This window comes from Hetaerina americana, unplaced genomic scaffold (genome assembly GCF_022747635.1).
Source record: "Hetaerina americana unplaced genomic scaffold, ioHetAmer1.1.p SCAF_2, whole genome shotgun sequence".
NCBI lineage: Eukaryota > Metazoa > Arthropoda > Insecta > Odonata > Calopterygidae > Hetaerina > Hetaerina americana.
Genome location: NW_027286763.1, coordinates 29,103,504 through 29,175,592, shown reverse-complemented (window position 1 = coordinate 29,175,592; position 72,089 = coordinate 29,103,504). Strand labels below are relative to the sequence as shown.

The following is a 72,089-nucleotide window of genomic DNA, read 5'->3' as shown; positions in this document are numbered from 1 at the left end:
GCAGGGTAAGGTGGATGGGGCTCTTAGCAACAGAACGACACTCACCTCAGTCGCCTGCGGGCTGTCGTTGAGTGAGGACACCGTATTAGTAAAGCAAGTTTTTTGTCCGCGTCGAAAAACAAAATGAATCTGAATTTAGAGCAACTTTATTCCGTGAAGTTTTGTGCGAAACTCGGGAAGACGGCAACTGAGACCCTCGATATGATCAAGCAGGCTTATGGTGACACTGCTCTAGGCCGTTCCACAGTATTTGAGTGGCACAAGTTGTTTAAAGAGGGTAGGGAGCTCGCTGAAGACGACCATCGCTCCGGACGGCCGTCGACGGCAAGAACCGACACAAATGTGGACAGAGTGAGGACACTGCTGAACACAGACCGACGCTTAACCAGTGAAGAAATTGCAGACCAGTTGGGTCTGTCTGCATCCAACGTCCAACGCATTATTTCACAGGATTTGGCCATGCGCAAGGTGTGCGCCAAGATGGTGCCGAAAATTCTGCCATGGCGCGCTCGTCGTCAGACAGCTCCTGGCCAAATGCGGCGTTGCCACGTTGCCGCACCCGCCCTATTCTCCCGATCTGGCACCACCGGACTTCTTCTTCTTCCCCCTGATGAAAATACAGCTCAAGGGACGACGTTTTGACTCGATAAAGGCCGTTCAAGAGGCTTCGACGAGGGTCATCAACGGCATCCTCATAGAAAATTTCCACCGGGCGTACGGGGAATGGGAGCAACGTTATACTAAGTGTGTAGCAGCTCAAGAAGCATACTTTGAAGATTATTAAGTCGATGTAAGTATATCGTCAATAAAATTCTTGTAAAAAAATCAGTCCTACCACATTAGGGTGCGACCCTGTACTAAACTTATATCCACGTGCCAGCCATCAAAACAGTCCACACAGAGTTAAAATCAAGTTTTTCATAGATTAGAGATGGGAAGATATGTACAATATTTTCATCCACACCTACATATTACCCCGCAAGCCGCCGCAAGGGCGTGTGGTGGGGAGTGCTAGGTCACCACCTGTAAAAGGGTTTAGCCACGTCAAAATCAACACATCCTTGCAAACCTATACCCACAACGGCATCTACGTACATTCATGCAAAAACCCTTTCAACTTACATGTATGCAAATACATATATCATCAACTAACATTCAATTGCAGCTTAGAATGCAGCAAAAAGTGTATCCAATAACGTGCAAGCTAGAATTTGAAAAGTAGGGTCAGACCCTGTAAGACAGGGTCACACCCTGCAAATCCCAATATTTTATATGCTCATTATCTCAATAGTTTCAGCCTCAACTTTGTGGAAGTTCATTTTAATAAATGAAAAAGAAAAACTTTGTTCCAATCCACCACTTTATTTCAGGTACGACTAGTTTCGACGCTACGGCGTCATCCTCAGGTACAAAGTTTAAAGTCACAATCATTGTATATATACCCTCTTCAAGAAAGGGTGGGGAAGTTGTGGGAAGAGGGGGCGGGGAGGGGAGTACGGGGGTAGGTACGAAGGCATGTGGGAGAGGGTAGGAAAAACCAGGAAAAGCGTTAGTGAGCGGGGGGGATTGGAAGGTGGGTTAAGAAAGGGGAAAATTTATACCGACCAATGAAATTTTCCCCTTTCTTAACCCACCATTGGTCGGTATAAATTTTCCCCTTTCTTAACCCACCTTCCAATCCCCCCCGCTCATTAATGCTTTTCCTGGTTTTTCCTACCCTCTCCCACATTCCTTCGTACCTACCCCCGTACTCCCCTCCCCGCCCCCTCTTCCCACAACTCCCCCACCCTTTCTTGAAGAGGGTATATATACAATGATTGTGACTTTAAACTTTGTACCTGAGGATGACGCCGTAGCGTCGAAACTAGTCGTACCTGAAATAAAGTGGTGGATTGGAACAAAGTTTTTCTTTTTCATTTATTTTATATGCTTGCCCGCAGATTTTACGAATGTCCCAGTTAAGTCATTAGTGATTGTAAAACCTAGGTGTTTTACCGTATAAATTACTTCTAGGCCAACTCCAGCTAATTTTTAAACTAATCCAGTTGATCTTTTTAAGAAATTTACCACCGAACATTTATTAAGGTTTAATGAAAATCCCCATTTTGAACACCATTTAGCAACGAATTCAAATCATAAGCTAGAATTAAAGGATCCTTATCCCCAGATATCTCCCGATAAATCACCGTGTCACCCTCGAGGATTCCAATCTTACTTTTCAATTTCCGGTACAAATCGTCAACAAAATTCAAGAAAAGCAACGGCCCGATTACACTTCCCTGAGGTATCCCCGAGGTCACTCGTAAATTCTCAGAACTAGCGCCGTCAAGGACTACCCTCTGTTCCCGCTCCGAAAGGAAGTCTTCAACCCAATTCAATTTATAGCGTCCTTGTTTGTACCTGCGAACTTCATTTTATGAATAAGGGTACCATGGGAAACCTTGTCAAATACCCTTTGAAAATCCAAAAAGATCACATCCGCTTGCCTGTCACTTTCACCCGATAAAAGTACGAGGGTCATCCGGAAAGTAGTACCCGTTCGTGAAATAAAGACACAAAAGTAAATATTAACAAACATAAAAAATTTTATTTGAAAGAGGATACTTTAAACTACTTCTCAACATAATCTCCAAGCAAATTAAGGCATTTGTCATAACGTGTGACAAGTTTCTGTATTCCTGCTGCATAGTCCTTCGCCGCCAGCTCATTGAGATACGCGAGGGACCCATCTTGCACAAATTTTTGCATAATGCAGATGGTGTTTAACAATTTCATGAACAATTGTTCGAGAAACATTGGGAAAATGCTCACAGATGTCATCAATTGTGACGCGCCGATCGTTCCTCACGAATTCGTCAACTGAGCTCACCAGTTGGTCTGTAATGACAGACGGTCTCCCCGGACGCTCATCGTCGTGTGTGTTCCCCCTCCCCATGTTGAAGTTGCGACACCACCGCCGAACAGACGACTCGTCCATTACATTGTCTCCATACACCTCCTTTAATTGGCGATGAATATCACATGGGCGAACGTTTCTTGCATTGAGGAATTTAATCACTGCCCTCACTTCACAACTGGCGGCGTTCTCAATTTTTTTAAACATTGTAAACAATCACAGAAACAACACAGGCAATGCTAGCGTCACGCAACTTGGCTCAGAGAAGGCAGACAAGCCACTGAAGCTATCTGACCTCGTCCAGCGGCTACTCGCGTCGTCAGCACTTCATGCGGCACGAACGGGTACTACTTTCCGGATGACCCTCGTAAGTCAAGTGTGAATAATCCTTATTGGGTCTCGCATGAGCGGGTTTTGCCCAAATCTTTGTTGATTGTTACTTAAAAAGGTAATGTTATCAAGGTATCTCATTATGGAACTGATAATTATTTACCCCAAAATTTTGCAGCACATAGATGATAGGAGAAACTGTCCTGTAATTACTGGGGTCACTTTTAAAAATGGGCGTTATTTGCAGGATTTTCCAATGCCTAGGGACTTGGCACTGAGTGAGGAATTTGTAAAATATAACTTCGAGATACGGGGCGACGTTAGGAGCTAAAATGTTTTAACAACCTAGCTGTTATATTTTTGGAATCCGAGGATACACATATTCCCTGATGTAAAAGCGGGTGAGGGTAATGGGAAGAGTAATTCTCTACACCAAGAAAAAACGACATTAAAAATTGTATCGCCGAGGAAGTGGCTATATTCGGCGAATACATATTCGCCGTACTTCCACGGCCGATTCACCGAAAGAGCTGCATGTGATACGTACACGTATGATGATGCACTAACATAATTTAATCTGCAAGTACCTATAGATCTTCGTACATTCGAGGTCGATGAGGAAAAGTTAGCGGCGTTTAGGTTTCAAAACATGAATGTCGAAATATTGAGAGTATGGTATCATTAGAATGTTGTGGCGAAGTTAAGAGGGCAGGAGGAAGATGCCAAGGGAAGGAAGGAGTAGGAGAGCAAAGGTTACGAGGAGAACGAAACTTTGAAGAACGCGATGGGAAAAACAACATAATACAAATTTTTTTCGATGCAACAATATCAGAGTGTAAAAATCATTCGCCTTGACCGGAATCCGAACCCGAATCCCTCGATGTCCGGCCGAGTGCTTTAGCCAATTGAGCTATCAAGGCGTCCTCTTAAACTCTGAAATTTTGGTCAAGGTGAATGATTTTTACACTTTGACATTGTTGCATTGAAATGCATGCGAGAGTTACTATTATGTTCTCAGCCTAATAATGAAAAGACAGTAATTTATTGTTGAAAACGGCTTTATTGTTTATCAAAGTATTCTCCATGATAATCCATACACTTTTGCATGCGCGCGAACCAATTTTCGTAACACTTTTTCCACTTCGATTGTGGTACCTCCAAAACAAGGTTTTTGAATGCATCAACGGCTTCTTCAGGCGCCGAAAAACGTTGTCCACGCATTTTTTCCGAATAAACAGGAATTACAAGAAGTCATTTGGTGCTAAATCAGGGCTGTGCGTAGGAAGAACCATCAATTTGACGTTTTGGCCTGCCAAATAGGTAGTTTTTCAGCCGATCTGTGAGAGCTTACATTGCCATGATGAAGAATGGTCCTTCTTTACCACTTCTTTTTCCGTATTACACCAAGCACTTCTGGCAATAATTCTACGGTTAACAAAAATAAAATTTTTGCATGCCTTCGCCCACGAAACGCCTTTCCATGAGGAAGAGAGAGAAAGTTGAGATTATATAACACTATTTTCTTGAACCACACCAAATTGGGAGTCTAGATCTACCAATCTATGTTTAGTTAGGATCCACCTCACAAGTCGGAGTTGTATGTAATTTCTTGATGGAGTGCACAAGACGTGTTCAACCGCGAAGGCAGCGTAAAAGCATCTTTACTTACTTGGTGCCAAAGGCATGGTTACACCAAGTCAAAACATCCCAAGTAATCAAAAACTCAAAGATACGGAGCTGTTTTGATAACGCAAATACTCCATTTAACAAATTCTGCAATTAAATTAATAACTCTTCATTTTAGTGCGAAAAAATCGAAAATTTAGCCAGCATTTCTTTCAAAATTCACAAAACTTTGCCATTGTTAATTTCTAGAATATTTTGTGTACCTAACCCTTTTTACAATATGACATTTCAAATTTGCCAAAAACTTTCTTGTCAGGCGTCCTTTTTAACATAAGCATGTTGATTCAATCAATGCCTATAGAATTTTAAATTTTATTTTAAATTGGTCAGGGTAAAAACAAGAAATTTTGCGCTTCCACATAGATTTAATATTTCATGACTATGGTTTCAATGCTACGCATCATCATCAGGTGACATACATAACAAATTTTTCAACGTGTATAGCCTGGCTCTAAGAGGGGAGGAAGGTAGGGGGAGTAAAGTAGAGGGGGTAGTTAAGTTCAGGTGCAGTAACCTATTAGTGGTCTTGGGAAGGAGGAGGGTATGTATTGGAAGGTTTCTGGCTCAAATTTGTGGAAGTTTATGTTCATTTAATGAAGAACACAATGTAACACTCAACCGTTATTAGAAATAGCAACGGAAAAAAACACACACCTGTACTCAACTTGCCCCCTCTCCCTTACTCCCCCTACCTTCCTCTCCTCTTGGAGCCAGGCCATATAAGTTGAAAAATGTTTGGTGTATGTCACCTGTTGATGATGCGCAGCATCAAAACCATGGTCGTGAAATATTAAATCTTTTTATGGAAGTGCAAAGTTTCTTCCTTTTACACTCATGATGAAGGAATTCCATAAAGTTAAACCTGAAACTGTAATATTTACTTTAAATTGATTAAAAGTGATTGATCAAAGTTTAAAATTGGAAAATAAAAAAAATACAACTAGTGCTTCTAAAAATTATTAACAAATTCAATTTTATATATTATTTGGTAATATTAATACTCTTTCTTTATTTTTTTTAAATATGATCTATTTTGTGATAGCCAAAAAACTCAGCGGTACACTCAACTTCCATTATTGATACACACACGCACACACACATATATGTGTGTGTGTGCTTTCGAATATACATCGTTCATTCATTGACTGAAAGTTCATTCATTTTTCTTCTATCGTTATTTCTTTCGTCATCATTCAGAGCACCACTAAACTTTGACTTTAAGATCTTGATTTTCCATTTTAAAATATGTAATATTTGATCTAACTAACGAGAAAATATAATACTTGGGAGAGAAATGACTCTGGAAAGATTCCTCGCCTCGGCATACGCTAATTTTCAGCAGAGCACTTGACAAGGGCAATAGACGTGCAGTTTGATGATACTTACTCAATGATGGGTGTCATATGTCAATTTAATGGGTTACAACGATCAAGTCGAAGCAATAATACTGTTGAGATCCCTTAATAATCCAACCCGTCTTTTTCGTGGAGGCATACAGCCGGCGGTGCATCAGCCTTTGCAAATTTCTCACTGGCGTCCGTGGCAGTAAAACCTCCCTACATTTTGAGTGGATTCAGGCGTGATGTGGTGGAAGTCGAACATAATGAATAACTGATCGTTGCACTTTTCCACTTTATATCAAGTGGAAAATTCTACGATCAGTTATTCACTCCCTACATTTATTGATATAGCATGCATTAACTGTTGCTTTCATTTAAACTAGCAGTCAAAGGTTAAAATTTGACTTTGTACCGTCACAGGTAAAACTTTAGCACACAGGAAAATCGATAAGATTCATTGCGCATTGCCACTCCCTCGCGAGGATTCCAATAACTCACTCCATCCCTCTCCATATCTCAATAGGCGCGGAAATTCTGAACCCCGAACGTTGGACTGGTGGCACCAAAGAAATACGACGAATTAATCCGAAGGCAATTAAATATCAAGGCGGAAATGTGATTTCTGAAGCCTTGAAAATCTCCACTTTAGAGAAAGCATTCAATGGAGATATTTTCCGATCACCACTTGAGAGTTTATTGCACTTGATAAAGGACGTGATAAAATCCGAGTATCTGAATTTGTTGCGGAACGGACTTTCCTAGATATACTGTATGCCTCAGCCATTTCATTCGGTACTCTGTTCGTCGGATACATGATAGAGAAAATACTTATTTTTGATATAACACAGCAATCAACCCGAAGATCGGTTTAGTAGGTGATGGTAGAGTTCACCCAGTACTAAGCCCGACGGCGCGTGAAATTCACACATCAGGGTAGGGGGGCCAGTTCCTTTCCCTGTGCCGGTTATGGTTTCCCAGGAAGATCTGGTACCCGAAAATCACATAGCTTGGGTGGAGCTGCAGGTGCCCAGAGTGCCTTGCCCGGGAATCGAATCCGGGACCCTCCGGTCAGCAGTCCAACGCTCTACCCACTGGACTACCGCGACTCACTATTTTTGATATACTTTATTTAATTTCCTTCCTTGAAGGCACGGTTAAGAATCTTGTCATTACGTATGTGACCTTATGATGTTTAGCATAATTCTAATTTTGATATTAACTATCTATAATTGATATGAACCAGTTTTACCTACCAGTACGTCACCTGGACTTCCTACATAAAAACCTTTTTCATTGTACGGCGAAATTTTGTATATATCTCTTAATCAGAGTCATTGATTTAGTGTAATATTAAGCATTTTTGTGAATGGCATGCCGAATAAACGTTGCAAATGTGTGAAAGGATGTATGTTATACGGAGTCGAAAGAATGTTAATTTACCTACAGATAAAACAGCAACTCTTAATACTGATAGAATTGAGCTCTTACGGCTAGTGGTATTAAATGAATGACTGTTTACGGCTTTTAGAGTTTTCATTCATTTAAGCAACTCTTAATGTTAATTCCATGAGTACAGCACAGCGAAATCTTAAATTTTGACTCTAGTACTTTCTGAGCGCAGGCGCTCTTGGATATTGCATCATCACATTGATGGCAACATTTTCCTCGTTCCATCCCAACTTCCTTGAATACCTCACGGTACCATCTTTGTGCGTCGTTGGAATGTAGCTGGAGGAAATCAGCTTAAAATGCTCATTATGACCGTTCATTATTCGATACTTTCAGAATAAAAATTCCAAAATAAGCACAAAAAATTGCTATTTTTAAGTTGTCCCCATGATTAATTCTACGTTAAAATTACTCTTAAATCACCAAAAGAATCTGCAGATCAAGAGAGATTATGGTGCAAGAAAAATAAAGTTAGGGCAAGAATAGAAAAACAATTAAGAAAGAAAAAGCAAACTCTGATAAAAATGTTACTGTACTCGTACCGTGTAAGTCTTTTATACAGTTTTGCCAAACAAGTCTTCTGCCGAGTAATATAAATAAAGTAATATAAATTTCGTAATGAAGCCTATTTCTATGCATGAAAAATATTTGCTTCTCTGAATTAGAGAATGTGCATCATAGCTTTTATTTCAATAGCTTTATATATTCTGCATCCACACAATACCCCGAAAGCCGCCGCAAGGGCAGGTTAGGTGTTAGGTCATCACCCGTAAAAGGTCACCACTTCGTACTGGGACCTGTAAAAGGTCACCACCTCGTACAGAGACTGTCCCAAAAATTAGTAGAATGACTTTTGCTGCCAATGCAGATGGCAGGAGCGGGTTGATTCGTGGTGGGAAAGAGAGATCTTGGGAAAGCAAATCAGTGAACTAAGGTCACTTCACTGTGTGCGAACTGCTACTGGACTGGGCTACTATCATCTTACGTTCATAACGATCATTTGCAAAACGGGAGGCTTTTGCCCCGACACATTTTTAATGAGGGTGGGCACTTTAATTCTCGTTAAAGATACGGAGGGCTCTTTTGTGTTTCTGCCTTATCTGGGCTCTTTTAATGGACCGCTCTTCCCCACTATTGGTGTGCGTCAAGTACGCATTGCTGTATCTTCGATTGCTAAAGTCTCTTTAAGATTTTTCTTCCTGCAAATATCTCCCTTTTCAAAAGGATTTCCCTTCCAGTATTTATTCGTGTCGGCCTTTGATCCAAAAGAAATTCCTTCTCATTAGTTGACCTTTTTCATTTCCCTTATTCACACTTATAAAACACTGATAATTTATACTCAAATTTGTCACATATCATTGTTTAATACAGTCGAAAGTCTTAAATATTAATGGTAAAAAAAGCCTTGTTTTTTATCATTTTGATAGCTATTCAACAAATTCTTTTGATTTTCATGGTATTTCAAGAACATGACATTTATCCTCTCCCCGGTATTGGCTGGCAGAGATTTGTTACTATTCCTCGGGAGCTTTACTCCATACTTGCTTTCCGTCCTGATGGATATGCTCATTTTCACTATAAAATATTTCAGTTAGACCGCAAAAGATGTTTTCTACTTCTCCATGTCTGAAGCCAGACACGACACACTTAAATTACGAGGCATTCCCAAATCTGGGAAAGACACACACGCGTCCTTGATTTCACCGTTTTATAACCATAAACACAGTAATCAACCCGAAGGTCGGTTTGGTAGGTGATGGTAGAGTTCACCCAGTACTAAGCCCGACGGCGCGTGAAATTCACACATCAGGGTAGGGGAGCCAGTTCCTTTCCCTGTGCCGGTTATAGTTTCTCAGGAAGATCTGGTACCCGAAGAATCACATAGCTTGGGTGGAGCTGAGGGTGCCCTGAGAGGCTGGCCCGGGAATCGAGCCCGTGCTCTCCGGTCAGTAATCTAACACGCTACTCCTAGACGACCGCGACCTACCTACCATAACTATCGTTCTTCTTCCTTCTCTTCCTTGAGAAAGGTGGCTTGATCACTGAAAATTCGAAAGGACGTTCGGATCGTGTTTTTTTCGAGCGGCGGTTGACCGCTTAGTTCTTCTAGAAGCATGAGGTTTGACTCTCGGGTTTCTTCCGCCGGGAAGGACTTGCTTTCGTTTTCTTTACTGGTTCACGACCGATGTTATCTCCAGGTGTAGATCTTAGGCTGCTTTTTGTTTGCTACCGCCGGGTGCGTGTAGCGGGATGGTAGTGTACACGAGTGTTTTTTTCCCTCTTTGGATTGTTTGTACTTTTGGTGCGCTCTCCTATTACTTCATGCAGGGGTGCTCAATTTGATTTTTCAAAATGGTTGCATGTCACGTAAACGTGTCTCCTTGCCAGTTGACGAGAAGACGAAGCCCCCTATCCCGTTCGAGGTCCACCTCTTCCCGCTAGAGCCGCTGGGCTTCACTCCCGAAGAGATAGTGGTGATCCAATTATGATGTAATCGCTATTTGGTATTCTTGAAGTTGGCAACCGAAGCTGCAATAAATAAGATTCTAGATAATATTCCGCGAAAAATACCGTTTACACCCTTAAATGATCAGAGGACGACAATTGCTATTGACGAGACTTCCGGCAGCCCTTGCAATGTTAGGGTTCTCTGTCTCCCCGTGGAGACCCCGTTGGAGGGCATAACAGGCGCGCTTCAACGTTTTCTAAAAATCTATCGCTCGTGGGAGAACAGGTGGGAGGGTGACAAGACAAGGGCGCGCCTGCTGACAGTTACGAGGGTGGTGCGGATGACGGTCGAGAGGAATATCCCCTCGTACCTCCACATCGGCGGCATCTGGGCCATCATCCTCTACGAGGGTCAGCGCCGCACTTGCGTCCTCTGCAACCAAGAAGGTTACGAGCGCAAGACCTGCCCTCAGAACCAGGGGCGGAAGAGCTATGCGGAGGCAATGACAATGGTCTCCAATCCGAACACCGGCGAGGAGATGGACGAGCCCAAGGTGGCTGTGGAGAAGAAGGCGCGGTCGCTGCTACTTATCGAGGGGACGCCCTCAGTTGCTCCCGCCGGTCCCCCGAATCTCCATCACTTGGAGGGAAATTTTAGTGGGAGAAAATATCACAAACGGAAGGAAGGGATCCCAAAAAGAAGAGGACAGACGGCACTGAACTTCTGATCTAGCTGCAGTCCCTACCAGCTCGCCAGCTACCATTCTCTCACGACCACCGGTCCCTGTCTCCGTGGCCCCGTCAAAATAGGACGGATCATTCGTCGCCCTTCCCTTCCCCGGCCACTCATATATATATATATATATATATATATATATATATATATATATATATATATATATATATATATATATATATATATACATACATTCAAACACGAAATCCCGCCAAACGGCGAATAAATACTCATATATATAGAAACAGATATAAGGAAAAGGGATGGGAACACATATAAAGGACGAACACAATAGAGGTGGGGAAGGCGGAATCGAACGGATCACAAGAGTAAAAATATTTCCTTGACCGGGACTCGAACACCGGATCTTTCCACTTGCCGGGTGGATGCTCTTAACCACTTGAGCTATCGAGGAAACGTAATTTACCCTGAGATCCGTGGGATCCGTTCGATTCCACCTTCCCCACCTCTATTGTGTTCGTCCTTTATGTGTGTTCCAATCCCTTTTCCTTATATCTGTTTCTATATATATATATATATATATATATATATATATATATATATATATATAAATATATATATATATATATATATATATATAAATATATTAGCAATTTGTACTTTGATCTGAATTAAATTATTCCCCAAATATTTTCTACTCATTTCTGGGGCGCTCCTTGTATAGATAGTCCGATTGTCACTACCTTTCTAAGACATTTCAACAATCCCTTCTCGTAGTAGTAATCTACATGTGTAACCGGTCGAAACTAAAAAACGCAAATACCGATTGTTGTGTACATCTTCAACTGATTTCATTTAACCCTTGTCGTCTGGCGACAAAAGACTCTAACAGAGAAATTTGGAGTGAATTGACTGATCTTTTCCAAGTCGAAAAAAATTCAAGAATGAAAATGCTATGAAATCAGAACAATATTTTATCCATATCAGCCTGATTCATACTGTACTTGATTAAAAGTTCAATAAGAATAACAACAATAAATCTTGGGAATCGAACATAAGCAATCCTTGATAACGTTTTTATTTACTTACGTTCTCATATTGATCGCAAAAAAGATTAGAATCAGTCGGAAACATTTTCCAACATAACTTTGTAAGTTGCCGTTATTCTCAGTAGTATTCAGAAAATTTCGTTAATAAGCTGTAAGGGGGGGCAGTATTATTGTCACAACTTTCCATGTCTAGGGGTGAGCACACAAATTGACACAATTATTAAATAATTCACTAAACATCTGACATTGTCATTTCAATAGTTGTGCTCCTAAATATAAGCCCACTGGACAAAACATTTTTCTGTTCCGAAGTAGTGTATATAAAATACAACATCGCGAGTAAGACAAAAATGAAAATGAAATGAAACCTAATTTACGTACATCTCGCTGGGTAGAGAAAAGGGATTCTATGATCCATCACGAGGACCCTATCAGCGTCGAGAGCCTTGCCGCCTCCCCATCTGCGCCACCTGCACCCACGTATTTCAAGACCACTAAATAAGTTAAGGGCATCCATAGTCAATGGCTCTTCCATGACACCCATTAGAGGTACATCATTTGTCGCGTAGTTTCCAGCCAATCAACGGTCGTCCTCCCTTGTCCAAACCGCTCGCCGCTGACTGGCACTATCGTCGATTAGTCCCAGCCGAACGCTCTCTTTCTCCAGGAGCAATTCAAAACTAGGTAGGGGCGTGGGGCTTGGAGAATAGTAGACATTTAGAGTGAACTCTGCCCCTTCCTTAGCGATGGGGGCGAATTTTTACGTCTAACGATGTACATACCTCCCTTTTTCTCTCAACGAAACCATATTTCCATTTAGCCATAGCATTTATCTGTGGTTTAGGTTACCTCTCGCTTCCCTTTATCCTTCCCAATGTAATTACTGGGGCCACTCTGTATTTACAGACGATTTAATTGATGGCCAACGAAAAGCACGAAAACAGTATGAATTATGACTGCTATATGACTCATAATCATTTTGAAAGTGATTTATAGGCACGGCTGATTGATAAGAGAGTGTTTAGAACGACAAAACTTCCTCCGTTCATTGCTTATCCAGGACTCTACTAGGAGGCGTACCAAACGCTTAGAAGACATTTAGAAGATTCCATCTTTCCCTCGATTTCAAATAACAGTTCCCAAGTAGCCTCAAGAGGAATGTGTTTCGCCAAGGAGCCCCATTGAAGTGCTTTTGCTTTGCTTTTGCGTTTCTCACAAGTATATTTAAAATATAAATACTGAGAGGCCGTAGAGCTCATTATTTCTTGCTATATCTTGCTATAAGTATATTTATATTACGGGAAAAACAAATTTTCCCTTTTTCCACATATTTATTGGCAACGTATGACGCGTTTCAGTTCAGCGAGCCATCTTCAGGTCATGACTATCTTGTACCTGAAGATGGTTCGATGAATTGAAACGCGTTATATAAGGGGATCGAGATGGTGCGGGGGCTAACGTACTGGCTTCCCACCGTGAGGGCGCGGGTTCAAATCCCGGCGGTGTTGAATAATTTTCAGAGGTATCTCGATCCCTACTTGAGGTGCTTTGTGGAGGGCACTTTGAGTGAGTACGCCGTCCGTCGGATGGGACGTTAAACTGCGGACCCCTTGGCGCCTTTCGTAAAGAGTAGGCTAATGCCGACGCCGGGTTTCTCTCCACCCTTCATCCTTTCCTGTCCATCCCCTATGGCGCAAATGACCTTAGCTGTCGGTCGCCTCCCCTCAAAACTACTACTACTACTGCGTTATATGATGCAAATAAATATGTGGAAAAGTGAAAATTTGTTTTTCTCATAATGACGAACTTCCACTTCATCTTGCCTGAATCTTGTGAATGTATATTTACATTCTTCTTATCCTTAATTAATATACTGTTCCTCTGGTTCTACTGATAATGGCGAACCTTTAATAAATTAAAATAAAATATTCGGAATGGCTCGCAAATATACGTTGAAGCCTCCCCATTAGAGTCAGCCAAATCCAGTGGGCGCCAAAATTTAAATTATCACAAATAATTTCTCAGTTTCATGCTAAACGTCCCTCTGGCCTCCAGGAAGCGCCTTGCTGATTGCCGCATTCGCCACCCTCCAGAGGGCAATCGCTTAGGAAACTTAGCCTTCCTTCGAAAAATTTCGCAACGACGGCCTTGACCCTCTCACTTCTGTTAAAAGATTCATCTAAATAGCCCGATAAACGAGGATTACTCCGGCGATAGAAAATGCCAACTCGACTCGTTATACATTCACAAAAATCCAGAGATCTTTAGCGAAGGAAAATGTGCTCCAAATTATGAAACCGTGTTTCAACTAAGCTAACCCAATGAGTCTCGAAAACGCGACGACGTCCGTAAATAAATGACGCTGTATGACTTCCAAAGTTATCACGGACACTAGTATCAATGAGGGTGGGTTCCGATTCGCACATGGGCCACACTAATGCCCGTCCCCGTCACTGGTTCGTCCACTTCATGATCAGGCAATGACGACGTTGATATGAGGAAACATAAAGAGAAAGGTAGGTTCCGAAGCGGAAGAAAAACTGAGTTAGTGAGGGGTTTTCATGAGCTATTTATGAACAGGTCATCAATTCTGTGGCAATTAATCGACAAAACCCTTAATCAATCTTAAAATATTATCTTATGAAATTTTATTTGTATTTATTTGAAATATAATTGTATTTATTAAAAATAATTTAAAAAATCAGCCTTTATATTTTTCTACAGTCGTCAATCAAAAAAAAATACAGCGATTCCATTTGTACGTGTATAACCATCATACTCCATCGAATAGCAGCGCGTACTCATTCAGGCAGGCGAGAAGCAGTGGCCAAGTCGTTTTCATATTCCTGCGCAGGAAACGTAAAAACAGTTGCTACATCAGCGTATTCCTGGGAATTTTCATGCATTTTTAATACTTTTACTTCCAAGTGTGTAATTACGTGTTTATTCTTAAACCAACTAATAGGTACTGATAGTATTGCCACCAAACTACACTACACCAACTGCTCAATGGAAGCAATCCTACTTCCTTTCTTTGTCATGGTGGCTCAACTCAGAATTGAGGTTCAACCTTCCACTTGAGTCCACATGAAACTGTCAAAGTTCTTACCTAGGGATATTCTTCTTGTATATTTGTATAATTTTGAGGGGTAAAACTTTATTTAAATTTCAATACATATATTCATTAGTTGAAGCTAAAAAGACGTGGTCATAACTGGCACTCTTGCGTTTGGTTGTTTTGTCAACAGCGCGGGCAACTAGAGGTGATCGCAGTTTTATCTTAAAGAGGAGAAAAAAATCGATATGAATGAAATCGAGGTCGTGGGTCGACGTCTGCACTTTGTGCATCCCTTTGCTCATTCGCCTTTGTCCCCAGGCAACGGCTTTTGAACATCCGCTATTCGATGCTACTGGAAAATGAAATAGATAGCAGTGGAAAGTTTGGCCGATGAGTTTCTTATGCAATGGAAAAAGTACTTTCGCTACCACCGCACTCATGAAGTGGAGCACGAAAATAAATTATGATGATTATATTCCATGGCTACTGCAATACGTTAGTATACACTAAGATTGTATATTAATTCTTTGTTCGGCAAAGAAAATTTTTAAAATATTAATATTTCACCTAAATGGCAAGCCGAATAACGCCGCCGCAGAATTCTACGTGTTCACAGTCGTTCATAAGCTGAATGATTAGAGTAAATATTCTATTTATTCTAATCATTCAGACCATTTACAGGACAGACTATTAGACTACTAGCTGTAGACAGCTATTCGATGCTTACTGTGAGATAAATATGAATATATAGTATACTGAAATAACTCGCGTTGTTGCTACAAATGGACTTGCAGTATGTTTCCTTAGCAATATGGCGAACCTTGCGCCCGAGGAATGCGTATTTTTATTTCCAGTATGCTTTATCAAATGTTTCCTCGTTTTGAAAGGAATAAAGCTCATTCTACGTAGAAAATAAAACTATAATGCGATGCCGCGGGAGAGTGTATAGTCGTTTATCTATTCGCGCACCTCATTGCGTCGAGAAATTGGATTAATTCAGTATTTTAGGCTTACAGTGTGATTCACTTCTTGCGCACGTATCACTAATTTCACGCCAACTCAAGAATACCACGAGAAGGCATGAGAAAGGTGGTACCGGGGCTATGTATAGTTATGGCTATATAAGGTAGGATCGCTCAAATTTATAAATTGACTATTAACGCTTCAGTACACCAAGAAAAGAGAAAGACAGCTTCCGCGGAAGTGGCATAATAATTTATGTCATATTTTTAACAAGATGCAGAGTATTTAAAGTTAAGCCAGAGCTGTTGCCGAAACGTTATTCCATGGCATGACGCCTATGTATCATAGAATGTTAATGACATCAGGGAGATGAGTTGCTACATGAGCGGAAACATGTGGCTATTTCAATTGAACACCACGAATGCAAAATACGGAGATTGTTGATTCCGAGTCCTTACCGCTCCTTCAGCAGAATTATTTTCCCATTTTTTTGATTACGCAACGAATGTTTTATTCTGCCGAAAAAAGAGGCAAAACATGACTGGATATAACATGTTAAGTTAGTTTAGCTGAAACTAGTTGTTCATTGTTTCAATACATTAATCTACCACTCCCATTAGTATTGGCTAAAGTCCATCGTACTTGTGGCAAAGTCAAGGTGATCGCTTGTTAAATACCTGGAGCTGCGTAGGTATCTCCTACATTTAGCGGTTTTCATCCATCTATGTTATGGCTCACATGCCCTTTTAGCGGTTGTTTGGACAAATAATTAGCTACGCATTGATCTACTTGCACGCGCATAAATTAAGATGCAATGCTGGATCTTCAAAGCAGATGAAATGAGATAATTATTCCCATTGACTGCAGAAAGACAGAGAATTTTTGGTTTAAAACGACTTTCCAAATCATTCAGTCTTAATCCTAAGGCCAGGTTTAATTGTTAGAGACTAATTAAATCAAATCGTCACCTCTAAAACAAGCATTGCACCAGGATATTTAAAATAAGCAATTTTTTAATGTTTTAAAATGCAATTTGTATAGTTTTTAAGGCTTTTTATGCAAACAATCAGTATGAAATATCGATAAAATATTTTTGTACCTTAAATTTTGACTTTATTTTAATATTTATATGTATTTCATATTTTTTTAATTGTCATCTGTTATCCTAGGTGATAAAATACCTAAAGTTTGGGGGTTTTTTAACTACATAAATGGTCCCTTGTGCCAGTTTCTAACTTGGAGAACGATAATTTCCGTCTGTATAATTACGAAAAATGAAAGAATGCATGTATACATTGAAATTTTGAGAGCGAAAATGTTTCTAACACGATCCATTTATTTGAACTCTATTAAATCAGTCTTATTCGGATAGAGAATTCATTGCTATTTCATAATTCATTTTTAGTCCTTAACCTAGAGAAAATGAAAAGATAAAATTTAGCTCATTGAATTGAATGCCCCCTGCGGCCCTCCGGGCGAAAAATTATGATGAACACGTTGCTTGTTGCGTCATCGCAGTCTGCACGCGTTCTCGCTGGAGCGGCTTGAATTTTTTATGCTAAAAAGACTTGCGATCTTTGGGCGTCAGATTATATTGCTGACCATCAAAATTTGACAGATTTTTTTATATTATGAAGAATTCCGATTAACATGAAAACAACTTTATCGGCCAGCACAAGCTCCATAAAACCACTTGCTTAAGTGACGAATTACCCATTATCTCTAATTTACATGAATTTCTGTATATTTCATAGGAAGCGCCAAATCATTGCCGTTGAATAAATGAGTTTTTATCTGGAAGTGTAATAATAGTAAAAATGAAAAATTGTACCGAAAATATACTGAATAAGAATTTTTTTTATAATAGTTTAGTCCTAAAGTTTGCCAAAAAATTATTCGGTGGCATTACTTATTTTTGTTCTCTGCCGATGTGTTTGGCGCCTTCAAAACACTGACACAAATACAGCTTTAAGAAATCACAACAGTCGTGAATAATAATTGTACATCGGTCAAGAAAGTTTATCATGCAGCATTAGAGGATTAAAATGTGTTGTAAATGTCATATAAAAGTAAGTAGACGTTCAAATGATGATAAAAACTTCAATACTTCAATTATGGCAGTCAGAGCTCGTCGTGAATCCTTTCCAAAGTTTTGCATTTCGTCTCCGGCATCATCAGCGCGGCGAAAATGAATCCCAAGCCGCAACACGCTGAGTACACACAGTAGGTGCCGTAAGGGTGCAGCGCCTGCGTCATGGGGGTGAAAGTGAGTGTGACGACGAACGCCAACAGCCAAGAGAGGCCGCCCCCCAGCACCGAGGCTGCACCCTTCGCTCCGGAGGTGAACAGCTCACTCATGATGATCCACGCGAGGGGACCCAGGCCCAAGCAGAAGCCCGCGACAAACAGCATGAGGGAGGCAACAGGCATCCACGTCAGTCCACTCGCCACGGCGTATCGATTCTCCTCCAGGTACGACTGGACACCGAGACCCAACGTCCCCAGCGTCACTAATGCCGTGGAAGTGAGAAGGAGCGGTCTCCTGCCCGCCCTGTCCACCAAGACTATAGTGAACCAGGTGGCAACATTCTGCACGGCGCCCGTCACTATCGCAGATTCACTGGGGCCCAAAATCGGCTTGTTTGTCTTGGAACTCCCGCGGAAAATAGTTTCCGCGTTGAAGAGTATGGCGTTGATTCCACACCACTGGAAGGTAAACATGATGCCGGAGACGACGACCAAGGCGCGCCTGTTCCCACGTCTGGAGAACAATTCCTTGAAGGAGCCCAGGAGACCTACGGAGCCCGAATTGTGGCCGTTGGATGAGATCAGATCCAACTGCTTCGTGAGGTCCGCGGGACACTCCTCACCCCTGAACCACGCGAGGGATTTGGCCGCACCCTCAAAGTCCTGGCAGGATATCAAGTAATGAGGCGTCTCCGGGAGGAAAAGGAAAGTGGCAAGGAAGGTGATGGGGAATGCTAGGCTAACGGCGGCCAACATCTGGTACGAAGTGTAGGGGCCGATGCAGTAGGGGACCATCACGCCCAGGTTCAGCATAATCTGGAACATGGAGCAGAGGGAGCCCCTCAGTGAAGGTGAAGAGAATTCGGCGATGTAAGTGGGGCCCACGACGAGGGCCACCCCTGCCGAGACGCCGATGAGGAACCTCGCTCCGTAGAGCATCACCGCGTCCCTCGCGGCAAGAATGAGCACCCAACCGACCACTGCGGAAATCCCCCCGACGCCCAGCAGCGTCCCCTTCCGGCCGACCCTGTCCATGGTGAAGCCGACGATGATGCAACCCAGAATGGCCCCGAGCGGCATCAGAGCACTAATCCAGGACAGCTCCGCGTCTGTTAGTGGTCTTTCTAGGGGCTCGTACGACTGCCCTTTGCCCTGAAGGCGATTCGCGAGCGGGGAAGTCCATGTGACTGCGACGCCAAAGCAGAGCGAGGGGATGGAAGCTGCGGAAGGACAAGGGAGCATCCGTAATGGTAACGCATGTCAGACCACATCCATTTCACGCCATTATAATAATTCATTTTACAAATCTATTATTATGTATAAATATAACCTAACTTTACTATGCAGGGCACTGGACTTGACAGACTACAATATCTATAAGGACACCGAGCCCTCTCACGTGTGGTGTGCTGTGCAAAACAAAAATTAAGTGATTTAAGAGATTGTATCGGTCGCCAGGAACGTATATTTGGTCCCTACGAGAAAAAGTTTATCTATGTTCTGGATGATGACTTATGGTCCTTATTTTCATTTTCCTATCGGAAAATATAATTAGGGCTATTTTTTATATTTTCTCATGGTTCCCGAATCAGTTCTGACATTTTCGTAGTGGCAACTTTTCACTGTAAATATTTTTAACTAATCAAGATATTTTACAATCTGAATAGAGTTGCATCCACTGAAATAAATGTTTTTTTAATCGCGGCATTGTGATTAGGATTTGGCAAGTTAAATAAAGATTCAATTGCACTGATTTTAATGGCATGCTATGAAGTGCAGCAACTAGCTATTGCGATATTTGAAATATACTGGTTCCCCTTACTGAAAAATGGTAATAGTGGTACTGATATATAATTAGATTTCTTTGGAGAAGCGTACCACATATCTGGTATATATATATATATATATATATATATATATATATATATATATATATGTCCCATCCCAATATAAAACTTCTTTCAATTTAATAATGTAAAGGGTATTCAATGGGTCGAGCGATAATGAGGAAGAAATCGATGCCAGAAATTCATTTCCAAAAGAATGCTCGAGCTGGTAAAAATCCGAAATATTGCGAAACTAGGCATTTTAATTTCCAGCTTCAGGCTAAGTTAATTATGCAAATTCCATCCAAACTTTGCATATATACTGAATTAGGTTGAAAAATAGCGTCTAAGGAAGCTAATTAATTAACGCAGTTCTGCCTCAGTGATCATCTTGAAAATGAAGTGAAAAGACACTTGGTTTTTCATTTTAAGAGCCACTTAGTTCTTCTATTCTATAAAATGCCTTTCTCTATGGTTTTAAAAATATTTTAGTTCATCTCATACGCCTTTATACCTCAGCCATTTTCTGAAATTGAACTTATGCTTTTCCCGGAAGTTTACCTATCACTCGAGTGCGATTAAGGACATTCAGCCACAAAAGACGATTTCTTCGTTTGATGCACGAAACAATTAAAGGAGCAGTACCACCAAAATGGGGATCATCGCGTCCATTTAGGGGGGATTCTCAAATCAGCTAAACCTGTCCGAATAATTAAGTAAACTCACCTGAGGTGGCTGCATAATACTGTCGCAGCTTTGCCTTGGTAGTTGCCATGCTCTCGATGTCAGCAACGTTATTAACTGCTTGGTGTATTGACTGTATTTGGAGCCCACTATGTATCACAGTCACCTAATCCAAAGATTCGAAGGAAAGTTTACTGCAGGTCGTGCGTTATTACATTATTCACTGTATCCACTTACCATTTACTATCCTCATTCACCCATCATCCAATTCCACTTTATTCCAAGGTGAAGACGATGTTAATAGCATTTAGAAATATGAGTTGATTTTTTCTGAATATGGGATTTGTTGCACATGATATCCCTTGGCAATAACACAATATTTTGTGTTTATCAATGGAATATTATATATTGCAATACAATAAGCTTGCTAATTTTATTTTCAAAAACATTTTTGTATGATCACAATGAAAATATCAATTATGCTCACTCGACTGCAAATTTTAAATGCCATTCTAAATTCCAAAGTTTGATTGCAAGCCTGAACTTCTCTCGCATATTATCAAAACGTAATGGAAATTGACTTTCACATATTTTTCGAGGAATGTAGCGCAGAGTTTTCTATACTTTACCATCACAAACTTCCTCATTCGCCAATCCTTTATAAAGATGCCTCTCAATTCATAAAAGAAACACTTGAAATAGGTTTGTACTTAGATGCTCTGAAGCCAAAATGTCTTACAATTTATGTCTCAATAGCAGATTCATGCCTTCTAAAGGTTATTCAACAGTCTTCTTTGGTATTTCCAGAGATCCGTTGCAAGCAACAATTGATTTATATCCAAAAAGCGGAGTTTATTTTGTTTTGGTGGACATAATAATGAATTGTAACAATGGCAATAAAGATGAAAACTGTTACTTCATTTTTAAAAACTTATGTTTAAAGAGATTGGTGCCTGATATCTATGGCTGACGAGCACGCCAAACATCCACGATTGTTCCGATCAGTATAACTATCCGCGTATAAGAAGGCGTCCAATGTTATTGAACCCGAACACTTGAAGATTAATGGATTACATGCATCGACAGAAATCTTAATTACGAGAAGGAGAAAATGTACGAAAAAAAGAACAGACGAATGAGGCTAGAGCAAGGTACAATGGACACAGGAAACCAAAGGCACCCGCATCCCGAGGTTGACACTAATTTCTTGCAGGAGAAGTCAAAATTATTGAAAAATATGTAAGCTTACCTCAAAGATGACGATGACTTCCTCACGGAGTAGGGAAATCGACAAGATGCCAATTCTCGAAAACACAGCACTCGACGACACTGATAGGTAATATCCGGGGAAAGCAAGCAAAGTATATCCCTAATGACGATAAGAGAGGACCTAACAACGATAAAAATGGATCAATAGCAGTCCTCACTCGCGGGGGAATTAATGAAAGTCATGGCTTTAGCGGATTTCCCGAAGACCTACGCATGAAGACATGGCGAGCGAACGGGATGATAGGAAATGCGAAATAAGTTCGGGAACTTTATTGCTTCTAGCATCAGTTACTATAGGGGAGGTGACCAACAGATGAGGTCACTTGTGTCATTAGGAATAGTTGGGTTATTCGAAAGAGGTGGGATGCTCAGGGAATGGGGAAGGGGTGGAGAAACCCGGCGTCGACATTGGCCTGCAATTAACGAAAGATACAGAGGGGTCAATAGTTAAGTATCTCACACGACGGCCAACGTACTCCACTCGAAGTGCTCTCCACATGGAACGCAAATCAGGTTATGGAATACCACCTTATAATCTTAACACCCCCTGGATTCGAACCTGAGTCCTCGGAGTGGGATTTCCGCACATTAGTCACGCACATACTATATTCATTTAACTCCTTCCAAGGTAGACGAAATTTTTCACCTGAACCTCTAACGAAGTTTTAGGACTGCAACCTTTGATAATCCACTTAATTAATGGAACTAATTATTTTTTTAATGAATTGTTCAGAAGATCATATGTCTATAAGGCATTTCCAAGAAAAATACTGGTGTTCTTCACTTAGTTTTAATGTGATTGCAAATAGTGTGCCAAAAACGAGTATTTAAATTTATCTTTAAATACGGAAGTCTCTTGACCTTATTTTATCTAGCTGATCAGGTCTGTCGATTAATTTGTAAAAAAAAGTACGTACTTCCATCTTGTTCTCCTCAACGTTGGATGAACTATCCTACACCCTGTACATTAATAAAAGTCGTTAGCTTGGCTTGCTATAATTGTGATTTAAGAGGATACTATCTCAGTGCAGATCTAGCGACCCTACCTTGGACTAACATTGACTTACTGGGAGGGCTTGTGCATTCTGACGACCCCTAGAGCTGTGCCAGTGGGAGCAATGTTAATTGCTCCTGGCTCCGGATTCCCCATTCTATTGCTTCCAAGTGGAGCAACCGGTTATAAAAGACGGCACAATGTAAATACTGAATTCCTGATAAGAATATTATGATGCATAATAAGGCCATTGAAATACCAATGCGCTAGATTGAATCAACCCTAGGTCTTTCCATTTTCCAGACTATTACGAGCAGAGATACCGCAATAGGAGTCAAGCGTTATGTCTGGACTAACTTCATTTCTTTCAATTTTTGAGGCAAGATTGTCCGCAAATGTCTAAAATATAAAATAGAACCCACGTTCACGGGATTACTGAAGCATAGATGCTAAAAATAGATAAAAGAATTTATTTTTTTAAGAATGACGGAAATCGGACGATCATTAGGATATTAATGAAAGTAGCGACAGCATTAAAATAATACGATACCATAGTCATTTAGCGCCGGTCTAATATTGCATATAAAAATCGGGAGTCGTACGGAAATTGGCACACGTTTTTTAATTTAAAAAAATGACGAATAGTTTTCGAAAAAAAAACATTTTTTTAAAGACATAACTCCCATGGACTATTCTTGACGTTGTGGAAGGACTTGTGCGTCCTGACAACTCCTAGAGCTGTACCATCAGGGGCAATTATAATTTCCCCTAGTAGGCTCACCCAAGCCAGATTGGTCGAAGGGTAGGAGCCGGACGAAAGGTTGGCCACGCATGACTCAAGTAGAGCGGCGATTTGAGTGATGATGCCACTGTTTTGAGGAAGGATTTTGAACTGAAGAAGGACTTAGATTTGAAGAAAAGAACTTAGACATAGAAACAAAAATTGCTGGCATAAATTGGCGTCAAACGCCAATATTTATCGAATCGGGGATCAAAACGCGAGGATAGTTGAAGGAAGAGATGATAGTGAAATACACCGGTTCGTCCGGAAAATAAGTGTACTGAGCTCAAGAAAAAAAATGTATTACACTTTTACATATCTTAAGCTAATATTCCTCAAAATAGGACCCTTGTGAGTCGATACACTTGTTCCAGCGGCGTTCCCATTCCTGGAACAATCCCGCGAAGGCATCATCGGGAACCTCTCGAAGACTCGTCGTCGACCTCTTCTCTGCCCTCCACGAACATCTTGTGCCACCGAAAGATCATGTTTCTGGACATGGCTGACTCCCCGTAAGCCTGGTTAATCATACCGACAGTTTCGGTAGACGATTTCCCAAGCTTTACCGCAAATTTGATGCGAAATCTGCTAGTATAATAGAGGTGAGAACCCGCGAGATGGCGCATATCTGGGTGGCCCAATCATTTAAACCGCCCGGGCTGAACCAAGCCCACTGAATGCATAATATGGCTGCCTACATCTCCCCCCCACCCCCTTGTTCATTTCCTATTGGTCCCCTACCTCCCCTTCCCCCACCTCTCCCCCGCACATGTCCTCTCCGCTCTCCCCCGAGAACGCCATTCTGAAGACGACAGCCGAGCTGTCGAAACGTCAAATAACAAATTGTGAGTGTCCTTTCTTTGTGTCTCTATATTCTAAATATGCATCCCCCCGCACATGTCCTCTCCGCTCTCCCCCGAGAACGCCATTCTGAAGACGACAGCCGAGCTGTCGAAACGTCAAATAACAAATTGTGAGTGTCCTTTCTTTGTGTCTCTATATTCTAAATATCTACATCTGTGTTTTTTTATATTTATATATATTAATATATATACTACATATATATATATATTACAGGCTTCTCTATTCGATTCTACGTGTATGCGAAGGAAATGGTTGAAGAGGCATGAGAAGAATTAAAGATAGGGATGTACTCGGCGGGGAATCCATTTAAATCAATTAGATATGTGGATGATCAAGTCTAAGTTAGAAAGTATTCCAAGGGGTTACATTAATTGCTGGATGCATGGGATGAGAATCAATATAAACGAGGCAGAGGCTTTGAGGTTTTTGAGAGAGAGGAAGGTGAATTTCAACATTGAAATAGTAAGTCAGGTCAGGTCAGTAGAGTGAAATGGTTGTTCTATCGTAGTAGTGTTTTGGAGTAGTCGTGAAATGTGAAGAAGAATAACATCAGACAAAGAAGCTTGATTATGAATCATGGTTTTGTACAGTGCGGAAAAAGTATATTGAAGTAGAACGATGGGCGTATATTGCGAAGACTGAGAATGAGGGTACGGCGAACGCTGGAAAAGGTGAAATGGGCAGGAAGATCAACAAAGGTGGAATTGTTTGGCATGGTGGGGGAAGTCATTGTTGAGAGAAGTAAAAAGGAGAGAAATGGTGAATGAAAAGCGTCTTCATTGTCGATGCAACGTTGAAGACTTTGATGAAGGGAACAGCATTGGGCAAGCAAGGAAGGGGTAGGGGATCGAGATGGTGCGGGGGCTAACGCACTGGTTTCCCACCCAGAGGGCTCGGGTTCAAATCCCGGCGGTGTTGAATATTTTTCAGAGGTATCTCGATCCCTACTTGAGGTGCTTTGTGGAGGGCACTTTGAGTGAGTACGCTGTCCGTCGGATGGGACGTTAAGCTGTGGACCCCTTGACACCTTTCGTTGAGAATAGGCTAATTCCGACGCCGGGTTTCTCTCCACCCTTCATCCTTTCCTATCCATCCCCTATGGCGCAAATGACCTCAGCTGTCAGTCGCCTCCCCTAAATACTACTACTACTAGGAAGGGGTGCCAATAGGAAACGGATTTTTCATTTACGACATTTTGCGACAATTTTCATTTTACATTTTGCGACTTTTATTGGAGCAGAAATGAGTCTTAATAGTTCCTTCTTCCATCTAACGTCCATTCATGCATACAATAAAGGCAATAACAAACACCGAAGTCCTAGGGGGAGGAAAATCCACCCAGGGCTTGGGGCTTGGTAATCGAACCCGCTATCTCTGAGCTGACAGGCGAGGTTCTTACCCCGCCGCCACCAGGATGGAACGAAATTAAGGGATAAAAGAGGTATTTTAAACGGTGTGTAACCAGAACCAATAATAATACGTGCTTAAATATAGTATATATAGATTGTACTGTAATCCATAACTGAGCAAAAGCAAAATTAACTGATCTTATAAAAGTTATTTTTATTTTTCCAAGCAATAAACATAAAAGGTGTTTTTAAATGAATAAAAGCCATTCAATAATTATTTATTTCAATGACTAATGTGTTTTAGATGCAAAAATTCTTTACACCAAAGTAAGCGACTGGCTCCGATTGGCGAGTCTCAAGCATCTTCCCTTCCACGCACTGGTTACAGAGAGATTTTAATGCGAGACCTTCCAGCCAATAGGCTATCAGAATGGCAAAATGCATTGAAAAATATTAATAGCGTGCATGTTCTTGGCCAATAATGACAATGTAAATCACTAATTATGAGTCTATTCTTATTAGATTATTTTACAGTATTTTAAATTTATATTTTCTTTATTTCTGTCATTGTTAAATTTTAGCGTATCTGAAATAGGATAAAATGAATAAATGAACACGATGATGAAGTTCTTGTATCTTTCCCTCCCAAAATATGGTTCAATCGTAAGAACAAGCACATCGCCGGATCTTTATTGAACAGAATTCGACGAGGGTGCACCAGCACACTTGAAAGGACCGATTTAAAAAAAGGAATGTCATTTTCGACCTTTCAGCATTCTTTCCCCCAACTTGTTAATCATCCACAAGGCATGGACTCATTTCGCCCCTCCGATTATTTAATTAACGGTACCCTGTTTTTCAGTTGACCTTTCAAACATATATTTCATTCTAAAGAAGCAGAAAAACACTGATCCAGGTTTGCATTAAGCGTTTTACTCTGACCAATTCAACAACGTAGTTGTTCGGAAAAAATAAACTACTTTGAAAGAAAAATGTTTTATCTTTTCATTGTGTTAATATAAGAATGCATGCGGCGGCATGAAACAAACTTTTTGATACTATTTTTACCATATCTTAAATACTATTTCTCCATCCACAGTTTCATGAGTGAGTATTGGCACTATGTCCTCCTTGGTTTTCAAGGATAAGCAAATTTTCTCAAGAGCAACGGGAAAAATACTGCACTAATAAACCTTTAAAATTCCTCCTGAATCCCCTCATCCCCGCTCACCACTATAAGGAGGTAGGCTGTGACCGCTAAGTTTCCATAAGGAAACTGAACGAAATGGCATATCCACATGCCCTCCCGAAAGTCTTGCGTGACTGAAGGATGGCCCCGAAGATGTTACCAACTAACCAACTTTTTACGCTCTTTCTAAATAATTACAATTTTCCATCGGTCTCTTCATTCAATTGAACGTTCCATCCAGCCCGCCGATAGACTTTTTGATTCGACCAATGTGGCCAGCAAACAGCTTCAAAGGATTGTTGTCAACTTGCCGCAGAAAATACCAATGACCGTAGTCAACATAAACCCGCAAATGGGATGGATTGAAGCAGGAAATCACTGCGAGTAGGTCTAACGTCTAAATAGTACCCTAGAACGTAATATTTTATTATACATTTAGTAGTAGTAGTAGTAGTTTTGAGGGGAGGCGACCGACAGCTAAGGTCATTTGCGCCATAGGGGATGGACAGGAAAGGATGAAGGGTGGAGAGAAACCCGGCGTCGGCATTAGCCTACTCTTTACGAAAGGCGCCAAGGGGTCCGCAGTTTAACGTCCCATCCGACGGACGGTTATTATACATTTAATATATCCTATAGGAAAACACAAATATACAGCGGCTTTCACTTTTTTTAAACTAAAATAAAAGAGTTTCAAATGAGGAATCTCCTAAACGACGTAACTCGGGTGACAATCTAACAGGAGGAAAAATATTTATTCACGAAAGTCGGAGACGACTAACCGCAGGAGGGGCAATGGAAAACACGACAAGATCATTCAATTGGAATTAATTAGGTAGCAACCATTCTTAAGTGACTGAGTGGCCACGTTGAGCTCTTTATTCTCATCACCAACATATGTGGGCAATATCTTACACTGCCTTCAATTAATCTGTTGCACTTGGTAATCTCGTGATTTTAATCAATTCTTACGCTATCCACACTCTGGTTTAGAGGTCACACATCAGTTTTCTCATCGTTAGCTCTTTTAGAGCCTGGATCGTGTTTGTATAAAAAACCAGCCGGTTACGTTTTTTTAGTAATATTTATGAGACACATTTACTCCTATTCTCCCAAAATAAATTTAGAATGAAATGGTAATATATAATTTCAGCATTTAATAATTTATCGGGCATATATAAAAGTATTTTTTCTCAATAAAATTAAATTCGTCGTTCCACCTTGAAATCGTCCGTCCATCAGCCGTGCATTCACTGTACCATGCGAGCTTTACCTAAGAAGTTCCTTATGCACATCTTCTAAAGTTTTGCATTTTGTCTCTGGTAACATCTTAGCAATGAATACGAACCCTAGGGCAGCGCACACGGAGTAGAACCAATATACCCCGTACGGATTCATAGAGTCCTTCATCGGCAGATAAGTCCGCGTCACAACAAATGCCAGGAACCAGGATAGAGTACCTTCGATGAGAGCGGCAGAACTCTTTGCACCGGTGGTGAAGAGTTCGCTTAAAATCACCCACGTCAATGGACCCAGTCCCAAGCAGAATGCCGCCACATATATCATGAGAGAGGTCACTGGAATCCAGGATAAATTAGCAGCGGCAGGGTCGCCGTTTATTTCCAGATATGATTGGACGCCCAGAGCCAGGAGGGCTAGCGACGTCAATCCAGCAGAAACCAATAGCAAAGGCCTCCGGCCTATTCTGTCCACCACACCAACGGTAATCCAGGAGGACACGTTCTGCACCGCTCCCGTGACCATCTCGGATTCACTGGGGGACAATAAGGGCTTATCTGTCTTTGCACTGCCACGGAATATGCTCTCTTGATTATACAGGACGACATTTATCCCACAGTACTGTAGAGTGATCATAACTCCCGTGACTACAAGCAAAGCTAACCTATTGCCGCGGTTTGAAAATAAATCTTTAAAAGATTCCAATATGCCTTGAGAACTCGATTCTTGAATTTCTACCGACATTTGGTGCAGCCGATTTTTCATACCTTCGGAAACTTCCTGTCCTCTAAACCACGCCATGGAAGCAACAGCTTCCTCGGGCCTTCGCTTTGCCAACAAGTGGTACGCCGTTTCCGGGAGGAAGAAGAAGGTGATGAGGAAGAGTATCGGGAAGACAAGAGATACTCCGGCCAGCACTTGGTAAGAGGCGTAGGGGCCGATGCAGTAGGGGACCATTAGCCCCAGGTTTAGCATGATCTGCAGGATGGAACCGAGGGAGCCTCTGAGGGAAGGGGAGGAGAACTCCGAGATGTACGTCGGGGCGATGAGAGACGATACACCCGTGGAAATTCCGATGAGGAACCTGGCGACGTAGAGTGTAGGTGCGTTTCTCGCGAATATGGTCACTAGCCACCCGACGGCTGACGGGATGCCCCCTAGGGCCAGTAGCGTTCTCTTCCGCCCGAATCTGTCAATGGTGAAGCCGACCAAGAGTGACCCCAGCATGGCGCCGACGTTCATCAGGGAGCTGGCCCACGACAGCTCCGTGTCCGTGAGGGGCCGACTCAGGGGATAGTAAGATCCTTCCTTCCCTAAAAGCCGCAGAGAAAGGGGCGAGGTCCACGCCATTGCAATCCCTGAGCAGAGAGCGGTGATGTAAACTGTAGAGTGAAAGAGCACATGCAAGACATTCTTCATTTTTTGGTATAAATAAATGTGGTCTACAAAAATAAATCTTTTATCTTGAATTTTTTTCTGCATTTGAAGGGTATCTGTAAATTAGTATGATTTCGTCCACTCATAACATATATAGTTTTAAAAAGTTTAAATGCCTGCTGAACTGAGCTTTATATTTTGTCTTTCCCGCGCTTACGCCATTACGTACTACAAAGATACATGACCTAACGAACACCAACGTAACGATTCTAATGGATCATAATGGAAACAATGTCAATAAAATTCGAGACATTAAGTGCAGAACAGATGGATTTAAGATGTCTTTTTCCCACGAATTATAAGGGATAAGGATAAAATATCGTTTGTCCGACCAAGTTAAGAGGAATATGTGTTTGGAGACAAGGGTAGTGTGGTGTGTAATCACCCCCTGCCACACACTCTAGTGGTGGCTTGCAAGGAACTAAATTAAACAAAAAAACAGCTCTTTAGAAATCTTAGCGCTTTAGAAATCCAAGGCAGTAGCACATCTTTAATTTTAAAAATTTCCTAATCATATCTCAATTAGTTTCTTTTATACCTAAATAATCCATCCTCCAGTGATTAAAAATATGTAAATTTAACTCACTCATTTTATTAAATTTAAGGAATAATAATTAATGAATATAGTAATTCGATAAAGCCTCTGTTACTACGCTGAAGGTACCTTCAGGTTCAGCTAATATACACGGAACACACCTCAACATCCTCTAAAAGGGGATGTCATCGTCTCTTTACCCCGAACTTCAATGTTTACTTATTAAATCATCTTTAATTCTGCATAAAAATTATTCTAGTTAATTAAGATGACATTGAAGTAATAATCCTTCTATTTTCAAAGACAATATTACATATGATGGACCCATATGAAATCAAATTTGGAAGATTTGCGTTCAAAGGTCACTGGTAATAGATCTGGGGTCCTGAAAGAGTTTGCTACAGCGAGCAATCCTTAATTGGGATGCACCAATAATTAGAGTTTCCAATGCAAGAAGAACAACCAAAATAATCTCTACTCAGTTTCATCGATGGAAAAATCGTGCAATAGAAAAATGTCGAACACAGTCCTTTTCCGATAGAACTTCTCATCCCGTTGTATTCAGACTCAGTAAGAACAGTGCAGTGAATATTTCATGCGCCTAACGAGAAATTCCTACCCTTGAGTAAGTTAGGTGCATCATCTCCGCCTGCTCACAAGGAGTGTGCACTTACGAGAGTCCTCCAGAAGAGCTAGGAAAAGTACTGGCGATGAGATTTAGAAAACCTTTGATTTTGTGTATTATTTCATGGAAAACCATTTGGATGACAAGTACTTAGATGGTGAACTACCTTTTACAAAATTATTGCCGATTAGGCTTCAATGCTAATCAATTTATGTACTACTGAATCGGTTTGCTTGCCTAATTTTGTCGCAGTGAGTTTTAGGCACATCGACAAATTCTTCAAAGAATAACAGCAACGGAAACAAGGTATCACGAGTTGAGTATCACGGAATCTAAAGTGGCAATAAGTACGTGACCGAGAAGAGAATTCTAACTGGGAAGCAAAGAAGCACCGATGGACATAGTAATTTAATGTACTTGGCGTTTATTTATGAATTAAAAAAATTTAATCAAGAAAAATGTCCTGTGAGTTGCATCAAGAAAAAATAACAAAACTCTTTGATATTAGTACCCAAGCAAAAATAATGAGCAAACTAAGATGGTATGTTTGATATGGTATGGTGCATTTTTTACTTTTTCAAAATCTTATTTGTGATGTTGAAGCTATTTTAACGATGTATAATAGATAAAAAAAAAGGTTTTCGATGCATTAGATAAAGAAAATTGAGATCACTCATCGAAGCAATTAGAATGGAGCCGGCACAAAAATTGTGCCCGCATTTTAGAAAATAAGCTTCCTCTAAAACGATATTTGTCAGTCGGTATCGTGAGTAAAAGCCAGAGGCTTAATGCAATCGGCTCATCTATAGGTAATACGTAAATATACTGTACGGACCTAATTAGGAGAGAGCTTTGCATTTCATACAAACTGATTCTCACGTCAAGTGAGTGGAACATATTGAAATGAAATAATTGACTTCGTAATTCCACACACAAGAAGTGTTTGGAATTATAAAGTCAATTATTTCATTTCATTCCAATATAACACGTTAATTCCATAAAGTTACGACTAAGACAACAAATTTTATTAAGTGAGTTAAATAGTGCCGGAGATACGTAAGAGTGTCGTTTTTAATTATCAGTTAGAAATAACCGAGATATCTGGATAATATTTATTCTGAACATTAATTGATCCTCATGTACATATTACTGTAAATTACAAATGTTGATTTATTTTTCTTCCGGAAGCCGTAGAATGAAGTAGCACGCAGTATGGAGAAGATAAACAATAAAGAACTGTTTACAAAAGATTAAGACTTAATCACACTGCGAGCCGCAGTGTGATTCAATTCCTTCATTCGAAAGGTTTAAGTGCCCGGAAAACCCACGGTGAAATGATAGCCGTTTATGGAAAGGATAGCCCGTCATATGACACTGTGTGAATTGGAAAAGGTAAAACTGACCACATGTCCCTCAGAGACGATCGAAGAAGTGGAAGACCATCACTCACGGACGATGCTGCCACAGTCAAGAGAGTGTAGACTTTAATCCTATTAGAACGAAGATCAACCATCCAAATTATAATGAATGAGACTGTTCTTAGCAATATCAGTGAGTGGAAAATCATTCACGAAGAACCGCACATGTCAAAGGTGTCAGCACGCTGAGTTCCACGACTCATACTCCTTTTTAGAGGCCAACTCGGGGCGACTTGAAGTTGCGACCATGGCGCGTGGCAATCTAAACGATATGGCTTTTAAATTTTGATAAATCCACCCTATTCTCCTTTCCTCACCCCAAGCGACTTTTCCTTATCCAAGAACTTAAAAAACCATTGCGGGGTCTGAGTATTGGGAACACAATTGACGTCATTCAAGAGGTGGAACAATGGTTTTCGATGCAATCTACTGAGTTCTACCTTAACTGCCTTCTACAGGTCAAGAAACGCTGGGAGAAATGTATAACTCTGGATGGTGACTATGAATAGAAGTTTTAAGAGCTAGAAATAATAAATAAGTTTCTATTTTCGTTATTTTTGACTAATAATTAAAGCTTTACGATACCCCATTATACATGAAATTTGAAAATGATCAATTTGTCAAATATGAAATAATTTCTCCTAAATTTATAACGTAAAAATCTTTCAAACTTCCAATACGCCGGTAAGGGGGGTATTCCACGCAAACAGCCTAAGAGATTGTACTCAGTTTTGATTGTAACTAGTTTCGAAACCCTTTGATTTCACCCATTCTAATGTGCAATTAATTTTCAAGTGTCATTGCGTCGTTGCTACTCTTAGTCTCGAGTACTTCTCACACATTGCTGGCGCTCGTGAAAAATATCTTCCAGGATAGGTGATATTTACTCCGGCTAACAGCACTCAAAGTTTATCTGATCAGTCGTTCCGATAAAAGAGCAACGAATAGGGTTTGATACACAACTGATAGGCCTTTAAGTTCTATAATTATAATGGATTTCTTAATTTGTGCGCTTTCAATTTTATTTAATTCTTTAGTCAGTAGTTCTTATATATGTTACATCACGAAGTGGACGGCGTTCACATTTTGAACGTAGACCCTAAAAAACGTTTCGAAGTTTTAATAAAAATGCGAGGAGACTCATTCCCGGGAAATTAAATACAGCAGCTAAAATTGAGAGAGACTTACTGCACAATTAAATTATTAAACGCAATCATCGGATTTTTATCACCACAGCTGCATGATTACTTACAGGAGTAATAGAAGACCACCCACAGGGGAGCTGAGAAAAGAATGAATAATTACATATTACCAAAATAAATGACGCTCAAGAATAATTAAGATGAAGGCAGTTCTCTGTGCAAAGACTAATGGTGAGGTTGAGACGGGCAGAATGAGTTTGAACAAGTTGAATGTTTTTGATCGAAATGACTTTGGACCAGAGTCATCGAAAGCCCATGTTCGGCGATAATACAGTATAGCAGAGGGTACATTTAAGATGTTGTTTCCATCCACCCTTATTCAGCGCAGGCTAATGAGCAATGAAATGAAATTGAACTGAAAAATCCCTTTAAAGAATGCATTGCTAAACATGCCAACCAATGTGAAACAATGCACGATTGAAAATCGTTTCGACTGAATGCTAAATTGCAATCAGTCATTAAAGTTAAAATGAGTCTTTTCAAGGGTACATGAAACTCAAAACATTTGATGTAATCACCAGAAAGATAATAGTGGTGAGGTCTATCACGTAAAAGATCTATTAAGTAAAATAGGTCAGTTGTTATAGGCTCGGATGCTGATGCTCAAGTCTTCTTTAAGCTCATTGTCATGAAAATACTAGGCTTATTCGAAAGGTAAGGACCTTTTCCCTATATTTTAATATTTGTCGGTCAGAATAAGTTTTTAAGCATGCAGGGCCATCTATTGATTGTTTCCAAAACCACTAAAGTAGTGCAAATAACTATGTCCGCGAAAAGAGCATGCTGTGATTAGATTTTGGTAGGCGTAAATCATCAGATGCCCAAATTTAACGAGATGCGTACCTAGTTTATGAACTTGCAGTAATGAGTGGAGGAAAGGGAGACTGGCGAGACTTCAAAAATGGCCGCACGAATGTGCATGATGCAGAGCTGAGTGCCATGAACGCATCACTATGCACAAGATTGTTCTCGACCAATTTTTCCCGCATCGCTCTCAACAGGTCCAAAATATGCTAAATAAAATGGCCCGACGGATGGGAGGCACCCCTTGGTATATGCCAAACATTAATACCCAACAAGAATCAAATTTATAAAACATGAACTCATTGAAAAATCACTATTAAGCTTCAGAAAGTCCATAAAATTCTCATCAAACCCTCTCATTTCGCCCCTTGGCCCCCCGCTGTTCCCGCTGGTCCTTCAAAACACCCTCATCAAGCCTTCAAATAAGTCTGCTCCGCAAAAAAGAAGAGGACCCGGCCAAAATTCCACCAGGAATTTAAACTACCCTTCCAACATTTTTAATCCGAGTCTAAAAAACAGGAAAAAGTTCACCGGCACTGGATCACCAAACCTTCTCCCTCCTTGCCCTGATTTAAACTCTTCCCTTCCATTTTCCCCAAACACTCGTGTCACCCATTCTTCCCATTGACATCCAATTCTCTTGTCGTCATCATCTCCTTTCGCTACTATTCCTTATCCTAGTCCCTTTCCCCTCTAAAAACTGTCCCAACACAAAAAGAGTAAAAAATGACACTCCGAAGCAAACCCTCTTCATAGATAATTACAACATGTGACATTCCATACTTCCAGAGAAATATAGTTCCATAAGATTGGAAATACGTTCACTAACAACAATGTCTTGGCCTTGATAGCTTTGACATTAAAAATTGTGCGCAAGGTGGGTACCGGAAATTCTTACCGACAAACACAAATAGCAAAGAATGTTGAGTAATACTTAGATATATATCGTTCCTCTTCTTGCACTTGAAACAGTGACTTGGTGAACGACGGTTTGAAGACAAGGAGCTCAGGACCGCCGTTGTCAACTGATTCAATTCCAAGACGGCGAACTTATAGGTTGAAGGATTTGAAAGCTGGTGCAGCGTTACGAAAAGTGCTTAGAAGTGAACGGCGATTATGTAGAACTTCAAGTAGGGTTGTAGCAAACTACAATTGCCAGTAAAAAACATTTATAACGAACACATTTTCAATGACCAAACAGACCTAGTTTAAGATACCCTCGTAGACAAAGATTTGAGGCGCCACATTGACATAATGGCTTCTATGACTAATCAAAGGCGTTAAATTCCAGTGCACTTCATTTTTATTTTAAATTTTGGATTTTATATCTGTTGAACTTTCTACATTATGTTGACTCATATTTTCCCACATTTCGTATCGGAAAAAATAATTCCTTAAATATTCTCAGAACGATTAAAAAGAATTATTGAAGAAATTGAAGTCACCTTGGTCAAGTCTCAGAGACAGCAGATTTCCTGCTCACTACCGCCAACTATGTTTCAACCCTTAATGGCGCAGGTGAAAAATACAAAAACAGTCACAATTCTACTAATAAGCTGAAAACTGCTTTGGCTTCATCCAGAACAATCAATGTAGAAATCTTTCCCCCTCTAGAATCTATATGTAATACTTTTGCTCGCGCATTTACCCCATGTAAGTCGGCATCAACACATTCGAGGGCGTACACTGTCCACAAAGCATGTGTGTAGTTTTGGTCATTGCAGAATTGTAATGGTTGAGGAGGTCATTTGATATCCCTGAACCATATGCAGTGCATTAGAGAAAAAATAATTCAAATGATGAAAGGAATTAACATGGAAATAAGCGATAAAAAATAAGTTTATGACAACGGGCATGCCATTCATTTATGAAAAGAAACAAGACCAAACGGCTACTGCAAGGTTTACTTTTAATTGTAACAATTTATTTTCCTATTTTTGCTAAACATTTTGCACTCTTTAACACACATTTGAATGCAGAAGCTTTTTAAATAGTTTCGTTTCAGAAAAAATGGATTAATTTTAGGCAAGCATGTATAAGCAGAACTGTCTCATTGTCGGGAAATTTCTCCGAACGCGATTTCCCAGGCGTGCCATCTTAAACCACGGCTCAAAGGCTTCACTCAGCAATATGCAGTTTCGCGAAGTGTTCAAGAAAGGAAATATCTACAGGTATGAGGACACGTTTCCATTTTTGCTCAGAAAATTCACTTATTTACACCGAAACTTTTTTCACTTCGAAAAACCAAGAATGAAAATCGAAGCTTAATCCACAACATGATCTGCCATCCACGCCCAATTCCATGCTCCCAAGGTCACATGGGGGATTAAAATTGGTGTCTCACTAAAGAGTCGAGCTTTATAATTACACCTATGTACATGTATTAAATATATTAATTACGAGTTCTCCATGGAAGATTAAATGGATATGTGCAACTTACTGCGGCCGCAATATTGATGACTTCATTTAAGAATGTTCCCATGAAGTGGAAACATTTTATGGTAGTTTTGAAGTGGACTATCTCGTGTACGTGTTTCAAATAAAATTAATTTCATCCCCTAAAGATTTACCACGTACTTGAAAAACAAACCCCTCAAGCACTTGCATATTAGTATTAGACGAAACAAGAAATACGGATTAGAAGTCATCCTTAAGGCTTCTATTTCCCCGATTTACAGCCCATAAAAATCGTTTTCGTTAATCCTGGGCATCTAAAGCGATTGTAATCGTTACTCCACGCTTTATAACAGCAAATCACGTCTACATACAATGCCCTTGAAAAGCCAGCTGTCTTCCTAGTCCAATCCGACTGACAATGGCGGATAACTTCAAGACATGTAATCAACGCTAAGACTATCTCCGTTTTCACGCTTTGGAGCACACTGATTTGATCTCACCGATAAGATTAATGGTGATATCCCGGTTTTGTCATCAGGCAAGAAGTAGCTAGGAACAACCAGAAATAACTTACGGAATAAGGAGGAAAATAGTTGATGAATGTCTCTCCTACCGAAGAGTAAATACTTCTTTCAATTTATAAATCCAAGCTCGTTCACGCATAAGCCAATGATGAATGTGCCAATGCGTCGAGTCCCAGCATCGTACTCAAGAATGCGATGCAGTCGAAAGAACACCCATTACCCAATGCGTAACCCTGTATCATTAACTGAGGGACAGCTGGTCCAAATGTTAAGCATCCTCTAATTCATAACGGTGGACAGCATAAATCAGCCTGGCCACAGCAGAAACACAGCATAAGGGGGTTTAAATCGAATTCCGATACGCTTCACTCAATTCTGGTTGAGTCAAAAGCATTTCACCGAATTCCACTCGGTAAGATCGTCTTCCTCAGATAGAAAAATGATGTATTTACTTTGGAAAACATAGGTGTTGAAGATCACGTCGCCCATGGAACTCATAATCTGCACGCAATTGTTTCAATCACAGTATGAAAATAAATTAGTCGTTACAAAAAGTATGATGAAGGAGAGATATCGTATTAACTTTTCTTCGGGGATCACGCGTAAGACTATTAGTGTGTCTCTGAGAAAAATAAGCGAACGGAGCTCAAGTGGATAGTCGATTTACGCCGTAAGAGGCATGACGGATTAGTAGGAGAGGAAGGGCGAGTGGGTGCGAGATATCAACACGAAGGATATCGCTGAACTGCAGAGTTACATGAACAGAAAGTGCTTTCACATTTTAAAATCGGTTAATACATCTGTTGAGTTCCACGATAAATGGGGAAGATTGTTAAGTTTGTATTAAACTAAAATTGAGGTCCCATGGTACATGTCTCTTTGACCCCTATCCTCTCACGGTATCACTTTGACAGCTTTCGTAAAGCATTCACTGAGTCTTCCATTTTTCATGATCTGTTTTCCTAGAAAGAAAAAATAAACATTATTAATAGAAGTTCCACCTGCTCGATAGTGGCTAAATTAGTTAGGAGAATGTAGATGCAAGTTCAAGGCTAACTACGAAATGCATCTCCTTATGTTAAATGCCTACTCCGTGGAACTGCATGAGTCCGGTTACTATTTAAACTTGTACCCTAAAAAGGAAATATATATTAAAATTATTCAATTCAGTTTAACTTGTATCATTCAGCCGAAGACTGTTATTTACACTACTTTAAACTTTACTTGCTTAAACGCAAGTTGAACTGCCTGGGTAGTCGTAGAACAGAACAAAGAAGTACGCGGCAGTCTTTCCCTGCGATAGGACCCTAAGTTTTACTTCGAGGGAGCTTTTCTCCCCCCAAGCGAATAAAGAGCGAGGAAAAATGAATGGTATGGGTGAAAATGAATCCTTCTGGTTGATATAAATTCAATGGTAGCCACGATTCTTTTCTGATTTCGAAGGTGCACGGCTACATTAGTCGTAATAAAGCAATTTAATATGATTGATGTAGAATTACATATTAATCAGGAATTCTAACCCATTATGTCGGAAACGACCAAAAAAGATTCGTCGTCAGCAAAAAGAAAATAATAATGCTGTTCGTGTAACGACAAGGGGTTAACGATATTCGACTGGGTATGAAAAACAGAATAACTCATACACAGACATACAGACACCTGAGAATGACGCCGTCGGTGCGTTGAAACTAGTCGTACCTAATAAAATTGATGGAAAGATACATGTGTTTGACCATGTAAATTGTGTTTTTTTTACTTCAGTAAATTATAGGAGCTTGAAAAAGTCATGTTTTCACCGTTACAGATAAAAAATACGAGATTAAATCAAGAAAAAATTGTACAGTCACATCTTTTTGATGGGAATATGGCGCTATAGAAGAATATCTTATCCCTACGCTTTACGATTCGAAGAATTATTACAGTTTTAATACTCAAGATTGTTGAAAAAAGTTGTCTCAAATTATTTGATGAGATTCCTATTGTGAATAAGTAACCGAGTAGAAAAAACAAGCAGTCTATTGAAAATGTATTTGTTCCAGCCGACCAGGTAATTATTTTATCTAACTTTGCAAAATGTTAAATATATTTCGGTAGCATTAGATCTAATAAATCTGACGTGGAAAACTCGGGAATGTTTTCTGTGATAGTGGAATACGTATTATTCTATAGAGAGAGGTGTAAGAACAGAGCAACTGGTATTTGAGAATAAGTAAAATGACACATACTGATTCAATATCAAATTTATTGAATTTGATTATTCCAAGCATTGATCCTCCGTTGAAAACTATGACTGCTTACTCGGCGGTCAACGCGTCAGTTTATTATGAAAAGCATACTTCCGTTTTTTAGATTATAAAATGATTAGTACCGGTGTTCACGTAAAGAAATTTTAAATGTCATATTTTACACTTTTGCGCCAAGTTTTCACTTAAAGTGATCTCATTTGACTTGGAAATGTTATTTTGAATTCTCGTCAAAGGCAAAAATGACGTTCATGTTTTTATTTCCTCAACCTGAAGCATCAAGATGTTATAAGGTAAGTTCCTCCGCGGTGGCTTTTGCTTTCTGCGTCAACAGATCGCGTTATGCTTAACCTGACCTGCTCTTTTAAATCTTATTTTCCTCTCCAGGAGAACATGAATGTTCCTAATTTATTTGGAAAGCATATCAATACACAGGTGATATTATATTTTATTAATATTACTATTTGTTACAGCAAAATGTTATGAAATATTTGCAGCATCTTCAAAATATTGGAAATTAAGTGCATATATAATTTTTGCTCAGATTCATTAGGTTATGACCATGGAAAAAGAACACATTCGTGAACGCAGTTGACCACTTTTTTGAACGATGTTTATCACATTTAAATAAATGCCATTATGCAGAAAAGTCAGTTTTTTATAGGTTGATTCTTTTTTTAGAAAGCCAATTCGATGGAATGATATTTTGTAAAAAATAGCAATTAAATTTAAATATGGATAAATGCATGATAAATTCAATGTTCTAAGGAGTATGCATGATCTTATATCTGAAATGACACGATGGTTCTATTTTTAGTAGATCTTAAACTAATAATAAAAGAAAACTATTCTCGTTCATCCTGGCAATTTCCTTTAGAAAAAGACGCGACTACTATTTTCTCTAATGGGTTCGAATTGGTGTACTTTATTTAGAGATGACTACTAGTGTACGTTATGTATATTTGCCAATATTATAATTGGTGATTTTCACTTTATTGACTCCTCGAAGACCCCTTTCTGAATCTGGTTACACAAGAACGTAAATTATGTCTTAATTACCCAGCGGAGGCTGTCTCACCATATGCATATACATTCTTGGTAGAGGGTAGCCAAAAATGAGTGGGATAGTAAAAATTCGATTCATATTATTTTAAATAAATGTCCATAGTTTCGCAAAACGCTTCATTCTTGTTCACTAAGACATTAAGATGTTTAGAACATTCCCTGTGTCACTCTTTACAAAAGCGTGCGTCTTCCCCCTTACGCCGACTGAGAATTTACATCGTATTCCGCCAATTCTGTAAGGCAGGAAGGAAACAATTATTCCTTCCGGATTGGTGAATCAAACGATATAATTATACCTCTAGCGCACTGAAACAATTTTGCACTAAATGTCGCTAAATTTAATTTGCATTAAAAGTCAGGTATGCGTGGTGAAACATATTCACCAGTACGGAGAAAGCACGTATGCGTTGAACTCGGAAGCATTTCAATATGACGTGAACGTCGAATTACTTTGGGGTACGCTATTGACGAAATAATGTTTTGACGGATGGAAATGAGAACCTCGTTATGCCAGTGATTTCGCTGCACTAACATAAAACACGTTTCATCGAATAGTCAACGAGGCCTTTTCATCTTAACTTATTTAGTATTGAAAGCGACCCCTACTGTGTAGTACAGACTTTCATTGACTTTTTGAGCTATCGCTAAAGGGCAATAAACACCTGGTGCACAGGGCGAACCTAAACGTACACAAGGAGCTTACCTGACACGGCCGCATAGTATTGCCGCAGCATTCCTTTGGTCGACGGCGGAGATTCCCAACCGCCTGACTCTCCAGCACTCTCTCCGTTGTGCATTTCAAATCACAGCGAACGACCCTTTTGGAAAAAAAGCAAAAGATAACTTGAGTTTTCCACTTATGTTCACCAGAGAGATATTATTATAATAACTGCCGCCGTAAATGGCGCCCTTAACATCAGGTTGAGGGCACTAATTTATCTATTTATAATTTAAAAAATAAAACAGTTTCTGGCGGCACTTAGTGGAAAATCTTCATATTGAAATTGAAATTAAACCACTTGATTTTTCCACATAGAAAAATATTTTTATTTACCTCCTAGGTTTCGTTATGGTATAACATGATCAGGTAAAAATACAAGTCAAACGCAGTATATATATCTCGGGACGGAGGGGAGAGGAGGGAGGGAGGAAAGCAGGGATTGGTTGAAGTAGAAAGAGGAGGATGAGGATGATTGGTAATATTGATAAATTAGCAGGCCGGAAGGAGGAATTAATACAATGATAAAAAGAGTTGAAAAAAGTTTTGCTTGGCGTCGGTTTGTTGGCAGAGGAGTGGGGGGAGATTCCCTTTTCTTGGCCACTTGTCATTAAAAGTGGATAGAATTTTCCCAAAAGAAAAGGTGAGACCGGCCTTCTGCAATAAAACAAAATTAATCAACCTGTTATACCACACGAAGGACCAAGTTAAACCCATACACAAGAGTGGGGTGTACAAACTCCTCTGCAAAGACTGCAACCGGGTATACATAGGCCAGAGATTTGAGACCAAAGTAAAGGAGCACCGATCATGCTTTAGAAACAACATCTTCACGTCACTCTTCGCCAAACACCTGATAGATTGTGCCCACAGCAGCGATTTCATCCCAGAAATCCTGCACTTTGAGAAGCGCTGGAGCATTTAGAAATACTTCAGCACATGGATTACGTAGGCGATATTTTGACCAACGAATTTCTTTATCCTTCGTGTTCCCCGTTATTGCATTGTCCTCACCCATCTTCCAACTAAACTGACACCAAGAAAACCTTTTCAACAATGTAATAACCCTTCCCAGTCTGCTACTTAATTACCTGACCCAGTGACGTTTTCCCCATTCACATTACCCTTTCCCCCGCTTCTCTGCCAAATAACCGACGCCAAGCAAAACTTTTCTCAATATTTTTCAACAATGTATTAATTCCTTCTCCCCGCCTGCTAATTTATCAATATTACCAATCCTCCTCCTCCACCCCCTCTTCCTACCTCAACCAATCCTTGCTTTCCTCTCTCCCCCCTCTGCCCCTCCGTCCAGGGATAAATATACTACGTTTGACTTGTATTTTTATCTGATTATGCTATACTAAAGCGAAACCTATGTAGTAAGTAAAAATATTTTTCTACGTGGAAAAGCCAAGTGGTTTAATTTCAATTTCAATTTTTACAACTTCAATATGACTCGATTTACGGATATTCACTCATCAAGCTATTTTCGGAATTAAATTAGACATAATCACAAATTTCCCATTAAAAATCATGTTGTGACAAATGGAGTTGTTTCTGGCTGCACTTGGGGGAATTTTTCAATTATAAGATAAGGGAGGAAAACAAAACGCACTGCAAATCCACATAAACTCTCCATTGCACGGCTACGATTCTGCCGCTGTCCGTCGTAACCTCTTGATACTGCATAGCGGTTAAACTATGGTCGTGGAATAAATGTTGATTTGCAGTTATTTTCCCCTCCCTTTCCGTAAGAGCCCTAAGGGTATTGGGAGACTGCAAGAACTAAGATATTGGTTGGGTTCGAATACAAGTCAACTCGTCACCCTGCCCTTTAGATGCAGAATTGCAAACTTAGAGTAGAATTCTTCAATTTACCTCTATGTACCATTTTATTGAAACTATCACAAAGATGGTTATTTAATTGAATGAAGAATTGGAACCCTTGGCGTTGCGATGGTAAGGGTATTGAGTCAGACTCCGACGGGCGGGATGTTTTTCTGATAGAGTAATAGCAATTGAGTATATCAGCTGACAACTCGAAGAATTTCCTATTGCAGCGCACATTTTAACAGTTTGCAGTCGGCAAAGTAGTAGAACCACAGTCTCCTCACTACTACAGCAGGATGCGTACTGAGGACAGGGGCGTCTAGACACCAAGATAGTGGCTCTAGCCCTACGCACCGCCAGGCCAGACGACGGCCATCGTATTAAAGCGGTCCATAAAAATCTTGAAAATGGGTAGAGTGATCCCAGATTCTACGGTCTATGGCACCAGAAAGAATGAAATATGAATTAAGTGAATCATTAAGTAATCCACAAGGGCCTTGACAAATGCGCGTCTGAAGTTACGAACTTCAGACGTGCATTTTACATCGCGTTAGCATATAGGGGGAAATTCGACTTCGGAGCCGAGGGTCCCTGGCTCTTTGGATAAAATCGGCTTGATTCTTCCATAATTGCTGTGACTACGATAATGCGTTCAAAAGTTAGAAGGTTTACGGAATTTAACGATGCATAATTTCGATGGTGTTAATGAAGATTGAGGCGAGGCTTAGAAATCGAGGAGCCAATCGGCAAACCATGGTCCCCACCCTGTTGAAAAATCGAGGCGTCCTAGTAATTAACAGAGCAGTAAAATATACTCGTATCTATTCATCGTTACGTATACGTATGGTCTTTTAAATATGTTAACTTTTGCCCAATTGAACTAGAAAATTATGCGGAGAATTTATATCTAACATTTACCCAAGAATGGTAATAGCCGGTTTATCATGATGCTGGTAACAAATATTTTGGTGGTAAAAGGATTTAGATAATTGTTCCCAAAAACAGTTTTGCGGTCGATCAAGCTTTAGTTTGTCAGTCGGCCAAGGGGTTGTAAACTCTACTAGATGCATTGGAAAGTCACTGTAATAGGAATGGGATGAGAATAAATGAAAAAAATGAAGGGTTTCACGTTTTCCAAGAAAGAGAATGCCTCAATTAAATATTAAAATAGGATATATTCAATGTATTCAGGCTTAAATTTGTGGAAGCCCATTATTACGGAAGTAAAAAATCTGAGGATAACGCCCACGTTGCACTGAAACTAGTCGTACCTAATGAAAACCTTAGGGGGAAGATACATTGTTTTGTATTTTTTCTTCAATGATTAAAATAGGAGTTAATAATCTAGAGCAACTGGATCAGTTATCCGCTATCTTGGAAATGTTCCGGGGCAAAATGTTAAAAGTAGCACAGACATAAGGAGGAGAATTGCGTTAGGTCAAGAAGCTTTCACCGGCAGGAGAGATTTTATGACAGGGAAGTTGGGTATGGATGTTGAAAAAAGATCTTTAAAACTTTAATATGAAGCGTAGTTATGTAAGGCGTAGAAGCATGGCCATTGAAGCAGGATGATGGGAATAGTTTGGAGCCTTTTGAAGTCAGGGTGTAATGAAGGATGGAGAAGGTGGCGTGGACAGAAATGAAAACAAACAAGGAAGTGCTTGGCATTGTTGGGGAGGAGAGATAGTTTTTTTAAGAGAAATCAATAAGAGGTAGGGAAGATGGATGCAGAGTATTTTGATTGGCAAGCGAGGAAGGAATAGGAATAGGATATGGATTTTGGACAGAATTAAGGGAGGAAGGAAGTACTCGGAAACAAAGAGGGGCCCATTTTAATGTTTTATGTCAGGTTGCATTTTTTTAAGAGAGACAAGAGTCACTTTACCAGTTTGAGGCTTGTGTCCATCAAAAGCTTATATTAATCGATTGATTATCGATAGTAATATAAGTTGGTTAAGACAGATATTAAAATGAACATAGAAAGATTTTGATGAAACTCACGGGCATTTCGGGGACAGGGAAAGAGCAGTCGACACCCTGAGGACGATGGGCGGATTGTCCAGCGAAATGTGGACCATGTTACACCTGACCCGGGGACGAACCGGGAGAAATTCCTTGGCCCAGATTTTTTGCGGGAAAGGCACCAGATTTTTCTCTACGGGGTATTCCATTTGGCAGCCTTAATATCTGTCCTATTCCTTCTCCAAGCCTCGTATTCCTCCTTAGATAGGTTACGTCTAAGTATAGAATTGTGACCACTTTCTTCGCTTTAAGATCTCCACCTTGAAACCTCGGTCGTGTATATTTATCATTATTTTCGGAAAATAAGTGTCCAATTTTTGGTAGAAATAGGTAGATGAATATCAAAGTGGATTTAGATTGGGTAAATCTTGGTTAGAACAGATATTCAATCAATAGTCAATAATCCGTCAGGGTATATGGACTCTTGCAGTATAGCAATAGTATAAGAAGGTTTAAAAAAAACATTTAAATCTTTCATGGAAAAAGTGTAGATGGAAAATCCAAGAATGTGGTAATAAATACAAATTTACAAATATATTCGGTATAATTCTGATAGACACCATCACGAAAGTAAAATTTATAAGCGACGCATCCATACCTTTCAAAATAAATACATGTTTAAGGCAAGGTGATTGCTATAATTAATATTTTTCAAATGTGCTTTGAAAAATATAGTGGGAATTTGGATTTAAAAAATCATGGATATTGAATTCCAATTACATTGCTGGGAGGAAGGAACAAATGTATTGAAGTAAAAGGTAGAAGAATTGGTTTGAGAATTTCAGTAGATTAAACTAAATGCATTAGGAACACTCCTAATAATGAATAATTATAAGATATTTTAATAATAGATATTTTAACATTGGCCAAATAAAGGGGGTTGATAATTCAACTATTTATGTGAAATATCAAAAGAAAATGGTTTAGAAAATCATTATAAAAAGTAGTGAAGCCAGAATGCATGCATGAAAGAAAACGCTTGACAATGAACTATGATTTAGACGAGCTAGAAACACTAGAAAGATGGATAATTTGGAAAAAACTAGGCCCACTAAAAACTGCAGTACCATGGAAATTAAGAATTAATAATGAAATTTATAAAAATTTGAAAATTATAACGGATAAAATAAAACAGGTTGACATTTGTTGGGAACGTAACAGTAACAAAACAGATGCTCAAGAATATTTAGGAAAAGAAGACAGCTATTTGATTTCAAGGGGAAAAGAGATACCTAAACAACGATTTAAAAAAGGAAGAGACGATAGAGAGAAAAAAATTTAATGATTAAGTGTTCAAATAGTAGGGATTTCAAGGTGGAAGGGGAGAGCTTTTGCAGACATCTTTGATAGATCATCATCACACGGAATCATTGTAACACCAAGTTATCGGTAGGGGAAGAGACAACTGGCAGAAGAGTAGGATCCTTATTATGCTCCAAAGTAGCCATAGGACAATAGCAAAGATAGGAGAGCTTGAAAATCTCGGGTGAGAGATAAAGAAAGTAAGGATAGATATGACATATTTGTGTGAAGTGAAATGGGAGAGGTAGAAGAGACCACTGGAGCCCTATTTACACAATAATACAAAGCGGTTTAGAAATGTTGAGTTGCAAAAATAATTTGGAAAAGAATGGTTTAGCATATAGTAACTTTTTTATTAAATAATTTAAGTAATGATAACATATGAAATGACAAATCTACTAATAGCCTAGTTTGTTGGCAAGAAATAAACACCAGGAGAGAGTAGTGATTTTTATGATTAAAAACCACAGGAATCAAACGAAATAATGATTCGTGATAGGCAGAGTCCACCCCGATTGCGATATTATAATTACTAATACCATATATTGTGCAATAATATGGCTAATGAAGGAAGAAATAGGGGATGTGGGAAACGGCGTTGGAGTGTAGCATGGTTGGAATGCGGCGTGGCGTGAAGGAAGAGATACGTGTAAATGAGGCGGGGGAGTAAGGCTTATAAATAAGGATGGCCCGAGGCGAGAAAAGATTCTGCAAGAGCGGAGGGCTTGAAAAACACCTGGTCCAAACACCGCATCTGCTTGCGTGCATCCATGAAAAGTGATGGGAGATTCAGAACTTGACTATAAGCTAACACATTAAGTTTAGGGGATGGTCAATACTATATTTCTGATAGCTTCCTAGGGCGGATGTGGATTCCGATCACAACGGCTGGCGAAACAACTTTGCTCACAGGAAACAAAACAAGATTTAAACGAATGAGGAGTAGCAATAATACCAAAGAAGAGTAATACTGTGAATACAAGCAAAAAGAATTTCAAGTGGCAGTTAATATAATTTTGAAATGGAGTAAAGGGACAGAAGCAAAATCTATAACCATAAGAACAAACGGTTAACAATTCTACATGATAAATAGGATTAAAATTAGCAAATCATGGATTAGTTAAGCAATCACTAGAAAGGAGGCAAGAAGTAAACGCTAAGGAATACAGAGATCTAAGGAGTCAAGGAGGCAGACAGCTAATAAATAATTTGTTAAGAAATCAAAAAGGTGAAGAAAATACGGTAGGAGGGGGAGGAGATGGGGATACGTATCAGAAACAGGAAGAAGTGGGCATTATGAGTAAGAAGTTTTTAAAAAGTAGACAGAATGAGAAAAGAGATACCCAGATTTAAACATAACATGAGACAAGATTAATTAAAGAGTAAGGAAAGTAAGCAATCCTATGAGAAGAAACAATCTGGCAAAAAGATAAGGCACCTAGATAAAGAAATAGAATGCTAGTATAGATAAGATTACCTTGAGTCGTGAATACCGAATGGCAAGTAAGTAAAAACACTATGGAAAAATAAGGCGTACGTGGCTTTTGGAATAAATTACAGAACCATGTGATTCTCTAACTGTTTCAAGGATAAATTGAAGGTAGACATTGTCAACAAATATGGGAAGTAAGAGGGCATTGGCATACTTATCTGAATATATATGAAGAAGGAGTTTGTCCAGAAGACTGAGTGAGATTAGTCATAACCCCCATCCCGATAAACAGGGAGCCATTAGCATCTTACGATGAAGGGGCATACCTTGACGTTTCAAAGATGGGCAATTTAAATTGACAACACAGGATTTACCAATAGGATCAATGGGTATGCAGGAAAAGATAGGTTCCGGTTTGGGAGAGGAACCAAGGCTAAGTAAGGAATGATTATAGTAGGAAGGAATGAAGAAAAAAGGACGTCTTTGCTTCGTGTATTTAGGAAAATGGTCCGACAGGGCCGACCCAATGCTGCAGATACTCGTATCGGACTAGATGGACACACGACTTCTTGGAAGCATCTAAATGAAGCAGACTTCACAAGTAAGTTTGCTGGATGGAGACTCGGAATGGTCTATGATAACGAAGTGAATGAGATCTGTTCGTTACCGAAATACATACCGAGATAAGGTGGATACGACTGGAATGAATTTTGGCAGGTGAAAAATTTAGTAGGTAGAATAATTTAGTCGGTGATATTACGTTTAATAAAGCTTTGACAAGCATTTTAGTAAAGGTATTATATTGAGGACAATCATATTGCATTTTTTATTATTTTTGATTTATATTCATAATGCCCGCTAAATTCTAGGTGTTGAAACGATCGTTTAAATGAAAAAATGGACGAGATAATCGGCATTTTAGTTGATTTTATCTTAATAACCCACCATAGCAAGCTTAACACTTATGACTGAATTCAATAATAGGGATAGAGGCAGTGTAGATCAAATCACGGGGTTTTTTGCGATGTTGAAATGAAGAAAAATCACAGAAAACATTACAATGAGATCTTGAAGACGTCGTAGTACTACATTAAACTTAACAGGATTACAGCATTAATTTTAAATCAGAATAAGTTTCACATTTTTAATAACATTTTGGTGGAATATTTGCTTCAATACATTTATGTTAGCCATCCATCTACTCTGAGTTCAGCCTTTAATAATCTTCAATGTCCACTTAGTTCCTTCTGAATTTGCTCCAGTGATTTGCATTTTGTTTCTGGGAGCAGAAGGGTTATGAAGGCGACTCCGGCAAGTGTACAGGAAGCATAAAGCCAGTAGGCACCATACGGATGAGCTGCCACCGAGATGGGCTCGAAAGTACGAGTCACTACGAAACCCAAAAGCCAGCAGAAACTTCCAGCAAACATCCCGGCAGCACTTTTTGCCTTACTAGGAAACAACTCACTCAAAACCACCCAAGCAAGGGGTCCTAGTCCCAAACAGTACGAAATGATATACACTATTAATGAAGTGACTGGGAGCCATCCCAACCCAGATGCTCTGGATTGTTCCTCCAAGTACGAATGAGTACCCAAAGTATAAAGAGCGACTGCAGTGACGCCACAGGATATAATAAGCAGAGGTCTCCGGCCAGCTCGGTCCACCAGGATGGTTGTACCCCATGAGGCGAATATTTGAACCGCGCCGACGATCATCGTTGCCGTACTGCCTTTCATTGAAGAACCTCCCTGACCGCTACCACTCAGTATTGGCTCAGCATTGAACAGCACGGCATTGATTCCGGAGAATTGCTGGAGGAACATGATGCCACAAGAGAGGAGGATGGCACGTCTGTTTCCACGAGTTCCAAAAACGTTTTTCATGGAATCGATAATATTAGAGCCACGGATTCCCGATTCATCGATAGCGACGGAAATATCTTCGAGCTCCGAGCTAACATCGACTCCTCCACCCCTGAACCAGACCAAAGATTCCTCCGCTTCTTTCTTCCGGTCCACGGCGAGCAAATAATAGGGCGATTCAGGTAGGAAGAAACAGCCAACTATAAAAATGATAGGGAATACTAGATCCATCCCAGAGAGGGCGTGATATGACACAAATGGACCGATGGCGTATTGCAGCATGATCCCAATGGTTATCATCAGCTGTGGGAGCGAACAAAGTGTTCCGCGCTCGGATGGGGACGCACTCTCAGCGATATATGCAGGACCCACCGTTAGGGCGGATCCGGTTGATATTCCTGCCAGAATTCTGGCGGCATAAATCGTCCCTGGGCTTGTGGCCACCAATGTGATTATCCATCCGATGACCGCGGGCAGACCTCCCAAAGCAATGATGGTCATCTTGCGCCCGAAGCGATCGACAAATATTCCGCCTAGAATGGGTCCCAAGATGGCACCAATCGTAAGCAGCGAACCCACCCACGATGCCTCATCATCGCTAAGTGGATGCTGCAGCGGCTTATAGGTGCCAGAATCTCCTTGCAAACGCAGGAGCAGCGGAGAGGTCCATCCGAGAGCGCACCCCGCACTCAGACTGGAGATAGTCACTAGTACGAAAAAAAGAATTATGAGGTTATATACTAAATTTGCATCATTTTAGCAGTTCTTTTTCGCCAATACCCGAAAACTAAACAACCGGAATATTTTGATATTACTTCAATTGATACCTTGAGTATGGAGAACAGCATGACGTTTTATCAGATAACAAAAAACAAAGAATACATTTAAATGCCATTTAAAGAGCAGTAATTGAAAGTTTATTCCTAAAGAAACTCATTCAAAATACAAGGTGTGAGTCCGGGCTGCAAAGGAATCAATTTGAAAACACTCGATGCCCTCCCCACTGGGACCAGACACTTTTTGCAGCCATGTCAATGAGGAACAGACGCTTCGAGGACTATCTTCCATCTGGCTCCCACCCTTCGACCTATATGTGTGTAGTATTGGTGATCCCACCCAGGAGCACTGGTCCTTACTCCCACTAGCACAGCTCAAGGGGTCATTATAATGTAGAAGCCCTTCCACCACATCAAGGTTTTGAGCCTTTTGTAGGGATATATAAGTTTGTGTGTGTGTGTGTACACGATATATATATATATATATATATATATATACAGGTATATATATATATATATATATATATATATATATATATATATATATATATATATATATATATATATATATATATATACAGGGTTCGGCCGGAAAATAAGTGTACTGAGCTCAGGAAAAAAAATTTATTACACTTTTACATATCTTAAGCTAATATTCCTCAAAATAGGACCCTTGTGAGTCGATACACTTGTTCCAGCGGCGTTCCCATTCCTGGAACGCTCCCGCGAAGGCATCATCGGGAACCTCTCGAAGACACGTCGTCACGGCCTCTTTGACGGCGTCCAAAGTCCCGTATCTCGTTCCTTTCAAACTCCTCTTTATCTTCGGGAACAGAAAGAAGTCCGGTGGTGCCAAGTCCGGGCTGTAGGGCGGGTGCGGCAGCGTTGCCACGCCGTGCTTGGCCAAGAAGTCCGACACGACAAGCGCGGTGTGAGACGGCGCATTGTCGTGATGCATGGTGTCGTCTCTTCGACTCCGGGTCGTACTTAAAGATCCACGTCTCGTCACCCGAAACAACTTTCTCTAAAAAATGTGGATCATTTTTGCAGTGATCCGCAAGTTGTGTCGCGATTTCCAAACGATTGAGTCTTTGATCATCACTGAGCACTTTCGGCACCAACTTTGCACAAATTTTTCGCACCTGTAATTGCTCCCTAATAATCTCGTGCACTATTGTTTTTGGCACATTACACTGCTCTGCTATCATCCGAACACTAAGACGACGATCAGAGTTCAGTACATCGCGAACTTTTCGCACATTTTCGTCGGTGAGTGTCGTTGATGGGCGTCCAGGCCGTGGTTCGTCGTCGACCTCTTCTCTGCCCTCCACGAACGTCTTGTGCCACCGAAAGATCATGTTTCTGGACATGGCTGACTCCCCGTAAGCCTGGTTAATCATACCGACAGTTTCGGTAGACGATTTCCCAAGCTTTACCGCAAATTTGATGGAATAACGCTGCTCCAAAAACTTCGGCATCGCGTTCCGTGACGTGGGTCGAGCGTGGAGGTTCGCGTTAACAGAGCTCCTCACTACACCACAGCTCAGAGCCGACTGCCTTTTTCAGCGTCGCTTGCCAACATACCCCCCTCCAATCGCAGCCCGTCAGAGCGGTGCTGGGCGCGCCTGGAGCGGCGGGAAAAAATCAGTACACTTATTTTCCGGACGAACCCTGTGTATATATATATATATATATATATATATATATATATATATATATATATATATATATATATATATATATATAAGATAAAGAGGAGTTTGAAAGGAACGAGATACGGGACTTTGGACGCCGTCAAAGAGGCCGTGACGACGTGTCTTCGAGAGGTTCCCGATGATGCCTTCGCGGGAGCGTTCCAGGAATGGGAACGCCGCTGGAACAAGTGTATCGACTCACAAGGGTCCTATTTTGAGGAATATTAGCTTAAGATATGTAAAAGTGTAATAAATTTTTTTTCCTGAGCTCAGTACACTTATTTTCCGGACGAACCCTGTATATATATATATATATATATATATATATATATATATATATATATATATATATATATATATGTATATATATATATATATGTATATATATATATATATATATATATGTATATATATATAAATATATACCTGTATATATATATATATATATATCGTGTACACACCCACACACAAACTTATATATCCCTTCAAAAGGCTATATATATATATATATATATATATTTATATATATATATATTTATATATATATATATATTTATATATATATATATATTTTTATATATATATATATTTATATATATATATATTTATATATATATATATATATTTATATATATATTTATTTATTTACTTATAATTAATAAAAATATATGGTTAGTCACAAGCGAGGAGATGGTATGTAAATTTTATAAACACATAAAGGCATTCACAATTTTGTTTGTTGAATATTTCGCTGGCACAACCACCGTTTTCAACGGAAGGAAGAAGACTTCAGTTTTCTTCCTTCCGCTGAAAAAGCAAGTTGTGCGTTTTACATGCCATCGTTATGTTTGTGATTAACTTTATACGAATACATATATTCTTACCTGCACACATTTTATATTATTTCCGTGGGAAATGCTATAGTTTAAAAAAATGTCTTACATAAAACTCTCAGATTTCCAACTCGCATATTAAATTCAGTATTTCAGTGGATTATTAACAACCAGAAAAATAGGAACTTTTAAACAAAACAAAAAATTAATTCTAGTGCCTTGAATGTATTTTTTCTTGACGCACTGACCGCAAGTATGAATATTTCATATTAATGGCTTCATAAGTGGATCATATGCACTATCATAAATTGGAAATGTATTTTTTTATACTGAATTAGGGAGTCAATCAGCTTGTTATGTCAACTTAACATATCCTACATTTTTCGCAATACCATAAATTTAAAACTTAAATTAAGAATCATAATAATAATTTGAGCATACATTAATTGAGGAAAACGTCGTTTATTTCACATTTTATCTCCTCTCCATTTCATCTAAAAAGGAAATACTGAAATACACAGTTCAAAAAAATCCATAATATAATGAAATAACATAAAAGAGAGAGTGTATTGAGATACCTTGTAGCAATACTATCTAAGTCACCAATAAATAATCCAGGAGAAGTAGTTCATGTATTTCGTTCTTCAATGATGAGTCAGAAATCCATCGCTTTACCGAATTCACACCATGCGTTCAAATGCCTCTCAGGCTATCGTGCGTAACACGTTTATAGATACCAACTATAAATTATTACCTTTATAAATGTCTAGAGTTATTTCGAAGGTAGCCACTGGTAATTACATCTCATAAATAAGTATGAGATATAACATAATTAAAGCTGATCGCTATAAATAATTATTTGAAACAGGCAAAGGAAACTGCACATCTATACAGTCCCCCGTGTACGACATAAAAGCATCATAAATTAAAGAAATTTACTCCATGGATAATTGTTGTACATCTACCATAAACTTTAACGAATAATTTTTCAGTTGTATCGTGGTTTCAAGGACAGCGAGGTTACATCTCTGAATAATTGCAAAGCGATAATAGCTAATAACAGCAGCCTTGGGTCTGCCGGATTTTCGAAAATATTGAACCCAATTTTCACCATCAAGACAAGTTATTTGAAGAGATTTCATGCTTGATTAGAGATTTCAAATTTTTTAAATGGGAGCGCTAGCGGGAAGCGGAAAACTCGTTGCGCTGGGGCAACGCGTTTCCCGCGTACTAATAGGCAATCCTTAATGAGTAAACGCGTTACGCGTCAGTTTCTGGGAAGAGGTCTGTGGTGCGGATGCCTCTCTGTTGTTGTTCCCGTGTACTGATTTGTGAAGATGAAACACATTGAGATTCGAGCGGTAATTAAATGCTTCGTAAAGGAAGGTACGAAAGGAAAGTAAATTCATGTCGACTTTTAGAACACTCTCAGGGACTCCGCTCCTTCATATTTAATTGCTGCCAAGTGAAAAAACGAGTTTAAGTTTGGTCGAGACAGCTTAAATGATAATCGGTGTAGTGGTCGGCCAAAATGGTCCACCAATTCAGAAATTATTGCAAAAGTGCATAAAATGGTCGTGGAGGATCGCCTACTGAAAGTGTGTTAAATCGTTGAAACTGTAGGGATGTGATCTGAATGGGCATATCACATTTTAACTGTGGAATTGGATATGACAAAATCATCTGTTAGATGGGTGCCGCGACTATCGACGCAGGATCACAAACGCATCAGAATTGAAATTTCCGAGCAGTGTTCGACCCGTTTTAAGGGCAACCAACAAGATTTTCTGCACCAGTTTGTCGCTGTAGATGAAACTTGGGTCCACAACTGTATTCCAGAGACAAAACAGCTGTCGATGTAGGGGAAACATATTGATTCACCACCACTAAAGAAAGCAAAGGCAATATGGTCGGCCGGAAAGGTGATGGCTTCAGTTTTCTGGGATGCAAAAGAGATTCTGCTGATTCTTTTTACTGGTCAAAAAATTATTGAATAATACTACGCCAGCTTTCTGAACCAACTCCTACAAAAGATACACGAAAAAAGGCCAGGTTTGGCAAGGAAGTAAGTCATCTTTCATCAAGACAATGCACGCCAACACACAAGTGTCATTGCTGTGGCAAAAGTATGTGAACTAAGATATGAATTATTGCAACACCTGCCTTATTCGCCTGATTTGGCTCCATCAGATTTCCATCTCTTCCCAAAGCTCAAAATTTTCCTCCATGGACAGAGATTTTCTTCACATAGAGAACTAACAGCCGAAGTAGATGGATATTTTGATGGCTTGAAGAAATCTAATTTCCAAAATTTGATCAATATATTTGAACATCACTGAATCAAGTGTATTGGTGTACAGGGAGACTTCATGGAAAAATAACTAAGTTTCACTGAGGTAAGTCGTTTATTTCTCTTCCACTTCAAGAAATTTTCAAAATACTCTCGTATGTGTACTTCGAATGAACCTATTACGGTCACTGAGAAACGTCTTGTCAACTTCATATACATGAACATCCTGCAAGGGATCTCAATCTGACATTTAGATAAAAACACAAAATACTTATGCTAACCTCACAACACCCACTAAAATCGGCAAATGAGTTAAAAAAATAATCGCAAAGTTTCCTACAAAATGAAGTGACTAGGGGAAAGGAGTCATTCTATTGTTCACTCTGAGTTCTGATGTCTTTAGGTGGAAATCATTAATTTTAATTTACAAGCTATAATCTTTAAGTATTTGGTAATCTAAGATTATTGCGGAAGGCATTCCTTATATCATCAAATCTCCGATAAATTTCCCGCAGTCCATTCAGTTCTAATCTCCTATATTTCTTTATAATTCTTTGTATTTAGCCTTGTAATAGGGCATCCATACTCATTCAGGTTTCCACAGCCTATTGCTGTAAGTCAATTGAACAGAAGAGGCAATCCTCGCGCTAAATCATACCCACATACTTATCTCTGCTGGTGTCATATCTGTTTCATGGCATTCGCTTCCACATGGATATTCTGTTGCAACACTATTTGCAACACAGCGTACTAAAGACAACGCAGCAGGAAACCTTACCCAATGAGGATGTATCATCTATCTTGAGCCATGTCAATCTGTCTTGAGACAAAAATGTCTATTCAGTTGCAAATGCTTTCCGTGTAATTATTATATGTCTCTGAAACGATTAATTGACGCGTGTTTACAGAGTAAGTTAATATTTTAGAGCATTTATAAATTCTTCACTTCAGTATTAATGCGAAACTCCCATCAAAAAATGGACACATCCATGATGCCATTTCCAAGAAAGTTCTGTATAATGAGACAGACAGTAATAATACTACGTTGTTCGTAGTATTTAGTGCATGCAACGTAATATTCACGATAAGCTACAAGCGAATGTTGATCCAGGAGCATCAACATTCTTTTGCGAAAACATCACATTAACCAGCTATCAATTATGTTTTATAACATAAAGCCACAAACTAATGGTTGCACGCAAATTGTTATAAATGTTTTTAGTGGGTTGGTAGGTCTGAATTGATACAGCCTATACCATTCCTCCAAACCAAAAACACAACATGAAATCGTGAGTTGCAGTTAGTCCCTCTTCAATTTCGCATTCTTCTCTCTTCGCTTCATTCCATCCAACATGCCTATTCCAAGCCAACCCCTTCCTCGTTTCACCAACATTCTCCCCACAAATCACACTCTTCAACATTCCTTCGCCAATCAAAACGCCTTTATGCTGTCCTTTTCATGAAAACGGAACCTAAGGGCTATTGTGCCACCACAGGAGTTAGAAGGTTGTCCATTATGATCCAGTAACCATGTCAGGCACCTCTTTTCAGAGGACATCCATTACAACGACAGAGTCAAGGAAGTCGGGGGTTTCAAGAAACCTTGACGCATGTTATGCACGTATGCAGTACTTCCCTTTAGATAATAACAAGTTAGCTGTGAACAAGGGGATTAGGGTGGTGCGGTGGCTAACGTGCAGGCTTCCCACCGACAGGGCTCGGGTTCCAATCCTGGAGACAACAAATATTTTTCAGAGGTATCCCGATCCCTGCTTGAGGTGCTTCGTGGAGAGCACTTAGAGTGAGTACGACGTCCGTCGGATGGGACGTTAAACTGCGTATTCCTTGACGCTTTCGCTGACGCCGGGTTTCTCACCTTGCTGTCGGTCGCCTCCCATAAAAAAACTACTAAAAACAGGGAAGAAACTGTATATTATCATATGCCAATTAGAGCTGTGCTACCTCATTTGTACAAATTAGTGGAACAATATGAACTAGAGCCAGATTGTTGAGTAATATAAAAAATAGAACTTCCGGTCTTAAATTAGATAATTCATTACTAAGCCACCCATAGGGGTAGCTCAGCGCCTTCAGGAGTTAATTCGTATAACTTGATATAATCCCGTCAGTTTCTAAACTCACGCTCCAAAACTCGCGCTACTTGGCCCCGGAGAAGTGGTTGCTAAAGTCAATCCCTTTTAAAACTGTAACATCCCCAAAGAAATCCATTATATTAAATGAGGAATATTAGATATTCATTTTCTCCATTCGCCAGCATGCCAATATACCTTAGCAATCTAAATATTTCAATTAGCAAAAGATTTTGAATGAATTTAAACATTTGAATAAAAGATTGACTATTATTCACAAGTTTTGGGTTTAAATCGCTTGAATAAACAACGAAAAGGTAATTCGAAAACTACCTTCCGGTGGCCTACCTCTGGTACCGCTGGCGATCAGATTCTTCGCCAAAACATATTTGTCGCTAGCGATTAAATCTTGCGCCACCTGTGATGACCTCTTGCCTTACTTTTCACGACCCGTCTTTCATTTGAATTCGTAATTTATGCACTTGCCTGAAATCTACTACCAGTCTCCTGAAATGTCACAATTTTAACCACTGATGTCGAATTTCAATTTTTCCAATTACTTTAAAGTCTTCAAAGTACTGTTCTTGGGCCTCTACACATTTTTTCCAGCGACCCTGCCATGATCGGCGAAGAACCCGGAAGGCGTCTTCGGGGACCTCTCGCAAGGTTTTCGTCATGGCTGATTGGATCTCTTCTATGGGCGAAAAACGGGTACCTTTAAGGGCTACCTCAATCCGAGGGAACAAAAAGAAGTATGCTGGAGTAACGTCAGGACTATAGGAGGGGGTAGGGCAGCGTAGGCACCTGGTGTTTTGCCAGCAACACGCGGACTCGTAGCGCGTTATGGCAAGGTGCGTTGTCGTGATGGAGTTACCAGGGAGCGGAGATGTCTATCCTCGTCCTGATGACTCTTTTTCGGAGTATTTGCAGCTCATTCACGTAGTTGGCAGCGTTAACTGTCTGTAATTGAGGAAAAAACTCCTTATGGATTACTCATTTACTGTTGAAAAAGACAATGAGCACTGTTTTCATTTTTGATTTGCTCATTCTAGCCTTTTTGGGCTTGGGGGGCAGGTCGGTGTGCCACTCAGAGCTTTGGCGTTTTTTTCTGGGTCGTATTCATAAACCCAGGTTTCATCAGTAGGGATGACGCTGTCCAAATAATCAAGTTCATTTCCAATACGTTGCAAAAGTTCACTTAGAATTTCCCCTCGGTTGATCTTTCGTGACTGGGTTGGTGCACATAGGTTTAGAATAACTGACGTCCTGCCACTTTCACAGCTTGGAGAGCACTGAGACCGATTGCGCGGCAAACCTTAGCGTATGTACATACTGACGAAAATAGGGGTATAGTTGATAGTGCGATAATACAATAAATTTAATTTCATGATCACTTACTCTGATATTTAATCCATTCTGCCCATATAAGTTTTTCTCTGCTCATTTCAAGCCTCTAAGACAACAAGTTATTTATACAACATTATTTTTGAACCGGAATGTTGGTTTGATCAGTGAGGGTAGGCCACGCCCAGTGCTAAGCTCGACGTCCTGTGAAATTCAAAAATCAGGGCTGTAAGGGGGACCAGTTCCTTTCCACCTGTGCCACCTGGTTCCACCGGTACCCGAAAAACCACACAGCTTGAGGATGCTGAGGGTGCCCAGAGGCGCGCCACTCGGAATCGAATCCAGGCTCCCCGGTCGGTAGACCAATGCTCTACCCACTGGACTACCACGTCCCCTGATATTTTATGAATGGAAAATAAACGCCTGATCAGAAGACTCCAAGGATGCCTCCCGAAGTAAAGGATGATTGATGGATTGGAGGAAGCTCAATCAAATAAGTAATGATTCAGTTTGCCCATGCCCGTCTTGAAAAAACCACTGACATTGAAACCTGTTCCATTAGCGTGTTTGTATACAATTAGATCAACAGTTATACGGATATTATCTTTTCATTCTTCGCTTCACGCATTTCGCTTGTTATGCTTTTTTTATGAAAGACAACATTGGAATGATATCTCCCCGCTATACATGGTTATCTCGAGGTTTTCTAACACGGAAACGATTAGCACAAATTCCATTCACCGGTTGGCACGACTATGGCAGAAAGGCAAGCAGCGCACTCACCCACGACGGCGGCGTAATATTGAGGGAGCTTCTGCTTCACCGTCAGAGACTTGCTGGGTACCTTCGGATCCGCCACTCCACTCTCCCCCATTTTGGAGAGGTTTCAGCGGCCTTCCTTCCTTTTTTTAGCTATAGAATCACATCAATGACAAATGTATAATAAGTAAAATTGTAAATTATAGAAATCATCACCAGTTATTGAAAAATGTATTTAAACTGTCACGTCAAGATAGTAGGGCTAATCAACGATCGGGCAAAGCCAAAATACAGCTCAATTAATGTCAGCAAGTTTTGGAACTACAGCCCTAAAGGCGACAAGTAGCTGGAATATGTAGATAATAAATGAAAACTGTGAAATAAGCACTGCATGTAATTGAGACATTCCACGATACATGTCGTTCAAAAGCATTCTAAAAAAAGGCGTTGCACCATGACAGAACCCTTATACTTTATAACAGCTTTAGGCATTATATAGGTAATGTCAGTTTTTTTATCTTAAGTTAAAAGGAAAATTAATCACAGACTATTTAGTTAAGAATTAAATTCCACATTTCAATATTTCATGTACACTGTTAGGAAGAGAAAAACCAAAATACTGATTAATAAGGACTATGCATACGTTTGGTGAAACATGATAATTGTAATAAAGCAAATAAAAGCTTTTATGTTTCTATATTAGCTATAATAATAATCCCATCGCCCAAAAAGAAAACTGTGTTACAGTGCTGGTTTGAAGCAGGTGATATACTGAAGTAAAAGAAAACATATATAGTATCTTCCCACCAAATGTTTTATTGGGCATGACTAGTTTCAACACATCCGCGTCATCCTAAGGTAACTGAATTTTCTGAAGATGGCGCCAATGTGTTGTATTGCCAATACACCTCAAAGTTAAGCCTGAAAACACCGAATATAACTGACAATGTACTTGAGAGATTGAAAACTAATAATTTAACTGAACAGAGATTGTTTTACTCATGACAGAGATGGAATTAAAAAAGAAAATTTAATTGGTCGAAGATTGAATTCTATGTGAATGGCGAAAGGAAGAAGTGAAATGCGTACGTTTTAATGGCGGAGGTCGCGCGTTTCTCGCTGGGGACGGGCGCCTCCGTCCGCGGGATCGGGGCCTCTTACCCGGAGTATTCGCAACCCGCAGCACTGGCGAGGCCTTTCACGGGCGAGGCCGCAGGTGAAGGTGGACGAGGACTCGCTCGAAGGCCGGGCGCATGTGTTTCTCGCTTCTGACTCCGCTGAAGAGGTGACGGAGGGGCCTCCGCGATGGAGGAGGGAGATCTCTCGGCCACAATCGCCGCCGTAAGATAATTGAGGATTTTTTCCTTACTTTCTGCGGTATCTTTCCTTCATTATTTCTCTAATAAACGGCATGATTATAAAAAAACGCACCTCCCAGCCGTCGAGACAAAACTCTCGTCGTGATTTGACGCGCTGTATTTTCCTCTTCTGATGCGCCAATACCTCCTCCGGTGAGATATTGTAAATTGGCATCAGTAGCAGCTCATTTAAAGCGGGCATTACGGCGGGCGTTAATTAAGCTCCCGCAAGACTCGGAGAGCGGCGTACTCCCATTCCCACTCGTCACTTGCATTTTTGTTCCTGTTTCTTGGAAGTTTTACCTTGGCAGAGAGAATACAAGCACCCATTAATTATAATAATACGCGGAATTTTGCCAGCCTCAGGACCCTTCAGGATTACACGTGAATGTCACTTCATATCTTTTAATGTAAATGCAAACATTTCCTTGTGTTTGTTTTGAAACAACCTCACTAATTTCGATTATTCTTATTTGATATTTCAGTGCCAACTCTGATTAACAAAATAAGAGTTGATAACCAAATTATCTAGCAATTTTGATGAAGATTTAAATATTTATTAATTATTTTTTTACAGCAAACTTGTTTTTAATTACGACTTGAGCAAATAGTAGCCAGTGATACCGCTATAAAATCTCCCCTCTCTCTTCTTGGAGCTATGGTCCTTGGTGGGTCTTCTCCTCTTCCACAGTAAGCTTTCAATTTTCCTCATCAATAGTTATTTCCACATTATGTTAATCTGCCGTAGGTTTGCATCTCCATCAACTCAGCTTTGGCCCGCCTCTTCCTCTTGAAGAGTGAATCAATCCTTTCTCACGATATTCCTCTACGCTTCTGGTCTTCCAAGATTCTCTCTATTCTTGGAGCTTTCACAAAAGAAACTACAGGCATGCATATGCATTCCCAAAAATGAATGAATTAATTCGGCTTTTATCTAATTCTTCCTTCATCATTTTCACTTTTAGATGTTTTCCATAGTATCCGTCAATAAAATATTTCAAGTGCTTTCTCACACAATACCTTCAGTGCCCATGTCTCCTAATCATATTCAAAAATCGGTCTGGCCAGACTCATTCATATCTTTAGGGTTGTATTACTTGCGATAAGGTAGTTCCTGAGCAACTACTTATTTTTCAGATATGCGCTCATGCCAAAATGTCCTACATCCTATGCATAATACCTATATTTCCCTTTTTTCAACTCATCTGCTTGCCTCTTTGATTTGGTCGATTTTGATCCTCCTGAGATTCCTTCTAACTCCTTCCCCTAACTATTAAGTCCCGAGATGCTCCGCTCTATGATTTGGGCAGTCACATGCATTTGGCCTTATTTTTAATAAAAATGAGCAATTTTTTGTCTCTTCCTTTACCATTTGCTCACTTATTTGTTTAAGTTTGCTAATTGAATATGTAATAATTGAGATGTCACCCGGTCTTTCCGAAATATTTGTTCTCCGTTCTGATTAGCCACATTCATCACGGTATGCAGAAGCGGATCAAATAAAATAGCAGAGAGCCATTACCCAACTCATGCGGTAAATTATAATTCTTCACTCAAATATAATTTCATTTTACTCTGCCCTTAGTTCCACGCATTATTATCAATGATCATAATAGGTACTACGAAGGGAAATACTAAGTAAAGTGACTATGTGTTTTGTAGAGTTCATTTTGGTTGACGCTGGCTACCCTAAAAAAACCAACTAAAATAAATAAAAATCAATCATGTTTGATCTTCTTATTAACATGATTTTAAACCCGTAATTTATTTCTGTAAATAACTGCCCTATCAAATACATGCAAATTGCCAAAATGATGGTCTCATTTCCAAAATGTTTATTTTACCCAGCATTGGAGCTAAACATTGAGAGCATTAGAGGTGGTTATCGTACAGGCTTCCAACCCAGAGGGCCCGGATTCAAATCCTGGCGGTGTTTAATATTTTTCAATGGTATCTCGATCCCTACTTGAGGTGCTTTGTGGAGGGCACTTTGCGTGAGTACGTCGTCCGTCGGATGGGACGTTAAGCTGCGGAACCCTTGGCGCCTTTCGTAAAGAGTAGGCTAATGCCGACACCGGGTTTCTCTCCATCCTTCATCCTTTCCTGTCCATCCCTAATGGCGAAAATGACCTCAGCTGTCGGTTGCCTCCCCTAAATACTGCTACTACTCGTGCCTAAACCGTAGTCCCCCACTTCATCACCATCTCTTCCTTCGCCTACCGTCGCATTTCAATACCCCTGAACAATGACCAAGTCCATCGGTTCTGCTTTAACCTCTGCTAGTAATATTCTATCCGTTGCTTGCTCAATGTTGACCACGCTTCTTCCTACGTTTTTATGCAATCTTATGGAAACCCCTCACTGGTTCTCGTCTCTTCCGTTTCATATTATTCTAATTATCACTCCCATAATCCCCGCAATCCTGCCATCTCACCTAGCATAAAGCTAAAATATCTATATTTCCTCTTTCCATCCCTCGCTTAATATTCTCTAATTTTCCTTGTACTTAACATTGTCCTATTATTCCAAGTTTCTATTCTGACTTATTCGGTCTTCTTCTCTTGTATATTCTGGTCTTCTGCTGTCGGTTTTCCATTGCAAGGTTTTAGTGAGATAATGACCACAGAAGCCTTGCCTCTCCCGCTGCCGGGCTCGAAACACGACCGATTGGACCGAGTCCCATAGTTGCCAGGATTCATATTCTCTATAGTGTCCATCATTTTGTCCTTGGGAATAGTAATCGAGATGGTATCCCGTTGCCTTCCTCAATAGTGTTTTTAACGTGACATCATCCTTTGATACTCATAATATATGTCTGAAATTGTATGCATTAATGTACGTTAAGTAAGATCTAGTACTTTACCGGTATTTTGCTTGATGAACGTTGAATGGATGTTACCACCAGACGAATTACCAACTTTTAGCAATTTCCCTTAAAGATAATACTCATTTTTTTGTCATTCTGGTTAATACTTCTTCAATCCATTTCCTCAACCGACTCCCGTGTTGTGTCCTCTTGAATCGGAAATTATAAGTATCATACTATGGCAAACCCGTAAAATGTAGGAAAAGGGTGAATTAATCACACCGGTCTACGTCTAACCCCAATGTAATCAAACTGATATATTTCTGAATTTCAAGGAAAATGTTTTGTAACAAGGCAATATTCATTGATATTCCATCTATTCTTAATTTTCGAATCGTCTTTTTTTAAAGTTTATACATGTATTTTATTTTTAACACAGAGATATACATACAATGTGATACTCATAAAATAGATTATTATCCTTTTGCAGATATTTAAGGTAAATACTTCATTCCTTTATAACGGTTACATTTAACAATGAACTAACAAATCTTATACATTTATTAAGAAAATATTAAATGTTTACATACACAAAAATAACACCAATGCAATGTCAATGACCAATCAAGCTGAAATATCTGTCGAACGAGAAATACATATAATCCCATTGACACTAATGTTTCAACCTTCGCCGACTCCATGCTTTGGACACTCGCATAAGTTTAATAAAGACAGTTACATGGCAAAAAATTGAAATTTGAAAGATTAAAATCCAAGATACTTCCTAGCTAAGCCGTAATCACTTGATTATAATGACCATTAATATTTCTGACTTATTTGATGCTACTGATGTGAATATTCATAATTTTAGTATGGTATATCTTATAGTCTTAGCTTGACATCTTATTTGTATTAAATCAAATTTTATAATTTAAACATTCGTTTCAGTTCAGGAATAAGAAACTCTAATTCAGAATGTTTTCCTTCGAAAAATTAAACATAATGCATTGTTTTCATTGGTTCCCAGGAAGAAAATCCGGATAAAATCGGCATATATCTTCATACTTCTTGGAATTGGAGCAAAACCAAAAGATACGAGCCGGCGGCCAATATTATCTGAAATTATTTTTAAGAAGACACATCTGTAATGAATGAAATGCCTATAAAAGATGGTTTTCAAGTCTAAAAAAATATGTTAAAATGCAATTAATTTTCGTCCAATAAGTCGTGCAACTAGCTCATCTACATCACCTAATTAATTAACTTCCGCGACAACTTGAATGAACCTTGTTCTCCACTTGAGACTTTTCAAGCAAGATTTCTAGATACAGAGCGATTTACTACGATAGTTCCTTAAATATACGAATTATTTATTGATCTGGCGTGGAATATTTTTTAGGGCCAATATTTTTCAGCAAAAGTTCAGTTCAGTTATGCGTATGAAGTTTTAATTTTGGGCATCAGTTTGCGTGAACGAATTGGTAAGCTACCGGGCACATTGGTGAAGATGCTTTGAAAAGAAGGAATTCAATAATATGGCCATTTACAAACTGCTAGTTAATCATTAAATGAAGAAAACAATGTATATGAATGTACCTGATATTGACGCCTAAGCATTGAAACTAGTTGTACGTAAATAAAGAACAGTGGAAATATACACTCCTTTTTTTATTTAATGAACATGAGCTTCCACAAAGTTGAGCTTGGAGCAATTGAATACAGGTTAGTCTTTCACCTTTGTCGTTTTCAGTGAGTTAATTGCTAACTGTTTCCCTGAACCTGCCTGACATGGGACCAAAATGCTTCGGATTCTCGTTAAAAGTGTCATTTATTACCTTTCTTTCAAAGGCGCTTCACGCATTCGGCCTAGATGCCTTATAATCACAAGAAATCTCATTCCTTTTGTCGCTAGAGATATCGTTCCTTCCATTTTTCATCTGATATGGAATAGCCTTTGACGCCTAAACTATTTTCTAGCATCCATGATGCACAGTGTTATCTTTTATAACTTTACTTGAAGTGAACCTGCTGACTGCTGAGCGCAAGATATCAAGGAAGTCATTTATCCTCAGTATTTCGGTGTTTCCTATCTTTCTTAAAACTTTTATGATTCACTCTGTAACGCGGACATTATTATAGTTCCCTTTTTTAAACGAGTACATTTTCCTTTTGAGCCTCACATTTCAGATCCCATATGGGAAAAACCTAACTTTTATTGCTCTGCGCTCACTGATTCCTTTAATAGTTTTGATATATAAGATTTTTTCAGGTATGATCGTTGCTAGCAATTCAAGAATATTATCGTCCCTAGTTGGTGAAGTGACAAGTTGATGCAATGGAGTTCAAGGGAAAGGAATGTGATAGTGACCCGTAGGTACCTTGTGTTTACCTCAATCAATGGCATCTGAGACATCTAGTGTTTCGATTCATACTTCTTCCAAGATCGCCATCTAGCATGTTGTTTTCCCGGAAAATTGCTTATTTTTCTCTCCCCCTCCCCTGAAAGCACCTATGCTTAGAAATGATACTCAGAGCGTTCTGGCCGAAGTGTAAATGGCTCCCTCATGGTGTTCATAATGGTTCTTTTCGGGCTTTCTGATTGGCTGGCGGTTCTTTCACTCTTTTTTCCAGGCTGAGGTTAGTAACTATCCGTCCTCCCGGCGGAATTTGTACTTTTTTTTAGTTATTTTCACTGTTTCCCTTATGATTCTGCGGTATAATTGTTTTTCTTTCACTATTTTTTCGATATGAAATTGATTTGGTTTAATTTATAAAACTAAAATTTAGCTTGGTTCAAAGAATTCAATTGACCTACGAATTCTGAAACATATCGCCCGGAGTCAGCCAGCAGTCCCTATGCTCGTGTGGTTGTGCCGTAACTCCCTCGACACCTCTTCGACCTGAAGACACTTCTATAGGAGAGTGAGAGCCAACGAAACTTTTACTATATTGCTAGCAGATAACACACGAGATGGTAATTACAAAATTATTCTGTTCCCATAGGGACATCTTATGTGACAGGCGCATTTCCAAAACAGTAATTTGTAACAATCCCACGGAAAGTTCTATGTCTAGTTGAGACCCATACATGTCTCCACTTGAGAATAAATTAGGTGGAGAGAATTATTTCTCGTGCTTCTATTTAATGCTGAGTACATTTATACCAATCTTCCAAGAGTAGAATAATATATTTTGGTGAGTGCGTAATCACTTTTAATTATCGAGTCAGTTTTATCATATCCAGATCTCATGCGTACGGTATGCGGATCATTGAATCCAGAGTGAGTTCCCAAAGACCAACCTGTTTATAGTGGCTATAAGATTGAGCCAGGTCAAGGTTACACTCGAATCAAGAATCCCTCTTTGTCGACCATTGCTGGTCGACAAAGAGGGATGTGTATGGTCAAATCGAGCATGTTGAAAGTGGAATGAATATTTCGATTGACATATGATGCCAAAATAAAAAAATGGGATTAATGTACCTCCATTATATAGAAAGGTGGTGAATTGTGGCTGTAATCTCCAATTTCGCTTTTTAAATTAAAATACGAGGCAGGAATATTAGTATTAACTCACCGAAAAAAATAATTCCATATTCAATGTAAGCAATCCAAGAAGGTTGCAACTTGGTTTATTGACAGATATTTGTGAGATGAAGATTTCAATCTGTGAAGAAAAAAATCACGTTAGTTTGGATTTTGTCGAAGAGGTTCATGTTCAGTGGCAATAGAATCATTATTACAACAACGGGCTCACGAATGCGGCGTTGCTGGTCATTTGTCCGAAAATAAGCCACAGTCGCGGTAATACATTAATTAATATTTAAGTTCAAAAAAGGATTAGAATGTAAGAATGAAGTGATTTGGAATTTTTATGAATCTTAAATTAGTTGTTATACCTTGCTGTTTTTGCCCAGATTTATGGTAATTTTTTACAGTATCCCAACCTGCACGCAAGTAGGGTTTTCTTTGTTTTAATTATAAGAGCAAGAAAATGGGCGTAAGAATGTCCATGAGGTTTTGGAATAAAGTGGTTTTGTGGTCGCGACGAGAGTTGATAAACAATTAACTGCTGTTATATATGTTGCTAGATCGTTAGTTAACATTCAGCCTCCTCGTAAGATAAATTTCTCCCTATACATAGGGGACATTTTTAGACAGGGACGGCTGGAAGACAACGCAGGCAATTATCTCGGGTGTCTCAGCGGCAACAAGACAGATTTTGCTTTCCATCTTTTTAATGAAATGCTATTGAAATATAGCACTGAAATATAACTCTCCAGATGGGATAAAAATAGTATATTTCCATAGTTCCAATTCTGTTGGAGTAATTATTTCCACTACAGAAACATCACTACTCACATCTTAAGTTAGAAGTTGAAAACTGGCAACTTTACCTCTTCCTGCAACTCCGGGTTCATTTCTTTTCTTCTAAACCTAAGAACGATCAGTATGGCTTCATTGGCCTGCAGAAAAAACGAATAATTAGACTGGTGAAAGAATAAATAAAAAAAAGCAAGGGAGTGTAAAAGTAGTGGGTAGGTAAGGATTATCAAAGCGATATTGAGATCATGTTCCAATATTTTGAGGGTGGGACATCGCTCATTTAGTGCAATCAATACAACGATACATGTATTAAATATTTGAGCACCCATTATCTTAGTTGAAATGAATCTCATTTGTACTATACTCTGATAACCACTTCCCCATGCTAATTTCCATTAACTGAAGAGGGGCCATGAAGAAATCTCTAACCAAGTGAAGAAAATGTCTGACGGCCTAGGACTTCGCCGCTATGGTTGCTCTCATTCCAGTCTCTATTTTTCTCGCATTAGGGTTCTTCCTCATGTAGATAAGGCATGAGCCTCCACTTTTCTTGATTCATTTGTTAATGACCTTCCTTGTTCCCCATTATGAAGATGCATAATAATCAATGTTGGAGGGTGCATAATTCTTTTATTTCTCACAGTCTCCTTAATACTGGCAATGTTTTCGTCGAGCCTTCTTCTCCGCAAGCCTGGTCTCTATTCAACGAGAGTATAAATATCCTTTCTCGGTGAATCTTCCTTGCGTTTTAGTGTATTTTTCTCTCATTATACCATGTACGAGGACCTCGTATTGCCTTCTCAAAATAGACGTATTCAGGCGTATTAACAGTGATTGCGTAGTTCATTACAGCTACACATTAGTCAAGATGTATGAAAGTCGTCATAATCTTTCTGAAGATCCATGAAGGTTGAAAAGGTCGTTTTGTTTGTCTGGTATCTCTTCTCTATTACAAGTTCGAGAGATAGAATAGTGCATCTTGTTACACGCGTTTTTCTAACTGATCTATCTAATCTTCCGGCTATTTCTCAATTATTCCGTCAATTTTTGCTTCCTCTATCCGTACTTATCTTACTCTAATTAACTTTAATAAACTTCAATCCACTAGAATAACATATGCAAATGTATCTGGACTAAAAATACATGGGCATAAATTTACTTTTTGCTTTGCGGGACGTGCCTTACCCATCACAAACTAGGCACAGAGCACGGGATATATAAGTGACATGAAGGGACAAACAAAATTTATTATATTTTTAAGGTAGACCAATGTAAAATCCACAAAAACATATACATGCACATATCTATATATAAACCATAAACACAGTAATCAACCCGAAGGACGGTTTAGTAGGTGATGGTAGAGACCACCCAGTACTAAGCTCTATACGGCGTGTGAAAATTGACACATCAGGGTAGGGGGGCCAGTTCCTTTCCCTGAGCCGGTTATGGTTTCCCAGGAAGACCCGTACCCGAAAAATCACTTTAGCTTGGGTGGAGCTGCAGCTGCCCAGAGTGCCTTGCCCGGGAATCGAACCCGGGACCCTCCGGTCTGCAGTCCAACGCTCTACCCCCTATATATACGAGGGTCATCCGGAAAGTAGTACCCGTTCGTGCCGCATGAAGTGCTGACGACGCGAGTAGCCGCTGGACGAGGTCAGATAGCTTCAGTGGCTTGTCTGCCTTCTCTGAGCCAAGTTGCGTGACGCTAGCATTGCCTGTGTTGTTTCTGTGATTGTTTACAATGTTTAAAAAAATTGAGAACGCCGCCAGTTGTGAAGTGAGGGCAGTGATTAAATTCCTCAATGCAAGAAACGTTCGCCCATGTGATATTCATCGCCAATTAAAGGAGGTGTATGGAGACAATGTAATGGACGAGTCGTCTGTTCGGCGGTGGTGTCGCAACTTCAACATGGGGAGGGGGAACACACACGACGATGAGCGTTCGGAGAGACCGTCTGTCATTACAGACCAACTGGTGAGCTCAGTTGACGAATTCGTGAGGAACGATCGGCGCGTCACAATTGATGACATCTGTGAGCATTTTCCCAATGTTTCTCGAACAATTGTTCATGAAATTGTTAAACACCATCTGCATTATGCAAAAATTTGTGCAAGATGGGTCCCTCGCGTATCTCAATGAGCTGGCGGCGAAGGACTATGCAGCAGGAATACAGAAACTTGTCACACGTTATGACAAATGCCTTAATTTGCTTGGAGATTATGTTGAGAAGTAGTTTAAAGTATCCTCTTTCAAATAAAATTTTTTATGTTTGTTAATATTTACTTTTGTGTCTTTATTTCACGAACGGGTACTACTTTCCGGATGACCCTCGTATATGTACTGACCAACAAACAACCAGCTGTTAAATATATTTTCCTCCCCAAAGCTGAATTTATTACCATTAATATAAAATGTGAAGTTTTAATGACAAAAACCTATTCTTAGTTTTCGCTCGAGATAATTTACTAAGTTCATTTGTTTGGGAATACTATTGTTACGGGAGTTAGTCGACGCATAAAACTGATCTAAAAAGCCAATCTGGAGAAACATCGACATCTGCTATGAAACTACAGACGGATGCACAAAGAAAGCATTGGCGATGAGATAAGGTTACCTTAATAGTAGTCTCCGAAGACACCCAAGTTATGAGGAGGAGGCGGAGAAGCGTAGTGCCACACCAAATGCTTGCGGCCAATGAGGGCGGGACGGTCCTCTTGAAGGGGACTTCAGACAGGATCGTGAATGCGCTCACTATCAATTCATAGAAAATTAACACCAAAATACTCAACACCGGTAAGGAGTATAGAGCGGGCGCCTTCCTATGCAGTTCGCAAAGGAGCCAATGAAGCTCTCGAAATTCTTGAACCAAGCTGGCAGCGGCCCACCGCGCAGTGTCCTGCGACCTCAAAGCAAAAGGCGACATGCATGCAGAGCGATCTCTTCCAGTTATATTGTACGTACGAAGGCTGTATTCTAAGGACCGATTTATAAGGTCGAACAATCCTCGCAACATCAATAAAATAAATACGAATTGATACTCAATCAAATATTGAATTGCTTGAATGAAGTTGGCCGATAATAAGTACGTGTAAAATGCAATGTTTGCACTAGGTAAATAAACCATTAATGATATCGATACCCGTGATACTAAGAAGAAACAGAGCATTAATACAACCCAGATCTTAACTTTTCCTAGGGTTTTCTTATAACGACCTAGAACGCCTGAATGCTTTATAGACCAGTGTACTCGTGACAGATGGTTGAAGACATCCGCGATCGCTTCAACTTTGGTTGAAAAGTAAATATTAAAGAGAACAATTAGCATCGAAAGCAAGTAGCCAAGTACATATACGAATATTACTTTGTAATACACCCTCGGGTCTTGCTTATATATACTTTCATAACCTTTGACGCCATGGCCGCAGGAATATGTCAAGCTGATGAGAAGTATTAAGGAGGCCAATAAGCTATACATCGAGAGGAGTTTTGATTTGGCATAAATAGTATACTCTGTGTCACCCTCCCGGTTGTTTACCATTCTTAGAGGAAACACAAACATTATCCGGGATAGGTGAAACAAAGGGGAAAAAAAGGAGTGCAATGAATTTCTATCATCAAAACTGAGTGTCCAGCTGAATTTCATGAAGATATTCCGAATTATCTTGCGGATGTGAATCATTCTGTTATGATACTCTACTTGACGCTTCTCCATTTTCCCCTGATAAAACAATGTAAATATTAGGATAAAATGATATCATAACTTTGTCACGCTCGTTTCAAAATTAAAGAAGGACCGTTTTTCTCAAAATTATCAGCGATATGGGAAAAGGCTTAAGGTAGCAAGCAGGAGTACGTGAACTTGAGAGGAAGTTATCACTTCAAGGTGTCTACACCACCTTTTGCTGCACTGCAGTGAAATTTATTTCAAACAGACCGGACCATTACGTTTGCATACCTTTTCCAATGGCAGCTCAAGTTTTCTGTAATTCGTCAATAAATTTTTATGGATATTAGCATGCAAAATTCCATTTTGTAA

The 72,089-nt window shown here is 39.6% G+C and overlaps 3 protein-coding genes across 3 annotated transcripts; all 3 read right to left on the bottom strand.

Annotated features, from left to right (window-relative positions):
- Positions 1-18,037: 18,037 nt before the first annotated feature.
- On the bottom strand, positions 18,038-20,764 carry LOC139687661 (facilitated trehalose transporter Tret1-like). Its single transcript, XM_071584900.1, has 2 exons — positions 20,716-20,764; positions 18,038-19,383 (listed from the first exon to the last, which is right to left on the bottom strand). Exons 1-2 carry the CDS (start codon positions 20,762-20,764, stop codon positions 18,038-18,040), a joined length of 1,395 nt encoding a protein of 464 aa, XP_071441001.1.
- A 7,621-nt stretch (positions 20,765-28,385) lies between these two features.
- On the bottom strand, positions 28,386-29,705 carry LOC139687659 (facilitated trehalose transporter Tret1-like). Its single transcript, XM_071584899.1, has one exon. The coding sequence runs from the start codon at positions 29,703-29,705 to the stop codon at positions 28,386-28,388; it is 1,320 nt and encodes a 439-aa protein (XP_071441000.1).
- A 19,384-nt stretch (positions 29,706-49,089) lies between these two features.
- On the bottom strand, positions 49,090-59,675 carry LOC139687658 (facilitated trehalose transporter Tret1-like). The gene is made up of 2 exons (XM_071584898.1): positions 59,585-59,675; positions 49,090-50,481 (listed from the first exon to the last, which is right to left on the bottom strand). The coding sequence occupies exons 1-2, from the start codon at positions 59,673-59,675 to the stop codon at positions 49,136-49,138; spliced, it is 1,437 nt and encodes a 478-aa protein (XP_071440999.1). The 3' UTR covers positions 49,090-49,135.
- Between the last annotated feature and the right edge of the window lie 12,414 nt (positions 59,676-72,089).

Bases quoted from the DNA above. Each gene is read 5' to 3' on its own strand.
- LOC139687658 (XM_071584898.1), bottom strand. From the start codon at position 59,675: ATGGGGGAGAGTGGAGTGGCGGATCCGAAGGTACCCAGCAAGTCTCTG. The intron at 50,482-59,584 runs GTGAGTGCGCTG...TTTTCGTACTAG, and splicing joins ATATTACGCCGCCGTCGTGG to TGACTATCTCCAGTCTGAGT.
- LOC139687659 (XM_071584899.1), bottom strand. From the start codon at position 29,705: ATGGCGTGGACCTCGCCCCTTTCTCTGCGGCTTTTAGGGAAGGAAGGA.
- LOC139687661 (XM_071584900.1), bottom strand. From the start codon at position 20,764: ATGGCAACTACCAAGGCAAAGCTGCGACAGTATTATGCAGCCACCTCA. The intron at 19,384-20,715 runs GTGAGTTTACTT...GTCCTTCCGCAG, and splicing joins GTATTATGCAGCCACCTCAG to CTTCCATCCCCTCGCTCTGC.